The sequence below is a fragment of the Platichthys flesus genome, chromosome 9 (assembly GCF_949316205.1).
Source record: "Platichthys flesus chromosome 9, fPlaFle2.1, whole genome shotgun sequence".
In the NCBI taxonomy this organism is placed as follows: domain Eukaryota; kingdom Metazoa; phylum Chordata; class Actinopteri; order Pleuronectiformes; family Pleuronectidae; genus Platichthys; species Platichthys flesus.
In genome coordinates, this window is record NC_084953.1 from 21,056,996 (window position 1) to 21,129,084 (window position 72,089).

Here is a 72,089-nt window from a genome sequence, read left to right on the forward strand (position 1 = left end):
AGAACTGCGTTAGGCTTGAAAAGAAATGGAATGTGTGTGTCATGATGAAATAATGCAAAATGAGTCCGATGACATGCAGCTGCTCTGTGTAACTACTTTGTCACTTGTGATTTACTGTCATCAAAGTATTGTTTGTGGCACAACAGCATGTCTCGTCTGCAGGAGGAATCGTCGCGCTTGTCTCCGTTCCTGTTTGAAGCCTCGGAAGCTTGATGGTTTTGATGGGATCTGTGGAGGTGATGCTCTCATCTTGTCACACATCACATCCGCCCCAAGTTTACACAACCTGCATGCTTTTGTTTTTCTGTGAAATCCCCCTCTTGCCGAGTGTTACGCTGAATTAAAGCCCCTATTTGTGTTTCAGTAGTTTAATCCCATGGTTAGATCAGATGGTCTGAATGTTGTAAAATCATGCAGGTGGTTGTGGAAATGCTTTGTCTTACTTGGGACAAGGTAATGTGAGGCTAACGTCCTCAGTGACTGTCGGGTTGGTTTGGTGGGAGGTGTGAAATGCTCCTGTTGAGCTAAGGGCGCTGCTGATGATTTCATCCCTGCAACCATGACCACAAGAACCTAACCTGTGCCCATGTTATGCAAGAGGGTTGATGTAACCAGAATTTTTTCCCGATGATCTGCATTTCATCCCCATGCCTACATAACGGGCAGACTCCAACACATGTAAACAGTACAGCAGTGCAGAGTGCTTCACAGATCCTGTTTCAGTCGTCAACCTACAAGCTGGGGCTCGGCTGCATTTTCACCCAAAGTAAAATCACCAGTCTTGTGCAATTTATAAGTCACACTACCTGGAAAACCTTTTATTGAGTAACCTGATGATTTGCTGGCCGAACCAAATGGGAGCTCTTTCACACCGTATGAGAAATGATAGGTTCAGATTTTTCAAGACCCCCGAAATTAATACAATTCCCCAACGGGCCACTGGGACACTGACAGTTATTGGTTCCCATGATCATTCCTCCGTTTCGTAGTGGCAGTGAAGAGATACCTGAACGTGACTCCACTGTGAAAGATGATGGAACATAAATCCCCACAGCTCGTTCTTATTGAAGACCTCAGCAGGTTTAGTTTAGCACTGAACTCTGAATTATCTCCGGGAGTTCTCTGGAGGGGCTCTATGTGACAACGCCAATGTCCCACTGAGAGGATCTGGACCGAGTGGGCATGTTGATGAAGTTTCTAATCAGCAGAATTGAACAAAACATATTGAAAACCAATATCTGGATGCAAACCTGGGGCCATATATGAAGAAGTTGCACAGGAATATGTCACAAGAGAGCTTTTGGATCAGCGCCAGCGTCGATCAAAAATCAATACGTTACTTCTTGCCTCTGCCTGCGGAACCAGCCCTCACCTGAACACTCTGCACTCTCCTGTGATGCTGTGAACAGATCTGAGCAGAAACTCTCCTGTGGACATTCTCCGGAGTTCATGTCTGAAAACGACTCAAGTGAGTGAGTCTACCAAAGCTCACTAATCTTCCCTCTAATGCAGCTGTGGCTTAGAAGGTAGAGCAGGTTGTCCACTGACCAGAGGGTCGATGGTTCAATCCCAGATTTCCCCAATTCAACATTCCCAGGTGTCGATGGGCCAGACACTTAACCCCAATCAGGCCCAAAGGCTTTCATTGATGTGTGATAGAGAAAGCGCTGCACATAGATGTACTCCAGGAATGTGTGTGTGAGAACTGTAAAGTGCTTTGAGTGGTCATCAAGACTAGAAAAACACAAATTAAATACAGACCATTACTGTCTGTGACTCTTACTGCTGCTGTGTATCCCCACTGAAGAGAGTTGGAGTAAGAATATTAGATCCCACGTTGGCCACTGGAGCCCCTCATCTCCAGTTATTGAGGGAGGGGACACAGAGTTACTCATTCACTTTCCACTGCCAAGTTTCTCCAGCCTCGGAGCCGACCACGGTGCCAGCCTGAAACAGCTCCTCAGTGCAGCCCTGCTGGCATGCGACCACGTACATTCATACACAAACACTGACATTCCTGAGCCTCTGGAGGTTCCTCTCTCCTCTCTGGATATACGATCCAGTGCTTATTAAACAGAGCTTACTTGTAATTAAGCCTCCCAGATGGGTTTTGCTCGAGGTTCACTCTAAGCCTCTCTCTGCGCCTGTCTCCCTCAAAGTGATGAGTGAGGAGTAATAGGTTTCATAATGTGCCATAGAAAAATGACAGACTGTTGAAAAACGAGAGGCGGCCATGAGAGCGCGTGTTCCACGAGCTCAAGTAAACCGAACACGCTTTCTGAGGTGCAATCATCACTGTCCTGAGCTTACCCCTCCACTGCACTGGGAGACACTGTGGGCTGCAGCTCTGAACTGCCTGCACACTGTCTTCACAATCAATACTGAAGGGGCTGACCTAAAATGTTAAGGTTAGAAGTAATGTTTTCTTCCAATGTGTTTAACTCTTTATCCACCACAATGAGCCAGAGGTTACACTCCGGCTTATTGCCGCCTTTTGTCTGACTTCACTGCAAAAGCTGTTTGGCAAAGATCCACATGTACCGGTAAACAAAATCTGACAACGTGCAGCAGAAGAGACTGAACAGCCTAAACATGATGTAGGTAAGCAGCTGTGCACAGCTGTGCAGGGAGGCAGGAAGCCAGGTGTCCAGCAGGAGAGCGGTCCAGGATCCTGACGGCTCCCTCTGATGCAAGTGTAGGCCTCCGACACCTCGCCACGGACCTGCGCCACGCTTTTACAGAAACATCTGGCAGGCGACAGGTCTTATTCTCCACTCTGTAGCCAATTAGTGCTTCTCTGCCTGCCCTTGTCTACGTTCCCATGACACACACACACACACACACACACACACACACACACACACACACACACTCCGAGTCTCTGTTCTCTACCTGCCAGGTCGGACACACAGGGACACAAAAACATGAAAAGAAACCAATTTAAAAGGGCTAATCTACCCATTTTTAAACATGGAGTTTATTTTTACAGTCTCCAGCTGGACCTGCTTCGAGTGTGTGGAAGCAATCAGGGAACACTGAGGCAGAGGGAGAGAGAGAGAGAGAGAGTGAGAGAGCGAGAGAGAGAGAGAAATTATGTTCACAGATTCAAATGACACTAAGCCTGGAGGATAAACTGCAGAAATGTATAAAGGCCCCATTGAAATGATCAGACCGCTTGGGCAATTGCCTCCAAATGGATGTCGCATTTTGTTTTCATTCGCTACGGAGGAGGTCACTTTGTAAAAATAGAAACATTTGTTTTGCGAGTCTGGGCAACGTGCCGATCATTGGCCCTCGAAAGCCACTTCAAAGTGCGCTGGTGTGTTCGTCACTGAGCAGAGAACACCAGAGAAAGCCTGGATGCTTTTCATGTCTTTGTGTCTGCTTGCTTTCATTTATCAGGCCTACAAGTGTTGTCTCGCTGCCATGTGCCTGGGATTATCTGACCTTGCTCTCAGCAGTAATACATTTTAATAATGTTGTTGCTTGCACCATAATGTTTTCATTGCACTGTCATGTGTTCTGCTGTGTGAACAATGAGGGGACAGATGTTTTGTCATGGATTTGCACAAGTGAGAAGCCGAACTGTCCAAGCTTTGCCTGTCATGTTTTTACGATATAACAATGCCGTCATTGTCAAGAATCATATTCAAACTAGTGCAGCGCCAATTGTAAACCTGTCTGTTTGTGATGGTCTGTTCTCTTGCTCAGTGGTAACGCTCGGGAGCCAGGTCAGAATTAGTCCTTGTCAAGTAAGTTAGAATAAAGTTAGAAAGCTTTGTGCTCACCTGGTTCCTCTGCAGTGAAGATTTCATAGTCAATGGTTCAGGTGAAGCTGAATTTACTTCATTACCGGTCACGTTAGTGGTTTATATATAAGTTTGCATAATTTACTTAACTGGTCTTATTTGTTATACTTTACATGTCGGCTATTTCAGAGGTCTGTTAAGCAATCCACACAAACCTTGGACCCAAGTTCACAACTTTTCTAAATAAAAGCTGTCATTCAACTTGAGATAAAGCATGACCGCAACAAAACAAAACGTTCTAGTACTTTGAATAAAACTTGCTAATGAGGAAGTCATTCTATGATTGACATACAGCAGCACCCGCACACTAGTGATATGGTGAAATAAATTATCAAATAATCAAAAATGTTGCGACATGGAAATTAAGGCGTGAATGCAGTGACACTCTGTTGTATAGCAGGTATCAATTTCATCTTGTAGTTTAAACAGAAACTTGACACCTTGCCGTTTTAGCCCGAACATGATTTAACACAAATTCAATAAATGACTTCATGCCCCCAGCGCTAACATCCGTAGGTGTTTTAATGTCAATGATTCGTAGAAATGTAGATACAGATCTTTCTGGTTTTAACAAACCAGCTGGTAACGTCTAATGTTTCACTTTCTTTATTGATGAAATTTGAACACAAGAACTTTGACACATGACGTCTCCTCAGAGTTTTGGGTCAGACCCTCCCTGGGGATGTTTCATAGATTTTAGTGGGTCAAGCGGTCAGAGCTAGTGAGTTCTCTTTAGAAAAGAAGAACAAAACAACATCTGCTGCTGCGATAAAGTTTGTAAAATAAGAACCAGAATCAGCAAAGTGACCGTAAATGAATTAATTTAGTTTACTGGTGGATTATAAAATCTAAAAAAAAGCTCCCTGTGGGGTACAAGGAGGTCAATGGGACTGGACCTGTTTTGTCATAACGGCTGTGCCTCAAAAACCTTCACTCACTGCTGTATTTTAACATCTGCCTCCCTGTTCACACACTGCCGAGGTGTTTGTCAGCCTTAAACCCCGTCTGACCGAGCCACTACCTCTCCTTCGCCCTGAGGATGACTCTCCTCCATCCGCGGCGTTTGACATGCTGCTCCTCTGATGGATGTTCGCCGTCTGGACAAGGTGGCCCTGCGCTTTCATCAGGCCCTCAGCGGGCAGGCAGATAGGCTGAGGGAGCGAGACGAGCATCTCCTGCCTCCGCTCAGGAGATAAAACAACCGTCCCATGTCACCACGCAGGAGATAAAACAAGGCCCCTCTTCACAGGTCGTACATCAACGTTATACCGTGTGACGCCAGGAAGCAGCAAAGCATGCTGGGTAGATGACACCGAGGAAGATGGATCTCTCTAATCTGAGAAGAGGAAAACATAAATTGTCCTGGGACATATTTAAACGTGTGCATGGAAATTTAGATTCAATTTAGCAGAGATGTCTCGTGTTTGTTTAGAATTTATTTCATGTCACACCAGCATGCACATAAAAAACAATGCGTGTGAATATTTTAACCTTGGTGGATTTCATTACTGTGTGTGTGTGTGTGTGCGTGTGTGTGTGTGTGTCAGACAGTGACGGGTCACTACGTCACTATCCTGCTGTATAGGACTGTACAGCCTGGACAGGCCTTCTACAGCAGCTTTTCATCGGAGAATTAAAACACATCCTCCTCTTGTGGTTGCTGAGTGCTGCATGGCACTGTAGGGGGCGTGTCGCTTTATAATCCACCGTATAGGGGATTTTTCACAAGGCCTCAATGATCTGGAAGAGTCACTTTAAAGGTCTCCATCTTTCACATCGGCTACGGGCGCTGTTTTTCTTTTCTTCTGTAGATCGTTTGTCTTTCTATGCATTTTCATATCTTGCTCCAGAAAACACATGTGAGAGCTACACACACACACACACACACAAAGACACACACACACACACAGTGAGAGTGCTGCAGTTTGATCCTCCCCTGAGTGAAGCAGACGAACACTTGACATCAGAATCTATCTGTCACTCCTCGGTTCCTCCTCGTGTTCTCAACCTTTCAAACCCGATTACACGTGATTGTTCTGTTATCCTCACAACATGCCTGAGCCACCTGTCATCCTTCTTGCCACTCCGCTAAATGTGGTTTTCATCTCTGACATGGTTTAGATTTCTCCTCTGAGCCGAGCCGCCTCCTCCTCCTCTTTCCTCCACTGCGAGCCGGAGCGCGGTGTTCAGGCTGCCCGACTTTCTCGCATTGGGGGGGGGGAGCTGTTTATTTGGAGAACTGGCCCTCACGCTGTCTCAACAACCTCCCAGTCAAGTGCACCGTGAGCTTTAATTACTGCTGTTCGAAATGAGGCTCCATTAAAATGAATGACCTTCATTAAAGCGGTATTAAGGGACAGATGCCTTCGGTGGAATGAGCACGCAGCGATAGGAGGGGGGAGTGGGAGCACTTGACCAGACGCACAAGTGCTTGTATAAACAGCTCAGCAGGTTTTTCTTTCTATTGCCCTCTTTGAGTGAAGCCCCACTGCGACCGCCATCAAGATTACAACCACCTGGCAGTGTGTCCTGCTCAACCCCCGACCAAAACATTTTAATCATGGATGAAATTCATTTATATGTTGCGATAATTGTGCCTAATTGTTTCTTTGAAGGGGAAGAGAGGCCAGCAGCATCTGGCGGACACATGGCTCGGTCCATGTAAGGCGGACTTTGTGCCCGGCAGGAAACTGAGGACCCGATCGGCTCTCTAAAGCCCATTTAGTGGCTCAGTCCCAGTTGTGCTTCTTAGGTAATGAGGCCGAGCCGCTGACTGACTTGGGCAAGGTTGAGTTGGGAAAAACTCATGTGCCCTCCTGCACATGTATTTCATCTCCACTGAAGGTGTGTCACAGACGCCGTTGGCCGAACATGTTCTTCTCTTTAGGAATTCAGCAGCTGGCCTTCCACTCTTCGGGCTGTACAGTAGATTCCATATGGCCCACAGACGCACCGGCGGTATGCATAAACACTCTGCACTTTAGTGTGTCTGAGCAGAAGACAGCACACAAAGATGCACACGTGCGCCAAACACACACTCTTATGGCCATGCATTACCTTCATTATACATCACTTTGTACCTCATGATTACATACAGTGCTGGTAAACTAAACTTAGTTTACCAAGTTTACTTTCCTTCATGTTGAAAGTAAGGGTGTGGAGGTGAAGATGGTGGATGTGTAAGTATACCATGTCCAGCTTAAATGCAGGAGACTGGAATTTACCCACCAATTTAAGTTATTATCCTCAAGATTTCAGTCCTGTTTGTCAGAAATAGAACTAAACAACCAAACAAACGTTTTGATAAAATGGTCCGTCAAAAATAACTTCAACCGTGACCTGACTTCATCCTGCACATGGTGCAAGTCGTTTTCCAAAATAAGAAGTAGGTAACCTTACGGAGGATGGAGGTCACTGCTGCTCTTTCCTTTTCCATTACCTCATGCAACGTTCAGAAATCACTGAAAATGTCAAAATAACTCTTGTCTTGTTTAGTACACAGATATTTCCTATATCATCCAACCAATCAATGTGAGAATGTTTTTCCTGAGACTGCTTCACAATGAAAGCCTCCTAGAGTTCCACTAGTTCAGTTTGTTGAATGTGAGGTAGAAGCAGAGGGAAGATCTGGGTTTGCGTCAGCAGCAACATAATCCAGCTCTTACACATCTGGAGAAAATAGAGAGATAAAATAGTGACAGTGGATTGCACTCATGAATTGTCAGTCTGCTCTGCATCTGACGGCCATTATCAAAAGAGGAGCAGACTCTGTGACAAAGGAGGGAATCACATCACCAAGTGACACTGACATGTCTCCGTGAACTAGATGTAGCTGAGGGCTTGACGACAGGATGAATACTTGCTACTCCTTTAGCACTAGCTGTGTTAGCGCCCCAGGTTAGCACTAGTCCGCTCGCAGAGCTGCTCTCTAAATTCTTTTGCCCAGACTCTCCAGCCCCTGGTAGGACGGCGGTGTCACACTTTGCCATCGGAAAGGAGTATAAATGAGTGTGTGAGTTCACCAACATGGAAGTATACGTTGCACACTTGCATAGATCATTTTCGCCTCCTTCATTCGATCCTCTGATCGTAAACGAGCCCATTTTAATGAAATTATTTAAAAATGAAATTTTGCTGTTTTAGATCCTGGTACGATCAGGTCTTTAAAATGAAAACTATTTTATATTTATTTTATTATAATTAAACTATATTGTATAGGTAGTTTGAGAATGTAATATACATTGATTTATTTTGCTGATAAATAATAATGTATCAATAATAGGCAGCTGCTAATGTTTAGCAAGGAGGCCGGTCACCAATTGCAGTAGAGAACTGTGTAGTTGCATCTATCAAGGTTATTCTTAATCCTGCCCGCTGAAGACGGTAAAATCTTTATGAATGGTAACCAACCACTGGTGTAGGTAATCCTACCCAGTGCTGCTGATGGTCAATCTGACTGTGACGGACGGTCAGTGTGTTTCTGTAGGAGAGAGAGGGAGAGCGAGGCAAAGAGCGCTGTCCTCCAGTTCTTTTCTATGCCATTCAGTTTCAACATTGAAAAATAAACTGTGGATTCTATGATTTGGTTAGCAGCACTAACTACATATACACCAAGTCTCTGTCTGCACACCCAGCCCTCTCTCAAATGGGATGGGCGGGATGGTTGAGCTGAGATGAGAGAAATGTCCGGTTATGATGGGGGATGTTCTTCTCTGGCTCTCCACTCGCAGTAACAAGCTCAGAAATGTGCCGCTCTCCTGAGATTAAAGGATGCATGTATGTGACTGAGCGGGTGTCTCTCCCTTTCTCATGCACACACACGCAAACGTCGGCCACAAAGCATATGTTGTCCGTGAAACAAGCACAAGAACCTGAGAGCAATCGCTCACATGTAAACACAACCTTCTCTAAACGTGTCCGCAGATACAAACACAGGTCGCCATTGAAAAGATGCTTATTTTTCCCTCTCTCACCCTTTGAGTGATATTCTCATTCACGCTGAGAGCCTGTCAGTCAGTCAAGCCCACATCCCCACCCCGTCACTGACTGTCGTTGATGCTGACATGTCACATCTGGAACCTCTTCTCTACATGTGCTGCATAGACATTTCTCTGCTCGCTTTCCTTTTCCCAAGAGGCCTTTCTTGTGAAGCTCCTGTAACGCTGTGAGAAGGGAGACTGAGAGTTCCACAACAACAGCTCTGGTCTAATGAATGCATTCTGGATGCTTCCCTCGCTCCTGATGTTACAGGATAAGTTTCTTTAAAATGTGGTGAATGAGCCGAGGACAAAATGGTCACAATTCTTCTGCACAGTCCTGATGTTTGTCAGAAAAGTGCCTCATCCTAGTCGCCTATAGAAAAATAAGCTTTGTGGCATCTTTGATTAGCACGCTATCTTCTGTTAGCAAATCAAAGATGTGTTTGACAGTTGACAGTCTTTGGCTGAGCAGGCGGCAGCAGAGCCACCTCTGTTTCCTGTGGAAAATCTATGCTAAGTGTGCTGCTGTGGTCTTTTACAGGCCAGGGTGTTTCCTTGGCAGGAAGAGAGAATGAAATAATCATTAATATGTCTGAAGGGTAAATGATGTCATGCACAGTGAATATATATTGCTGTCAGACCATGTGAGACGATGCAGAGAAAGTGACACTTTGAGCTCTAGAGTTTCATGAGCACATATATGTAACACAGTGTAACGTACACTGCACAAAGCAATGGTGTCCACACACACACACACACCAACACACACACACTCCCACTCACACACACACGTAGCACAGTCCATTGATGAGGGGTAGGATGATCTGCTTCCAGTTAGGTTACGCGCTGTTCCTGTTCGCTGGGTGTACAAAGAGATGGATCCGATTTCAGGACATGCTTTTAATGAAACTCAAACTGAAACACGTTTCTGATTGGAGAACAAAGACGGAGAATCAAAAGCTGTTGCAGAGGTGACCGGAGCCGAAGCGTGCTCGCAGCTCTAAACACCAGCTCTCCAGGAAAAGCCAACTCCAAACAAGGCCCCTGCGAAGCATCTTGTTCCCGTCACAGCACCTGACCAATGTGGCCAGACTTTGTACCTTTGCTATCTAGAGTTACTATTTGTTTTGAAAGCAATGACATATGGGTAAACTACAATTACGGTGACTTATGACTTCCAGAGCGGTAAAGAGCCAAAGCTGGGGCTACTGAAAGCATGGAAAGCTTTGAAGATGAGAGACTTTTTAAAAAATCAGTCGAATTAATGGCAATCTCAAACACATGTTGTCATACGTAGGACACTCGTGAAACACTGTGTGTAAAAACTGAACTTCATCCTTTCACAAGAAATAGCTGAAATTCAAATTTGAGCTGTCTTCTTGACCATTCCAAAAGTTTTGGAGTGAATCATTCCTGTTTTAACTGGTGACATTTGAGGCAATATCTGTTTATGCACTACACAAACACACAAACAGAGAGTAAGATGAGAAGATTGACAGCACTGTGATGTCGCCATAGCCGTTTTCATACATGAACAATCTACAGAGCGTTCAGGTGAGAGGTGGTGCAGCAGGTGGAGGCAGGACATCTTCGACATGTATATTAGAAACGTCATTGTAGAATGTGAACTTACTGGCAGTGAATTCTGCAGAGGATCTCATGCTTTTTTTTTTGCCTGGCTCATTCAGACGGTCTCCAGAGTCCGGAGCCTCTCACTCTGACATTTGTGCTCTCACAAAACTCTGGAGGATAGTTCAATGCGTGTCTAAGACCAGCTTATGCTAAATACATGGCTGTAGTCATCAGGTAGTTAGCTGAGCTAAGAATGGCAAAAGGAGTGGAAACAACAGGAAAATTGCTTCATTCTTTGCACATTAACTCGGCACACAAGACTACATTGAGAGCACAAATCCCACTCTAATGGTCCGCGTCCAGCAGGACCAGGTGGAAGGTCCATTACTTTCCCCACAGAGACCGCTGTGTTTGGTGGTCCGCTGCCCAGAGGTCTCTGAGCTCAAGCTGCACCTGTGGCCGCTCGTGTCCAGAGCGGAAAGAAAGAAAACAAATACAGTAAATACCTGCCCCTCTACTTGATGGTGCTTAAGAGCGGCCTTGCTCATTTGCCGTAAAGAAAAGAGGGCTTGGAAGGACTTCAAGCACCACTGACTCCCAGATAGCGCTCGGCGGTGGGGAGCCACCTCCAGCTCGGGTGTGCATGAGTAACCTCGTGATGGTATCAGTTTGAATTGTGTGAGGAGTAGATGAGAGAGCACTGAGACTAAAGGTTTAGTGCAGAGGTTAAATATACGGGTTGCCCACATTTAGGGGAACGAGCGGAAAGTCCTACACAAACACCATTGTGTTCTACTGAAGCACAAAGACTGAGGCTGGTGCATCAAAGAGTCACTCCGGGACATGGAGGTAAACTGTCAGCAGGCTGTAACCTGAGAATATAAATATGTTTTTCTTTTTCTTTTCATTTTGACAAAAGAAAAGCATTTTAATCCCACATTTCTTGAAAAGTTAGTAGTATTACTCTCCTGAATCGGCAGATTCAAACAATGTTCTCTGTGCTGCTGGGATTTTCATTGAAGTGAGCCGAAGCCAGATTTCACCCCCTCTTCTCCCTGTTTGGCTCTGTGGACAAGGTTTTATTTATAACAAGGGTGTAATTTATAAGAATCTGAAGGCCCTGACTACTCCATAACCCGGGTCAGACTCAGTCATTCTTCAGCGTGACAGGGCTGGGCTCCTGGAGTTATGAGATCAAGGCTGATGTCTCACAGAGCACCGCTCGAGGGAACAGGTATCTGCACTTCCTTATTTTATCATCTCTCCAACAAGTGAGCAGGAACACGGCGCCCTATAAATCATTGGCTCCTGATGACAGCCCAGAGGTAGGAAGGCAGAGCATTGTCTGATGCTGCACATATGTGCGGTCTTCTTTGCTTCTTATAGCCTGTGTGAGGGTGAACTACACCTGCAGCGCGACCACTAATTGGATATTCGCTTCCTATTTGCTAACAGACCTGAGATCTCCTACAAGTGAGATCCACCGTTACTCTGTATAGTACATTGGGCCACATTCCATCTACAACCAGCTCTACAAAGCAGCATATGACATATGATGGGCTGTTTCTCTAGTACACGAGTGAAGTGCACATTATAAACCTGTCTGTTTTCAATGTTCTGTTCTCTTGTCCTGTGTTAAAGCTCTGGAGTTACTTCAGAATTAGTCCTTGTCACTAGTGAGTCCTTCTCATTACATTACATTACATTACATTACATTACATTTCATTTAGCTGACGCTTTTATCCAAAGCGACTTACAATAAGTGCATTCAAACCCGAGGGTACATACCAAGGACGACAAGAATCAAGAAAATACAATTTCTTCAAATAAAGCAAAACTACAAAGTGCTATAAGTAAGTGACATTTAAGTGCTACTAAAGTGTTAGTTTCAAAAAGTTGTTAGTGGTTTTTTTTTTTTTTTTTTTTTTTTTTTTTTATTCAAGGTAAAGTCGGAAGAGGTATGTTTTTAGTTTTCGGCGGAAGATGTGTAAACTTTCTGATGTCCGGATGTCAATGGGGAGCTCATTCCACCATTTAGGAGCCAGGACGGAAAACAGTCGTGTTTTTGATGATTGTTTAGCTCGCAGTGAGGGAGCAACGAGCTGATTGGCCGAAGCAGAGCGGAGTGAACGGGGTGGGGTGTAACGTTTGACCATGTCCTGGATGTAGACTGGACCGGATCCGTTCACAGCATGGTACGCAAGTACTAGTGTTTTGAACCGGATGCGAGCAGCCACTGGTAACCAGTGAAGGGAGCGGAGGAGAGGAGTAGTGTTCTCATTTTATAAACAATCTGTGGGGCTGAGTGATGTTAGAAATCTTTGTGTTCATCCTACCCGGTTTATCTGCATTGAAGATGTCATAGTTTGAATCTGCTTTATTACTGTTCACTTGTGTGGTTTATAGGTAAGTTTTGAATTTCATACATTGCATGACTAAAGTTTACCATACACCACCCCCCCCCCCAAAAAAAAAGCTGTAACTCTGCTCAGTATAAAGCACCAACAAAATGAAGATTGTGCTTTCACGCTGAAGACAGCTTGCTAACGAGGAAGGGGATCTGTAAATGTTATAAATGCAACGACTGTGAACTGCACCCGTCACACCCATGAATGTCTGTGTCAGTCTGATGTGGTGAAACAAAAATAATCAAATAATCAAAATGACCTGCAGACCACTGCTGTAGTTTATCTGAGGACGAAGAAGAAGACATTCTAGACACTGACTGCTGCAGAGCACTGGTAGGCAGTTTATTCAATTTTTATTCCTATTGAATGCGTCAGGTAATCAAAAGGCACAGAACTGGGCACTGCACTTTCTCGGGCCATTTACAGTAGACAAGTCAAGTGTGGACTCGATGAGATGATTGGTTTGTGAGGAACGCGTTGCACACACAGAGAGACGGATGTTTGTTCAACTAGTAGGTAGATGCAACGTGCACATATTGCATGTGTTTACACAAGCTACTGAATGCTCTGAAACCAAATGTGTGTGGGAGTGAAGCAGCCTTCACACAACAGGTCCATGGCCTTGGGTCTCCATCTCTCCTCCATGAGTGAGAGTGATTGGACACACAAACACCAATTTTTTTTAGTGTATGTTTATATTGTGTGGGCTGTGTGTGTGTGAGGGGGAGACAGATATGGTCACGGTCAACAAGACATGAACAACTGATTCATTACATTTGTTTGACCAATAACTTCCTGTGGAAGATAGATGTGTTTTGGTGCGGGCAGCTGTTCGCTCTGACAACAGTCACTCCCCTCACATGATGCTCCTGTATGGTGGGAGGAAATTATCATTCAGTGCACGCATGTGTGTGTGTGTGTGTGTATGTGTGTGTGTGGTCTGGGTTAACAAGTTCAGCGTGGCTAATTCACAGGACCCAGACAGGAATCCTGGTCCCACCTCACACTTCTCAGAAGGAGCTACAGACACTGGAGGCCTTTCTCTGTGAAGTTTACGTCCTTGTGTGTGTTTGACTCTCCATGTGTGTGTGTGTGTGTGTACGTGCGTGCGTGCGTGCGTGCGTTTGCTGTGAGGCTGCTCATTGGACCGAAACCTAAATCAGCACATGAAAGGTGTGTATCTCAGTGTTGCTTCTCCGGCGGCCCTGACAGGAAACAGACCCTCGCTGTGGTATTTGGTTTCTCCAAACTCACACAGGACTCAATTTCAAACATGGTGCAAAATTCAAAACAGAAATGTAGCATGAGTGGGGACAATGAGACCAATGTTATGTCACTGGTTGGACTTAACTCCACTGATTGCTCACTGCTGTTACACATATATCAATGTTGTGCAATTAAATATGAAGATATTTGTCATGTGTTGGAATGAGCTTTCTAGCTAAACTACCTTACTTAAAAGATCAGTTTAACAGTTTCGCTTGCCTCTGCTTGAGTCTATTGAATGTTCTTATCCCAGTTCCTCCAGCACGGCAGGAGTGTGAAGTTATTTGTGTTGGGACCGTGTGCATAACACAGGTCTCCCAGAACGAGGAAGATAAAGGGGGGGGGGGGGGGGGGGGGGGGGCTGAGACAATAACAGCAGCCGGAGGGGGAGGATGAACAACGGTCTGACTGGAGACAAAAGAGAGGAATTATGGCGCATCTTTCGTCACATTTGTACAAATGTTTTGGCTGGAGCACTAGAGTGTCCTCTGTCATCACTAATCACCTAACAATAAATCTCTGAGCAGCGGGGTGAGAGAGAGAGAGAGAAGCAGACGGACGAGTGTGGCTGCAGGAGGGGCAGCCTCTCACACTGTCCTCGAACATTCAATAAAGAGAATGGCATGAATTTGGTTTCCTGGCAGCTCATCACAGACATTCTCTCTTTTTCGGGTCACATTGAACCGTGGCAAAGGTCGGAATCTTATTGGATTTTCTTATTGTTTCCTGCCAACTTGAATTTCTGCTTCCACGGCTGAACCCGAGCATGGCGTCAGCATCGTTTCTGTTGACCCTGCGGTTGGTTTTGTAAGATTGCACGTTGTAAAAGACCGACCTCGTCCGCCTCGTGTTATCTCCTCTGCTGCTCCAATGCAGGGCCGCATGAAGACACATCCAAACACTGTGTGAGGTGAGGACAGCACTGTAGTTCCTAATGAGACTGAGGAGTGATGGTGCACAGAAACAATGTGCTGACAGAACGGACCAACACCGCAGCTCCTGAGGTGGACGACACACTGACTGATATCTTTAACGCTCACAGAGTGAGACTCCATGTCCTGTAACCCGCTGCGGGACTTTTCATCTCCTTTTGGTGCAGGCTGAGCCGATCTTACAGGATACAACTTCCCAAAGGGGACAATTCTCCATCTTTCTCCTGCAGCGTTTCCTGGCCCGCTCTCACCCTCTGTACATTGTCAAGTTTTTATCCTTCTCACGAGTCCGTGTTCGAGGCACCATTGTGCTCTGGTGCCTCAAATGCGTCTCTGTTTCCTGAAGACAGTTTAAATCAATATACACCGATCAGCCACAACATCAAAACAATGACAGGTAAAGAAAACAACATGGAGGATCTCTTTGCATTGGCATCTGTCAGCTGGTGGGATATATTAGGCAGCAAGTGAGCCGTCAGTTTTTCGAGTTGCGGTTGCATGTGTGTTGTTTATGTGGGGAAAGACCAGGGTTGCATTATGGGAAGAAGGCGAGCTGAGACAGGCAGTGTGATGCTTTGGGCAACATTCTGCTGGGAAACAATGAGTCCTGACTTTCAAGTGGATGTTACTGAAGCTGTTTTCAGACATGACCTAAACTTCAGAGAATTTCTGGAGAAATCCTGAAATGCAAATATTCATTCCAAACTATAACACAAAATAAATGAGCTGTTAACAACAACAAGCTCAAGCCCCCAGTAACAACCTGCCTCTGCACAAGTTCTTTAAACTATAGCTGCTTTCAGACATGCTCTGAAATGATCCAGTGGGGCTCTCTATCTGAGAAGGCACATTTTTTGAATCAGCTCCCTTGTATAAACTCCGGAAAGTATCCAAGTGATCACATGTGAGAACACAGCACGATTTTCTCCACAGGATATTAACATCAAGCGAGTGACAGACTCCAAATGGGGAAAAAAAATTATCTCCTGATGAAAAAGAGGTGACATAAATGTAGAAGAAAATGTCAACTCGGAAAGACAGGACATGAGGGCTTTTGTATACACCGGTATTATGTCCTTTAAACAAAAAGACAAGATCTCTACGTCTCTATCTCACTATGTCCTCCCTCCTTCCACTTGGGGCACCACCACTGAACTGAACACTACAGAGACTTCCCTGTTGTTGTGAACGCATCTGACCCGGAGAATCTCCTGCTGTGTTCTTCATGGGAAACGTAAACATGAAGCCGAAACCAAATTGTCCGCCTCTCTCTCGAGTTAATTTCTGAACTTTTGACACATGCCAGCACATCTAAACATCGTTGCAGAGCTGGCCCTCTTTCATGGCAGTGGTACTCCCTGATAGCTGTGGCCTCTTTCAGCACGATGATGCACCCGGCCTCACTGCAGGCGTCTTTCAATGGTTTGAGATCTCAGTCTGATCAAGCATCAGTGGGACGAGCTTGAAAAACAACTCTCACACAGAGGGGATCCGATGCTAAAATCTCAGTGCCTGATATCACAGGACTTCTTCAGATGTCTTGTGGAGTCTGGACAGCTCAGAGCTGCTTTGGTGGCAGCAGGGGGCCGACACCAGGTTGGTGGTTTTAAGGTTGGTGGATTCTACTGTGAGTTTGCTGGTTGTCTCCTTATTGGAAAGAACATTTGATGTAGAACGACAAAGGGTTCAGAATGCTCCCAATGTTACCAACTGAATTTTAATTTTGAGTTGTGAAGTAATTATTCAAATCGATTTGAATTGACTGAACATCAGAGAGTCAAATATAATATATTAACAACTGCTCCAAACTAATGAAGTGTGATCATTTCCCATGGGTTTCTCACTATATGAGAAACTGTTTTCAAATACTCACATACACAGACATTTAGATATTATCAATCTAAATGTGTCTGGGTTTTTTCATCAACATCCATATATTATTCTCTGAGAAAATTGGTATTTAAAGAAATTATTGCAATGTCCAATCCCTTCACCAAATTCTGTGGAAATCAGTTCCATAGTTTTTATGAAATCCTGCTGGCAAACAAATGGACAGGTGCAAAAACATCACTGCCTTGGTGCAGGTAAGAGATAAATAAATTTTGCATAGCATGATTAATACAAAAGAAAATCAATGAACCCAAATCTAGAGTTTTCTGCTTAAATTGGAACCCAGACGGTGAGGAAAAGAAGGAAAGTCAAAGGGCTAAAGAATTGAGAAACCCAACACGACTGAGGAAAACTGAAGAGTTGGGTGATGTCTTAGTTTGGGTTCATCAATCTGTGCAATTTATTAGACCTTTTATCATAACACTTCTGATTATAGCACATATACAAATCAGTTATTTTGAATCGTATGATGGAATATGTGAGTGTGCCTAGATAAAGGTGCAGTGTGCAGCGTGGGGGTTGGGATGTGCTGGGTGCAGTGTAATGATAGGTCCTCTCCTAATGAACTCATTCCTGTCCACCTGACCTGATCCACCGCTCTCTTGCCTGGAGTGATGTCTGACGATTAAATTAGAACCATCTTGTCAGTCAGAAATAGCAGACAGGAATAAAGTGAGAATGGTGTGTGTGTGTGTGTGTGTGTTTCTTGAGACCAGCCAGTTGCGGTTTAAGCCCTGTGGCTCAAGCATTTGACCTTTCGTTGGTTTTCAGTGTCAAGGATCTTTAGGTACTCAAGTTCCACCGTCTGTTGCCATGGAAATGTGGCTTTAAGGGGAATGTCCATCCCTGACCCAGAATACCCAAACACACCCGCCTGCTCGTATTTAATGATTCTGGATGGCACCGCTCCCTGGGCGCACGCATTCCTCATCACTGTGCACAAGGGCAGTGGACGGAAAGGCTACCTGTCGCCACAGCAACGTAACCCAAACACAGAGGTCAGACCAGTGTGCCCGTGTCATTCCTAACGTGACAGCGGTTTGCCATAAACCCGGGCCGGGGTGGTAATGATACTCCTGTGCAGTGGGCGTGGCTGGCGTTCGGCTCTGTGGATGCTCGCCGGGGCCCAGTTTGGCCACACTCACAAATGGGGAGGCAACACAGGAAACTGGGGCTTCCAGTAAAAACATGTAATTAGAAACACATTGACTGGGAGCTTTGGCATGGTATACCCAGTAGGAATTAAGGGAGAGAAGCATGCAGGCAGGGATACACGCGGGAAAAAATTGATTGAAGTGGAGAGGACATGATCATTGGGTCACTGGGAAAATCCCATGAGAAAAAAATCAAATGCTGTGGGACGAAAAGGGAATCGCAGAGACATGGACGGTGAGAGACGGGACATGTCGTCACAGACCTATGAGAGTAGAGCGATGATGAAGAGCAGGGACATCTCAGCGCCCAGGCTGACCGGTCAGCTGCTTTGGGACAGACATGTGGCTGACAATTACTTTCCACTGCTGGAAATCCCTACAACTACTACTGTTTACATGATGCAATATAAATGCCACTGTATCTGGGAGTGCGTCAGTATGGCTCGCAGGCCTCACCACTAAAGAGCAGGCGGTGGAAGGCACAGGCTCAGAGGGCAGTACGGGGCTCAGCGGGGCCGGGCGGCCGGTGCCACACCCTGCATGGCCACGCAGTGACCCGGACGCCAGAGGGATAGCCGGATTGCTAACCATGCTTCTTGGGACGCCTAACATTAGCTGACAGGAGCGCGGAGACATCGTGCAGTTGTTCATTTCTACGCCTAGAGCCATGAGGCCAAAACCTAATCCAACATGAATACCAGCAATTAGTTAATTGTTTAAAAAAACAGCACATGCTCAAAAGCGTGAAGAAAGACATACTCTAGTAGTTATGTGTTTTCAGGAAGCCAACGCCACACATGGAAAGATTTATCGGGTTTGAACAGCCGCCTGTTTGACAAACGTCACAGAGCGACGCTGAGAGCGACTTGCAGCTCTCCCACTTCTGTGCGCCGCTGGGGAAACTCTCACAGAGCAGAATCCTGAGATGCCAGAGACTCTGCAGGGGATGGACGTGAGAACGCGTCGCCGCATCCACAGAGAGAAACCATCAGAGGCGCTCTTTAGTGTGTGGCTTCACAGATCAGAGATCAGGCGAGTGGTGGCTGTGACCTCAAGAAGAAAAAAGGCCTTAATTAGCCTTCGCTCCCAGAACTCCGCCAACGTCAACAGTTCACAGACACATAATCAGAACAAGAGGAGGAAATGGATGCTTGGTAGGTGATGAGGTTTTATACATTTCAAAATACAAACGTGCGAAGTGACAATTCACAGTCTACAGAAGGAGAATAAACAGCTTGAGAAGGGGCAGTGAATGAGGAAGCCAATGGAGGTGGAGGGGACAGTACAGGACAGAAGGAAGCCTCTGCTGAAAGAACTGAAAAACACACACTGTAAGGAGCGATATATCCCCAGAACAAAAACACTCACAAACAATTCATCACAAACATCAACAAACAGTACTTTGGATTTTATTTTTGTTCCTGCGTAACATCTCTGCACTTCAGACACCACTGGTCTTGGAATAGCTGAGCTCAGCCTTCAGATAATGATTAACTGCGTGTTCAACAGTATTCCACAGAATCATAAGTAAATGACTAAGCAGGTCCGATACGCAAAACCTTTCAAACCCTTCAAACCTTGAAACTCTTTCGTTGTTTCACATCGTTCAGCTCCCACCATCGATCACGTGGTGTGAAAAAAACATGAAGCCCTCAGTTTCTGTTTGAAAAGAAGCATAACCAGACGGCATACTCGTACATTCTAGCTTCCATGTACATAGAAACACTTACATCTGAGCTGTCTTCGGAGGTCCCCCTCTCCATCTTTTTCTCCAAAACAACGTTGATATTTGTAAATCATAAATGGAGCAACATGTCTTAAAAGAACACTCCGGGGGCTAACGGGATGTCAACAGTAAACATGTTTGATCACAAAAGAACAGCTGTAAAATGTAAGAGATGTAAACATGTATTATTATTAAATGAACAAAAAACAAAGTGCGCTGAAATATCTATGGACTTGTTTTTTTGTTTTTAACTTGGCCACTGGCCACAGATTTACAGTAAGGTCTTCAGTAAATGCTACAGTGAGGCAGGTCAGGGTGCAGCCGTACCGACAGTAACACCGGTAAGAAATCAGAAAAAAAACTGTGAGTGAAATGTCAGACGTTTCATTTCCCCTGTGAGCAGACACAGCGATTTGGAGGCAGATCAAACATATAAGGAATTTTGTTTGTTAAAAAAAACAGTACGGCAAAAAATAACAATTACAAAATGTACAGTCTTTGCTTGGACGTCAAAATACTCTCCCTAATGTTTTCCACATCCTACATGTATGTATGTTTAATAACAAGGTTCCTGCTATCTATCCATCTGTGTATACAGCATGTAAAGGCCAAACCGGCTGCATGAAGCATGAGACTGAACTTTATCTGCGCAATCAAATATCTTTAGCTTTCAGCCAGTGTTTCAATAATTGCCTCTAGCTCTCTGTTTCCCCGTGGACATTCTCCATGTGCACTTTGAGGTAGTCGTTCCTGGTGAACTTCTTATGGCACAGCTGGCACTCTGCCATGGGCCGGTTGGGGTTGTGCGTCAGCTTATGTCTGCTGAGCATCTTCTTCAAGCTGAATGACAGGTCACACACCTACAAAATGAAATAGAAAATACAGGATTTTAATAGTTAGAATTAAACTCTATCTTTTTAACCCCTGAACTTGTTTATGGATTTTTACTGCTCGGTTTAGAGTTAAGTCTTATCACAGGCACCAAGGAGACAAGGAGAATAATTTGTAATTCACTGTACTCTGGGACTGAGATCCCTTCTTTTTCCACAAGTCGAGGGGGGCGGGGATGCGCGCAACTTAACATCCATCATAAATGAGCCATTTCACACTGTACAAATGACTCCATCGTCCTCTATCAATCATAATAATCCGCCACTGGCCGGCTTTCAGCTGCAGTTTAACGTACTGCTTCAAGAATCACAGCATGTGTCCTCCTCGCTCCATCTGTGAAGAACTTCAGGGATATGAATTACATTCAGAAAATCCCAGACAGTTGCGGGCAGAAAAAGCCATAGCTATGAATGAAAGCCGCAAAATCCCCAACACAGCACTGTGTCGAAGTTTTATCAGGTAACATGGATAGATGTGCTATCATGTTCTTGCTTGGGCTATTCAAGTGGAATTAAACGTAGCTCAAAAATGTACAAATCTGATAAAGAGGCGGTGAATTATTTTAGATTTTATGAAGTGAAACGGTGGGAAGGGGCTGATGAAAGTGGGGCCGCTGTGTCTCTTTGTAGCCCAGATGTCTCTGGATGCTTCTACAACATTTGTAATACTGTTATGACAGACGCTGCTTACGGAGCCCCTCTAGCTCGTCTGCGAATCCTTCCTGGAACAGTGCGATCCTTTAGTCTGACGCAGAATCCACACCAAAATACAATCCACATGTTATTTCTATTATCTTTAATAGTTTAGCGTGGAATTATTTACATGAACACGTCCCATCCAAAGCTCGGGGAGAAAAAAGGATCCAGATGAATGTTGGAATGTCGCTTGGAGACACTTTCTGGTGATGCTCCACTGACAGTGAATGGGATACTGATTCTGTGGTCTTTGACAACAACTACAGATGATTCTCCGCGGATATGGGAGCATGTTGTGGTTAGGAACTGGAGGGGATGCCACAGATAGAGGCTAATTGGGGTGTTGAAGCTCAAATGAGAAGCTGAGTATCCAGAGTTAGGTGAGGGATTTAGCCGATTAGGAATATTTGTTAACTAGGCTTAGGTTTATGACCCTACAGCCATTTTCAAAATCTTACACTGCCTCCAATATCACTGGATGGCTTTAAAAGAGAGGACACTTAAAAACATCATCTGTAAGAAGATTCATGGACATGTATCCACAGTATACAACGAAACTACTGATATCCGCTACAGGGCTTAAGTTACGCCAAATATAAAATATGTCTATAATGTCTATTTGTCAAAATTGACTGGGATACGAGTCTGGGAAAAAGGAGTACTTTAAGTGCCTCTATTGCCCAGAATCCTTTGCAGTTGCTCGTGGGAAATGATCTTGGGCTTTACATTCATCTATTACATCAAACATTTTGAGGGTGAGATAGAATTTCATAGCATTTTAAATTTTGAGATATTTCTAAGATGTGGCCTTATTTAACAAGAAAAAAACAACAGAAAATATTGAATAAACTGCCCCATGTTTCCAATCTTCACAAATGGCCTCGAAACACAGTAATGAGTTTGTTCAGAACATCTTCTGTCTGTTCCCTTCTCTGTCTCTGAGGATAAGTATTGCTCCTACAGCATTATAAACAGAGGGCAATTTCTCCCTGTGATCCTCTCAATGTGTTTATGTGAGATCAGCCCACTCGGCCCCTCCAGAGAAACAAGATCGGTATCTGCCTCTTACTGAGAAGCTCCCCCAATTCTTCCATACATCTGGCCTGGTGCCAGGGCTCAATCACACATGCACACATGCACGCACACACGCACGCACACATACAGAGATATAAGCAGGAATCAGGGGACGGTCAGGTTGGTTTTGAGGTGCGGTGGAGGCAGGTAGATACTTACATCACACTGGAAAGGTTTCTCTCCTGTGTGTGTCCTCATGTGTTCATCAAGTCCTCTTTTCTGGCTAAATGCTTTGTTACACTCGCTGCATTTATAGGGCTTCTCCTGGAGTGATACACAGACACAACACATTTTAAAGAGGGCACCTCGTCTGTCAGTGTGCGGTAAAAACAACACATTAAACAATACTTTCTCAGTTCAGTCACATATGGACAAAACCTGGTGGAAGAAAGTGTAATTATCCACACACACGTCAAAAAACCAACAGACACACACAGCACAGTGGAAAACACAAGATGTGGAAATATGCTTGTAACACACACACACACACACACACTCGCACGTTCATTTTCACACACTGATACCTTCTTGCCTCACACCCCGGTGTTCTCTCCCTGTGAGTTTCTGAAGATGTGAAATGAAAGATTGTACAGCCCCTGCAGTCGGGAGGAAATGACCGGCGTAGGGCCCATCAAAAACACATGGATCCCTCAAAAGAGCAAGGAAAACACGGCACAGAAAATCCCTTTGAACGTGTATCAGAGCGCTGGCACTCTGGGGCTGTAGAATATCACTCCTCTGTCTCCACACCTCATCAGTTTACCATTGAACATTTCCTCCATGCTTTCCTAAGGCTGGTCCAACTGTCAGTCAACGTAGATATCTCACTGTGGGTGTGTTTTTTCACAAAAACCTCCAAATATGTGTGTGCACATGATTTGAGTGGTGGGTGGGTGTGTCTGAGTCCGAGGGAAAACCGTGGTGACACTTAAAAGACTTGTGGAGTAATAAAAAGCGTGAAGATAGCAGCGAGCTGCCGGTTCCCAGTGTCACTCTGTGTGGGGCGTTTTTTGACAAGTCTGGCTGATAGCGAACGCTCTACCCATTTAAAGCTTAGTTGTCATGGGAACGGGGTGAATGCAGGAAGTAAGGGTCCTGGGAAAGGCGCTATCATGTGGGCGGGGCAAGGAGTGCCCGGTGACACAGGATACAAAAGGAGGTAAAGATCAGGTTCACTGCATGTGCACATGTGAGTGGGTACATGTGTGTGAGCGACTTTAAGTTTGCAACTGTTTGTGTGCGTGAAAGACTAAATGGAAACAATGGAGAAAAAGCTGTGCGTGTTTGTGTGTCTGTGATGATCTGTGAAGTACAAATTCCAACTTTAATCTACTGCTTTACTGACGATCACTTCTTATTCGATCCAGGTCAAACAGTTCTTGTTTGAGGAAAAAAAATCAGAAAACTATGATAGGTCAGAGTTTACAGGTCAGGAAACACATGGATGGACTTAGGTGATGTGGTGGGCCCAGAATGCATCACTCTGACCCTGGTAACATTGAACATCTGTACCTGGTGACCCTCACTCTGGAGCAGCTGCTCACCCTCTGACCTTTGACCTGAACGTTCCTCTGAATCTGACCACTCTCTGCAAAGAGCACATCAATAAATGCAAAAACAGACTTTTGTTTGTTTATGCTGAAGGAGCCTGTCGTCTCATGTGTCATGTTGAATACGGTGATATTTGTAAAGCAGCATGCCAACATGTAGTCACAGTTACTTATTAGGCCTCAGGATGCAGCCTAACATTCATGGTCCCCAGAGGATGAATCCTAAAGACTTTGATGAGAAAGACACTTTGGTTTTCATTAAGAGGCCGTGGTATTTTCTCTCTCTTTACTGAAACGTCTCTACTATGCAAGGGTGGTGAACCTTTTTATTTTAATAAAGAACAATTGGATTGTTTCATATCTTTCCATGAGCCATGAGCACATATTTCCCCTTAATCCTTTTAATGCAATTGCGGATTCTGGCGAGGTGTCTGATGTCAGATGATAGTAATGATGATGTTAATCGCAGCTGATTTTCCAGGCTTTGGTCAGTCAGGATTCTTTGCAAGTCAGTTTTGACTGACTGCTCAAAGGAGTAGTTTGTTCCAAACAGAAATTCAAACTTTACAGAATGTCTCAGGACGAACATTCAGTTTATCGAGCTCAGGCATGTTGTTGTTGAAGCTTTGATGCCTTGTTGTTGCATTGCAACCTTTACTATTATAGGTAATAGGTAATCAGCTGGTTCCACATTAAATGGTTGAACAAATATGTTGCTTTTATTTACCTTTCATGTCCTGGACTTTCTCAGTAAATGCCTGAAGGAGACCCACCAGATGTCAAAGTAGGCTTTTGCTCTTGCTGAGTTGGAAAATGTGTTTCAAGGTTTTGTTGTACGTTCTACAAAACTATTAGCTACAGAATGTTGGAAACATTGAATATTCAATTTGGATTTGCACCAAGGAACATTTACATTTTACAGTGTGTAGGTGCTGTGGTTTGAGCATTGTACTTGACTTGAGGATGTTGGTAATCAACAACACACAGATCCATTTTATGCCATGTTGGCCTTTTTCCTCTTAGCTAACTCGTGTCCTTGTTCGATTTGATGTGTTTGATGCCAAACATTTGAACAAAAGTGAGGCTGTTAGCTGCCTTTTGAAAATGAAAACATATTACAGTAACATTACCTCTAAAAAAATTCTTAGTCATCTGTTGGCTTGTTGCCTGATTCTTTCAGAGCCAACGTAATGAATGTAAGGTACAACATCAATTCTACAAAGTGGAGTAGTTACAGGATATGTGTTTGAATTAAATCCAACAAATGATATTTTGTTTCTACCTGACATTATGACTCTTAAAGCATCCCAGTCCGAAAGTTGCCTCCATTACTTTAAAGATCAAAACAGTAATATAAAAACTGTGTCGTATCCAAAGTATCAACCTTTCATGTCGCCTTCCAAAAAGCTCCATTTTATCTGCCGTGATGTGACTTGTGGTAAAAACCTACAGGCGCATCCATCTCAAATAGTCTGTACGTTAACAGTGAGCTGCAGCCAAACGGCAGTGACATCATCTGGCTCTGCTGTTTGTAACTGTTCAGTCCATATTTCAGGGTGTTGTGAGTGAAGGCAGATCTGAGAACATTAGGAACCAAACATCAGTCAGTTTAATCTGCAGGTCACTCGGAAATTATACCTGTCTGTTTCCACTGAGAGACGTCAACCTGGGCAGGAAACCTTTGTTATCAACACAGTGTAACAGCAGAGCGCTGGGCTCTGGACAACATTAAGAGAGGACAAATCTTTGAAACTAACAGTGCTGTCAGGCCCCGGCTGTCAAAGTCAGAGCCGCAGAAATTGATGATGGAAATCTATGATGAAACATATATTAAGTCTCATTTATCAAAAGTGACAGTAACATGCACGTCCAGATGCTCAAAGAGAGCTCATGGAAAGTGTGTCTTTAGTGGAGAACATCAATGGGTCCAGTAGTGACGCAGCGTCCCAACACAGGATATGACCTCATTAGAAACATACTTTTCTCCACCCTGAACGCTGACTCACTTTACATTTAAAGTTTCAGGCCACGTCAGCAATGCCACACAGTCAACAGTTGACTATGGAGTCAGCTGTTCCGTTTGTAAGGAAATCAAACTGGGAACGTGACAAACCAGCACAGTTTGAGTGAAGTCAATCTGATTCTTTTTGGTCTGTATCTACGTGATCTCTGCGTTTTGTGTCAACAGGTTTTTACAATATTGTTGAAGGAATCTCCAGGTGAGCGGATGATGGACAGGGAGTGTTACAGATGTTAGAACCAGAGGAGACAAGATCATTTATGGTGAGATGTGAGTATGCTTAATGTGTCCTCTGAAAAAAAGAAACATTAATAGCTTCAATACATTAAGACATTATTAACGATTGCATAGAAATTATTAAGACTTACACGAGTGTGTGTGCGGATGTGCATCTTCAGACCATCATTCTTGCTGAATGCCTTGTCACAGTAAGGGCACTGGTACGGACGCTCACCTGGGGAACAATAAACAAGAGTGCACATGAGACCACACCACCAACATGTAAATGGTACCATACAGATTGAAACCTAGAGTTGTATCTTGAGAAGGTTTCAGACATGAACTCCGAAAAATGTCTAATCAACTGGGTCCAGTTTTTTTTCCGTAGTTTGGCTTTCACACATGAAACATGCTGCAGGAAAAACTCTGCTCAGATGGGTTCACATCAAATCAGGATGTTCAGGTGAGGGTGCAGCCGGTGTAGCCAGGACGTAACGTACTAATTGGACGGCACACATCACATATTTTTTATCTTCATCTAATCCCTATAGTTTTTGTTCCTGAGAAATTGACAAAGAAGATTCATTGTTTGACACATATTTTAATGAGTTCTTCCTTGGCCCACCCTCCACCAAATTTGGAGCCAATCAGTTTAATTTTTTGGTAAAAATCCGGCAGATAATTAAACAAACCAACAAACATATTCTGGTAAAGCCTTCACCTCCCTGATAGAAGTAAATATGGACACTTGTGCTGAAAAGTCTTGAGTGCCTCACAGATGTATGAGGTGGCTGTGCCGCTAGGGAACCTGTGTCCTGTCCCTTTCTGTAAAATGCTCTTCTACGATGTGCATGTGACCTGACTACTGTAAGACCTGGTATCATTCACTCAGGACCCGTCATCCCGATGCACGCTGACTTTCCACTTCAGATGTTGGCTACATTTCTCGGCCCGATATCTGAGCTACAACTGGCCGACAGTTTAGGAGCACATCAGAGGCGAAGCGGCATATCCCAGTTGGATCAAAAGCAGTCCAGCAAAACTCCTGCCGATCGTATCTGAGGACACATCTCTGATGATGAAGAGGAAGTGACAGGCTGTCAGTCAACCGGTTCGCTGACATATGGATCTGTTTAGCACAGCCTGATCCACGAGCCAGATAGGAGAACCACAGTTGATTACTTATCTATAGAAGAGATATGAGGTAACCTCTAAACAGCAATGAAATTATAGCTTCAGACGGGGAAAATACAGTATGAAACAGACAAGAAAAAAAAATTGTGGATCTGGATTCAATAATTGTGCAATTTATTTCAAAGCTGCGCCATTAATCAGGAATCTAATCCAAACTAAGTATGTTTCCTGTGTCTGGAAGAGTAAAAATAGAGCAGGAAATCCAATGATATTAGGTATTAGTCTCCTATGAATTTATACATATAGTGCACACAGTCAAATTTAATGAAACGCTGCCATAAATGGATACCTAGAGCTAGACGTTTGTGTCTATCACTTCAGTGCAGCGATCTACTTTTGAATCTGCGTCTTGGTAACATAATCTCTCTTTAGCGGCTAATTGCTGAACAGGCAAGCGAGTCATTTTATTGATAGGGGAGATGTTTTGCCCCTTTAAGTAATAAGGTTAATAAGCTGTGTTTCCGTGGGATTCAAAATGCAAAGATGCTTATTAAATCAGATAATCCATCCTGGGAGTATGTGAGAAGAGTAATATCATCGCCAGGCTATAAACACGACTGTGCTGGAGGAACATTTCTCTTTTGATTGAGCAGCGAAGATGTAAAGGCATGATTGAGGTGTTACGTTAACACTCAAAGGCCGCTTTTACACATATGATTAAAAGTTATGTTCAGGGACATAAGACATTTATCTTGGCAGAAAATACTTCTTTTCATGGTAATGTGAGATATTAAAATACTGATACTGTTTTAATTACTGATTGTACCAACTTGTGAGATCATATCTTCTTTTTTTTTCACTTGACCCTTCGTATTCACTTTGTACTCCCTATTTTTTGTTATCATATCCCATAAAGCCTTTGTCTTTCAATAGAAAATCTATAGGATGTTGCAGACACAAAAGTAGGTGTTTAAAACCCATAATACAACAGAGTGCTGTGACACAGAGTAATAAAATGTGTAACCTCACGCTGGTGTAGGAAGGGTTAACGTGATATATGTGCACTGATTGCACATACTGAAACATGCATGAGGCCAGCTCTGTCCCAAAATCCCCTTCTGTGCAGCCTCAGCCCCTGGGAGGCCTTTGTTGACAAACAGGAAAATCTGAATCCCAGATGTGTTTTGAAAACGGAGAAGAGCAAGTCCTGTGTCTTATGTAGCATATGTGGTATCAGGTTAAGGCCCAGCGTTAGCCTTGGGGAGTCCTGGAGAAGGCATTAGTGGGCTAATAGCGCCAGAGCAAAGTGTGCCAACGTACTTCTGTGGCTTGGATCACATCCCTCCCAGGAGCTGGCTATTGTCAGTGGATACACAGCGCAGACAACCACACCCTGCTAACAAAAGGGCCAGCGTAATAAGTGCAAGCCAATTCACCTACTTAACCTATACACTCTCTGGTTCTGGACATGTGTTGCCCATCTGGAAAATGCAAACAGAGAAAATGATGGTATTCGATATTTTAAAGAGGTCATTTATAAATACGAGGATTTATAGTTCCTACTCCAAACTGCTTTTTCCACTGGTTCAACCTGCTCGGGATAAAACTAGAGCAACTCAATCCCTCAGCAAATCAGGAAATAAACAAATGCTACTTAGAAAACCTAAGTAGTAACAGTCCTGCAACACAGCCCTGTGTTATTGGCACTAGAGACTTGGTGTCTGTTCTGCTGAGTGTTACTGTAACTGGAAACCCTCCACTTATTCTCCAGATTGAGCCAGATTGTTTGGGGATTATGAGGGGTGGCTGCAGCATTGAGCCAGGGCTTTATGTGTGTGGAGATGGTAACTGATTTAGCATGTGCTGAAACAGTACACCATCTCTTTGACCCCGGCTTTCTCCCCCGCCCCCCGCTGTGGCCCTCACACTTCTTGTCTGCTAATCGATCCGTTTGGCACCCCTTGTGTGTTGTATGTGTGCGCACGGCCGTGTGTCTGGTCAGCAGATGGTAGGCTTCGTCGCTTTTTGCCTGCCGCACGGCATTTGTGTTATGGAGAATGCTTTGTAGCTTTGGGGCTCCGGTCTGAAAGACATTAGTGCGGTCCATCAGAAATTAATTCCCGGCCTCCTCCAGTGCAGCCAGACAGTGGCCGTCCACTCTCTGTCCTGTGCCACATGCCGACAGGGGCCACAGAGGTAATGTGATATTAGCGTGTTGGGGATGATAAGAGATTGTCTTTGATGAGCTGTAGGAACGCCCAACAACTATTACACTTGACCTTTCTGTTATGGCCAGGGTCTCACTTGATTTCTCCACTTCCTCAAACAATTCTCCGAAACTCGCCTGTGTGAAGGCGCCTGCACCAGACAAGTCCGTGCCCGAGCACTACCACACAGGCAGCAGATCTGAACCTGACACATGTCTCAGAGCACAATCCTCAATTTAAGTGAAGCATCTGCACCGCACCCCCCAAAAAAAGAGTGCGGCACTATTCATCACAGGGACAAGAATTCAGTACACGCTGATTTTACTTTATGAGATTGTAACCATGACCACAGTCGAGACAAACAAAATTGAAGCTTTGCAAAACATCAAAAATAAGACTGTGTATAATTATCTCAACAAATGACACCATGATCTTTTAAACCTTTGTTCTTGAAAAGTAAGTATTATTATGAACCGATTATCAATAATCGTCTCATTGAAAGTCATGTTTTGACAAAGGTCAGTGCCAGAGGGCAAAATGAGGTAAAGCAATTCAGTGTTAAGTACACAACAAAAAATGCACCTTGACTTGAAGTTTGCCAGCATGGTCATTAAACTCAGTGATTAAGTGATTAAGTTAGATTGTCCTGTAAACTGTGTTTCATCATTGATGTGGCCATGATTTACTGATGTTAAAAGGCTTCACATCTATTTACAGAACTTTTCCTCACATTGCTTCTCTGAGGCCTGCATCTGCATTACTACACAGACCTGTGGTCAATGGTGTCAGGCTCCTTCTGTGGTGCCTTTTCTGACCAGTACACTAAAGGAGCATGCCACTAACACCCATAGCATAATTCCCAGTATAATATGGAGTTAAAACGAATGACATAAATCCAACCACATCAACATTATCTCAGCTTGGTGTCGACACAGATTTATTATCAGAGGGGGGGGGGGGGGCAATACGTTTGAAAGAGATTGGCATTCATTTTGCAGGGAGGGTTTGCTGAAAGATATTATTGAGTTACATTATGGGAAATGTAGGATCCAGAAAATGGGACAGATATGTACTCAACTCTGGATAATATCCGGACGATCTCCGGAGGGGCTATATGTCAGAATACAAATGTCAGAGTGAGAGGCTCCAGACTTTCTCTAGAGTTTCTCAAGCCAGCTCCCTAGTAAAAACTGGATAATATGTGAATGACCCAATTTGAGAACACAGCAGGAGATCCTCTACAGGATCCAGCACAAGCAAGTGGGCATGTTGATGACATGTTACAGATATTCAAATGAAAGCATACAAATTTCTCAGAATGAAAAGGCAGCGCCCTCCAAGTGGAAGACGCAAACGAAGATGTTACCAGAAGCTTGTGATGAGGGTCGACACAGATGTCGATGTGTGACAAAAAAAATAAATCTCTGCAGAATTTATAGGTTATGTCCTGCATGTTGCTGCACCCCTCACATGAAACCTCCAAAAATTTGCACTAGCAAGCTGTTCATCTCAATGTGCCAATCTCTTAAAATCTATATCAGAGTAGAGGACGGAAACACAACATTTTCTTTTGTTGAAATTCTTGAAAAGTGTTTAAATTCAGATGGTAACTTTGTTCAGTGTTTTGCAGACTTGATCTATACTCGAGACAAGAAAGTACATATACATCAGACTCTCCAAATTCTGTATTCCTCTCCACCCGTTTATATCAGTGTGTCTCATATAATTCAACACATGATGTCTTGAATAAATCCCATCTCAGACAGCTGTTGCAGCTTTTTGTTTCATTCTGGCTCTTTGCAGCTTTTCTCCCTGCGTATGCAATTGTTGTGAAGAACTTTATGACAAATGTCCCATTGTTTACTACTGACCATGTGCAAACACACTGGAGGCCCAGTGCCTTGTCAGCATGTGGAAAACATCTAAATGTTGAGGCTTGAATCAGTATCTAACCTAAACACGAAATTAGCATTAAGGGTTAAAATACCACACCAATTTGTTGCAGCTTAGCTCGTGGGCTTGCGCTTTTCATCGTGCCCAAACATGACATGTACTATGATGTCAGCATGACAAGGACCCACTGGATTCTGTCAACATTTCCCTTGGTCCAAATAACTTTCATGACCCCACTATGATTATTTACCACATCGTGGCAGGCAGGGTGGGAAAAAGTGCTCTCATTGAGCTCTGATGTGGAGGAGGACACATTTGCTCCATCACAGGGCCAAAAAGAACAATTTAGAAAATGATAGAAACATTCATCATGACCACAGAGCTCCACAACGTCTTCGACATCCCCATCCAAGTTTTTGACAGCTCACATTTTATGGGTCGACAGTGAACTCATAACGGCTGCTCTCGGAGAAGACGCCTCCCTCTGAGGCGCTAAAACTAATTTGTTGAAGCTCAACATGATGTTGTAACGAAATTAAATTGGAAAATAAATCCTAGCCAAATATACGGTACATATATTACCAGCTGCTTAAAGTTGATGCTTTCTCTTTAATCAATTTCACACTGTAGCGTTTTTCTCTCATAATGCCCCACTGTGTTCAATGGTAACATGATCGGGGAAGAAATTCTCCAAGGACATCTTACAAAGTCCCCTGTATTTAGCAGGTAAATAATCAATGCTGACTTGTTCCTGTGAAGCAGGAAGACAAACAAGATCAAGCGTCCAGTCTGCCAGCTCGAGAAGCCGTCCATCAGCTGGTGGCCTTTGGTCCTCAAACCTGTTCCTCATATTATTTTAGGATTCACAAATTCCTAATTGATCAGACACACAGCCACAGATGAGTTACATGACGAGATCTGTGTGCCCAAAAAAGTACTCTTCCCTGTTTGAGTACAAGATGAGTCTTGTCAGGATTGTCGCTCAGAGAAAGATTATTTTTTCCTCTCACACAAAAACACAACAAACAAAAAAAGCCCAGTCTATAGAACGAGGGGAGAGATTTACAGCCAGTCAGGGTCAAGGGTCATCCGGCTGGATGCTTTCTTGGAGTGGTCTTTTCTCTCTTTGCTCCTTTCTTTCTTTGAGGTGTCCCCTCGGCTCCCACCCCTCCCCCAGCATTCCTCTCTTTTGTTTATTCTATATAAATACAATAAGACTGGGCCGCGGCCCACACTGCTATACGTCCTCCCTTTCTGTCGGTTTGTCCCTCACACACACACATGTACGAAAACACACATATACACATCTCGTGTACACATGGACACACAGGACGCTGTTGACAAAGTGTGGTGGGCTCCTCAATGGACCATTGTCCCGCAATCGCCCAAAAGCACACACACACATTTTGACCCTTTAGCATCTACAACTACGTTTGAGAGGCTAAAAATATAATTTAAGCTGAAGCTGATTTTGATTTTATAAATTTAACTGTGGGGCACTAATGAAGCTGACTGATGCATGATTGGGTAAATGATTTGTTCATCAAGTCTGCCATTTTGATTCCATGGCTCCAATTGGATGACATTGGTGGATTGAAAACTTGAGACGGACATCACCACGTGTATCTGCTGCCAGAAAACCACAGGAGGAAACTGACAGTGAATCTAAAAAAAAACACCAAGTCAAAGAGAGAAGACAACGCAAAGGATAAAAAGGCAAGAAAAGAGAGATGAAGTGGGCCAGAGGGAAACAAGGAGACAACTAAGAGCAGGCAGAGAGACAGAGAGAAAGAAAAGAGTGATTGGACATGTTTAGAGGCCAAGAAGTGTGTGTGTGGCTGTGCCAGGGCTCTGCACCAGTCTGTTGGTAAGGAAACACACAGGAATGTGTAGCTTTCTAGTTTAAGGCAGTTTAATGAACATTCAGAGCTCTATTTTTGTGGCTGTGCAAAGAGTGGTGATGTAGAGCTGCAACATGTTGGGATTAAACGTTAGAATGTTCTTCCTCCATTTGTTTGAGATAAGTCAGTGAAAAGGTGGGAGAGGAGGAGGAGGTGTAGGTTTGTTTCAGCATCACTCTACTGATCATGCTTTAAATGAATAGTTGGTAATTTTGCTTTCAGCAGTGCCTGTCCTAAACCTGCCTGTTTGGAACGATCTGTCTGTGGTGATGCTGGTTGCAGCTTCCTTAGTGAAACTGTAACAGTGACCTGCAGTAATTGAGCAGTGGCGAGTAAAGACCTGCTGCAGGACTAAGTCCACAGAACCCTGAAGCTGCACAACTGGTGCCGCACACAGAGCTGTTCACCTGTTTATTCAAAGTTCAGTGTAGCTTGACTCAGTACCCTGAACTACGAACTGGGGAATGAGCTGTCGTTGCCATGGTCTTGAACGCAGTGTTGTCGTGATTGACAACATCACTGTTGTTGAGTATCAGCTTCTGCTGCTACTGAGTGCTTTTAGTTTATTATCAACACATCTTTTGACCAAATCTCACCAAATTGGAAACTGCTGTACCTTAACAATACACAAAGCAAGTGTGAAGCAAAGATTGCATTCTCGAGATATACAAGCCACAGACAGACAGACAGAGATTTGCGAAATTAGTAGATAATTATTAAATAACTGTATCTGCATCCGAGTTTGCACTTCACCTCATCTTTGTTCATTTTTCTAAGGCGTATGACACAGTCATTTTTGATGGTGTATATGTATGTCTCTGTATATATCTTTGTATAGCTCCTGTTTGTTCAGTAACATCTAATATCAAAGCTGGGGGAAACACAGCCAAGTATCGCTAATCCCTGATTTTCGAATAAATAATAGAAAACAAAATGCAGCGGCTGTTTCTCTTCTTTTAGAAAAAATCCTCACATCCCCTTCGATGAACACTGTGGCCATGGGTGACTCAACAGACCTCCAGTTATCCACCTTGGTTGTAATTAAAAATGCTCCTCTGCAAACGTTATCAAACCCGCCCCATTTTAGATAAATGGTTTGACTGACTAGTTTCAGGACAGATGGGAATCGGGCTGAATGTGAGGAGGGCCCAGACCCATCTGTGAGAGCGAATTAATATGAGCCCTCTGATTGGTCTGGATTCCAGCCTAAGACACATTCTCCTTCTTTTGTTTTAAAGGTCTTCCGTCAACAATAATGTCGTACTTTTTACAAGCGCAAGTAAAAACATTACAAAGCATACTTTTTAAGACAATAATAGTTTTTTTATAATTTAACCCCAATTTGATTGGGACCACTAACCTGTATGGCTACGGATGTGGACCCTTAGCGTGCCATTGCTGGCAAACTTTTGCCCACAGTACGGGCAAATCTTCTCCTTCTCCCCCGTGTGTGTCTGGGTAGGAGAAATGAAAAAAATGGCATATGGATGATGTTAGGAAAAACATTTGTAACATTCATCCTCACTTCCTACATAATAAGGTAAAATGTGATCGACAATGATAGCTGGAACTCCATGTCAGGACATGTGCTCATCAGAAAGTCGATCAGAAATGGAAAATTGAGCTTCATCTTTCTGTCTGTTTAAAGAACTATTCATACAAACGTAATCAGATTTTGGTTCCTTTTTTGGTTCCAGCTCCAGAACCTACATACCACTTTAAATGCCCTATTCAGTGCATTCTCTTAACAGCACTCTCTGGTTGGGTACAGAATAAACAACATTTCATCCTCCCTACAATGCACCACAAATTAGTGGTAAAAGGAGATGCACATGTTGACATGACAGTGGATCCGCTGAGCCGCCCTGGAGGCACGATCAAAGAACACAGATGATGCAGGTTTGCCAGGGTCCCAAACCCTGGGGAGTAAAGGCCAGGGTGCACACATGCACACATCCCCTCATGTGCAGAGCTCTGGGCTTCATATGCAAACGGGAGAGGAGCATGTGGAGAAAGTGTACTAACTCCTCTACCTCCCCCCCCTCAACTCTCTCTTCCATTTCCCTCTCTCTCTCCTTGTTGAAAAGTTCGGTCTGAATTCCACCTCCTGGCCCGTTGTAAATTCCCGAAAATAATCGTGAGTATGAAAGGCTCAAACTCAGAGCGACAGTTTCAACAGCAGTACAACAATACAGGAACACCTCCTCGCTGGGCCCCCATCCTTCCCTCCATCACCCCACTGTGTCCCTCTGACACCTCTGGTGTTTCGTTACAAAGGCTCCGTCCACACACACACACACTCTCTCTCTCTCTCTCTCTCTCTCACACACACACACAAACACACACAAACACACACACACACACAAACACACACAGAGTAGGCAATCATGCACAAACAAAATCCACTTATGTGAGCACATATGTCTCAGACAGAGCAGAATTTCATTACTTATTTGTACAAAAGAGAAAACCCTGCTTGTGTTGTACCTTCATAAACACACAGGCGGGGGGGTGGGGGTGGGTGGGGGGTGGTGGGCTATAGATTTTATACGGGAACATCACGTTTCAAATCATCATGAGTGAAATGTATTGGCACTTGTATGTAATTATAAAAAAAAGTTTTATGCTAAAATATAGTGTGTTAAATCCTACCCTGTAATTTTCAGTCACTGTGAATTATTTGAGTTCAACTGAATCTCATACAATGTGCAAAACATACAATGCATGCACATACATGCTAACACATGCCCTCTCATATAACACAAATCCAAACTCATGCAGGAAAAATAATTTGCTGTAACACAAGAGTGCGTGGTGAATAACTCTGTTCTGGTCAGATACTGTATGTGCAGCATTACCTTTCATTTACACAAGCAACTGCTGTCGCAATGCAGATATATTGAAAACACAGAAAAAACCTTGATTCGGTTTTGGCCTGAAAAAGGAAAGAAGATGATTCCATAGAAGAAAAGTGTAAATTTAGCAAGACATCCAGGGTTGTCATCATCCACAATGACATATTTTTGTTTTTTCTTATAAAACACCCTGGTTCTGGGGAGATAAGTGCACTCTTTTGAACGCCCCAAAAAAATATGAGCGTTCTTTCCATTTGCTCTCAGTGTCCACATCTGCATGAGTAAGAGCCAAGGTTTTTCAAAAGAGGATCTGAAATTAATCAGTATTCTGTGCATCAATAAATTGTTTTAGTTGTTCAAAGCAAACCTTCACTGGTTCCAGCCTTGTCAAATGTGATAATTTAGTGCTTTTCTTGTCATTATTCACCATAAAGTGGATTTCCTTGTTTTTTGAACTTCTGGTTTGATAAAATAATTTATTTTGAAAAGGACATAAGACTGAAAAAATAATGAGCAGATAAATTCATTATGAAAATAATAATTTAAGCCCTTTGCTTAATTGTCATTATATACTCCTAAAAGTAATGGAGGTAAGTTCATAAATTGGATAAATTTGCTCGTTTTCATGATACTGTATTAAAAAGTTTAGATTTTATTAAAGTCGCATGTGGTGCAGAGAGATTTATGAACATAAACAGAAATGGATTTGATAACTGTCTATTTCTGATTGATTTGAGGTGAGGTTAGCACAGACAGTTGCACAGTATCACTGTGTCCGTTAACTAAGACTTCAACAACAGTATGGCCACAAGCAGGGTTACTCTGAACATGTTAACACAGTCAGCAAGTTGTCATCTCCTCTGCAACTTGACTTTGATCAAGACCAGATCTCTCAGCAGCTTCCAGACCCCATAAGCAGAGAGACGGTTCAACATGCCTGTCTTCAGCCCTACTGTTCTGAAACTTTCTTTTGGCCTGTGCCAAGAAGCTGTTTGGTTTCAATCTTGATCCATAACCACACCGGACGTTGTCAGATTTGGGGCTCATAATCTGCAGCTAGATCTGTTTGGGGCTTTGAAATCCTGCGGAGCTAATGGACTAACTGCCATTTCTAATCAACATAGGAATTGATTTGCAAACCTTCAAGTGCTGCAACGGTCAAGGTGGATGTCTCCACCAGGTTTGACAATCCAAGATATTAGCTACATCACTTTCATGAGACGAGGAATACAACTGAATATGAAAAAATGAAAACAAGTCAGAACAGTAGATATTCAGGCTGTCATTTCTCATTACTCTTTTAGAGCAGAAGATTGATGATGGGAAATACTGCAGTAAAGTGGAATGTTCATATTACGTTTCTTTAACTACTAATGCAGAGGAAGAACTCTTAATACTCTTGATAAGTATCTGAAGTCACATGCAGAACTTCAACATACCTTTGTGACTCAAGATAATTTCTGCAGAGTTTCAAAGGTTATTTTGCAATTGTTCTGTCTACATTCCAAATGACTTCAACAACAATTTAGCTTGAACTCATTTTCAGGAGAAAAATGACAGCCTGAGCAGACATGCAATCTCGGTCTAAGATTGAGGTCATCTGGTCCAAGTTATTTTCCTTCACCTTCTTGTGGCTCTTGAGGACCGACGGAGTGACAAAGGCCTTCTCGCACAGGTCGCACTTATACTTCTTGTGGCCGTCGTGTACAACCTGGATATGCACGTTGAGCGTGTCCTTCCTCTTGAAGGTTGCGTCGCACTGGTCACACTTGAATGTCCTCTCACCTGCAGCAAGAGCAAGAGCCATTTCCAGTTATCCATTGTTGGTGCCTCTAAACACAGTCATCATGCACAGCAAGAGGGGAACCCGTTTTCGAAGGGGGCGATTGTGTGGGCAGGAAAACTAAAAAGAGGGATGAATCATTGCACCAGGCGACTCCGAACAATGGTCTTTAGAAAGGTCTGGTCAACAAAAGTCGCCTGTTGTTGTGTATCTGTAGCTGCGCACTTCTTCAAACGTCCCTGCCATGTTTCTTCTCTACAATAAACTGTATGTAAGGTTTAGCGTGAACAGACAAAACTATGTCCTATTTTTTTAATAACGGCCCTGAAAGGAACGGAAACACCAGACAGACAGTACTCAGACAGTAAGTTAGGACAGAGTGAAGCCTGATGTTCCTTCACGCCCCTGCTCTCTGCCTCCGTACAACAGCCTCTATTGTTGAAGAGTGTTGCTTCCATTATATGGAGATTATTCCATTTCCACAAAGTAGTTGGGACAGACTGTGTGAATGTTGGTGCTCACTCTCATGTTACCAAGGCCGATGATGGTCAGCTCAATTAATTTAACAGCGGTGAAAGCTGAGGTCCATTGTGTTTTTAATCAAACCTAAACATTCACTTGATGATAATTTAATGTCAATGACGCCCTCACATTTCATTGTCACTTGGATCAGGCCTTCAGTCTATTTTCTTTGAACACACAAACAGACAGGATTTTTCTCAAGGTCTTATAAGAGCTAGACGTCCCCAGCTGACATTCAATCTTACATAAATGTGCTGTGCATTCACTGAGCCTCCTGCAAGAACCTTACATAGCAACAGATTTATTTATACATGGAGTGTATGTACAATGTATAAGTGATTTAAGGCAATTTTTCAATTTTCTAGTTCAAGATCAGTCCTGTCCTACGAGACAAGTAAAGGAAGAAAAAGAGATGAAGAAGTAAATATAATGCCTAAATATGAACATTTTGAAAGATTAGTTTTGACAGTTGACTAAAGTAAAACTTTAAACACTTTAAATAGCCAGATTGTCAATTTGTCTCTTCATGGCTATTCATAGGCTGATGACCAAATCTCACAAACCTTTGATGTTCATAAAGTCATAATCATTTTGGACACTTTTTTGAAAGTTTGGGGAACATGACTTGGAACATGTACAAACAATCCTCAAACAAAAAAGAGGGATTGAAGATAAGAATTCCGAAACGGTCTTTCATGAGGCCGTCTGACTTCTGAGTTGATTTCACCTGAACATTCCTCAACAGCTGTGGTGGATTTTCTCACGGCGGGCGGATCACTAGAGAGTTAACATGCTGCCCTATCATTAACTCACAAAGACAGACACACTTATTCAATGGCATGTATATTTTCTTACCTGCAGTACAGTGAAATCACACACTTGATCCTCCCGCCCCACATACTGTCTAGAACTTGATACATAATACAAGTCCCGGTATTATATGGCGTGCCTCCTGAGACAGCGGCAGGAAAAGCCTTGAGCGGTACATTCTCTTTGTTATCTGGCTCAATCTGAGGACCAGTGCTGCAGAGCTCGACTGCAGCTCAACTGTCCAAGAAGACACGCTCTGTCAGACTAGAGCACCCAGGACAACTGGACAACCTGAACACTCTGTAACGTCTCCTTGGTGAGACGTTTGATAGATTTATGATGTTAACTGTTGATGGAAATATCCAAAGGGTAGGGATGAATTGAAGGCCAATAAAAACATAGGACAATAAAATCCCCTACAGAAGACGTCATGGTCATAGACACGTCTTATAGATATCAAGAATGAAGTACATAAAGACAGAGGTAGTGGTGATGGTCCCACCACTAGAACCATTTAGACTTCAACTTTAACCCGCTTACCTAATTAAAAATGTATTTATTAATAAATAAATGCATTTATTAATAAATAAATAAGTGTAAAGATACAGGGATTTATGTTTTTGTAATTATTTCAAAATCAAGATGCTAAATTCTAGATAAACAAAGTACAGGGGGAGAATAACTTAAATGTAATTCATTTCATGTTATTTCAGCTGTTTGACTTACTATTGTGGATGAGGAGGTGACGCTGCAGAGAGAAGGGGGTGCGGAACAGAGCTTTGCACTCCTCACACTGAAAGGGCCTCTCCTCGGAGTGGGTCTGCAGAGAGAGCAGAGAAGCATTAGTGTGTGTGTGTGTGTGTGTGTAATGTGTACATACTTCCTGCCTCACTGTGGACATTGATGAGGTTTCTTGAATTGATGTGAGCGGATCATGAATAAGGCTCCATAGCCAATTTAGTTTGTTGACTTGATGAGGACAAAGTAGCTCAAGGGGCTTTAAGTTCAAAGTGCTTCTGTTTTTCTACTCCCCCGCCCTCTGTTTCCCGACCTATCTATCTGAGTGGCACCTCAATCCCAAAAGTAAACATGGAGAACCTCCGGGGAGGAGAGGGCCAAAGACCCCACAGATAACCGCCACCAACGAGACCCTGATTGATTACAGCCTCACTAATAAATCTGGCTTTGAAGTGTCTCGGTCTTTCAATACATGTCTCTTCACAGCAAACAACAATCAGGTGGATGTAATGGTATGGAGAAAATAGTTACCACATTGAAAAGAAATGAGTTACAGTATCAATTAGCTCACTAGTGGATTATTATGTGATCACCTTCTTATGATTCTTGTAGACGTTGCGGTGTGCAAACTCCTTCCCACACAGCTTACATTTGTACGGTTTGTCCTCGCTGTGGATGATCTTATGAGCCGTCACCTGATCCAGACGCTTGAACGAGCGACTGCAGATCTCACAGGTATACGGTCGCTTCTCTAACCAGCCAAACAAGACAAAGAGATGCGTTCTGGTGAACAGACATAATGCATTGTGTTCATGGGTGTGATGTTTTCGACGGAACATTTTCCTACCTGAGTGTGTGATCATGTGGCGCTTCAGCTGATTTGTCGAAATGAACTTTTTATCACAAGCATGGCAGTCAAATATTTCATGTATCTGGGAAAAAAGAGCAAACAGGAGTTAGCAGTTCTGTCTTGCTGATGATTTCAAAAAATTGCCTGTTAGAGCATCAGAGTCTCCACTGGTCAACTGACACAAAATCTTGTCTCTTTTCATTAGACCGATGTCTAGAGACACAAAAGTGAGAAGTTTCAGTTCTTTTTTCTGCTGTAGAGTGTAACTCCCATCATTTCACATTCAATCACTACCCGGCGCACAGCTACAATAGCATATGCTAATGCAAAGCAGCTCTTCTTGTCACGGCTGCTACTGCAAAGCTTGTTCAGCTAAAAGATGATAATGGCAGTTTTAAGCTGCTTTGGAACTAATGTGTCATTATGGAAAGTTCGACGACTCTTTGGCAAGAATAATACTTAATGCCCGAGCGTTTTTGATTGAAGCTATAAAGCTATTAGAACACACCAGATTGTTTTGGACCAAAATGTGTCACGTTTATAATAACACTTTGTTTGAGTTGGACTCAATTCCTCAAAATGTCATAAAACACTGGCCTACATTACTGGAAACGTGTTTTGACTTGCTGATCTCTCTCTATAAAAGATAACAGCTCCGACAATAGAATGAGATTTCTGCTATCATTAGCCACATAATAGAGAAACTGGCACATGCACACATGAGGAGGCCACACAGGAACTCTACACACTATTCCTTTTTTAAAGCACCCTGGAGAAATGCAGAACTATGTCAACTTCCAGGTGACTTTAAGTGCTGAAGAGTTTGATGATAAATAAGAGGATGGGGATTAATGCCTGTTCATTAATCTGGGTGATAGATGTTGGTAAGGGGAAATTAAAAAGTCACAATTACCAACAGGGATAATAAATAAAGAATTTAAGTTAATGAATGACAACCAATGAGAGAAGGTGTTAGAGTCAACCTGTTAATTAATCCAATGCCCAAGATAATTTAAAGTGTTGTGCTGACCTAGAGTGAAGAACAACTGAAAGTAAACTTGAAGGAAGTAAATGTTTACCACTGCAAATGATCAGTGCACAAACCAAAGTGATCTCATAAGACTAAGAAACGAAATAGAGATGAGAGAAAATTGAGTTTTTTTAACCTGATATCACTTTTGTTTTGACTATTTCTAATTGCAATAGCTTCAACAAGCACAGATTGTACAGTTTCTGAGCACTAGTAGAAGCAAAATGTGACTTTCTGTCTTGGCCTTTTCCACAACAGTCTCAGGCTGCAATCATACCAACAGTGGCTCTGCATGACAAGACACAGGTCTCTTTTTCATTTGAATGGAGCTAGTCCTTTGCTGCAGTGGGGATGTTCATGCAGGTTTGATGGGCAAAAGAGTTATTACCAAGTTTGGAGTCCGTCGTCATATCTAACGTCAAATAAGCCTCTGGGGGTGAAGCCCAATATTTTGGGGTTTCCTGTGTAGACAGCAGAGACTCCAATTTCCACCAGACATGCACTGTTTTTTATTATTCGTTTATCACACAAATCAAACATTTCCCTACGCAAAACAAAAGCAGCTGTACTTTTTGTAAGTGTTTAGGGTCCAGACAACCTTTTGGTTCATCTCTATTATTGTCTATGTGCATATGAATGCAGATAAAGTGAAAAAAACGAAAGCGGTTGCATGGCGATCAATGTGTTCTGCCTCTTTTGTTCTCCACATGGTCTGTTTACCTGCGGGCAACCAAGGCCTGCTCAAGCGTGAGTGGTCAAACTAGAAACAGAAACCAGAAGACTTCCGGCTCCAACATCTTGTACCTTGCCTACAGACTCAGAATATTCACAGGCAGTAAGTATCTCTTCACAGAAATTATGCCTACTCTACTTTTTCTTCAACGCACCACTAAATCATCCAGAAAGGCACTGCACTTGGTGTGAGGTCACACTTAAGAAAACATTAATCATGACATCACGATCACAGATAGCAGTGTGAGAGGGATGTGACAATTAATAGTCTGTTGGTGATAATATATGATAAATCAATAGATCAAACACATAGGCATAGTGCATGTACTCCTTCTAAAAGCCGAATCCACTCAGTTCAAGCTGAACATCTCTGAACTGAGAATCCACTGAAGCCATATGTGGACTGCAGGAAATGCATGTTTGAATTTGTCAGCCTTCTGGGCTTTAACAGAAGTGAGTGGGAGATCTGATCATTTTCCAGAGTTGTAAAACGGAGTCTGTGTGTGCTGCAAACTGTTCTGCAGTGTTTTGGCATCTGATAAGCGTTTAAACACAATCTGTTACAACAGGACGTCCTGATTGTATTTCATTATCTCTCTGGTACTGTAAAACAATGCGCCCCCACCAACACAACCTTTTTTCAGTCTGAATCCCCACTTCCACACGCCAGCTAGGTTAGAACCTTTTTTTCAAATAAGATAAACCATAATTTAAATGAAATGTAATCTTTCAATGCAATACACATTGGCCTACTTTGTGTGCAACAAAGGAGTGTAACCTGGAACAGGAAGTAGCCCCTGAGAATTATCTAAGACATCAAATGTAAAAGCTTTCCTGAACTGAACAGTGGCTTTTACTGTTAATACACAATACTAAAACAAGTATTTGTATGAAAACGTTTTAAAGTACTTTTTAAGCAGCTGCTTTCGAATCTGTAATCCATCAGAGAGAGGGAGAATCCTGATGCCAAGGCTTAAACCATTTTATCTGCCAATAGAGCCTCTTAAATTTCACAGGACCTGCAGGATGAGCTTGTGAAAAAAGAAACCAACGCTTTGCTCTGTGTCACCCAGAATGAATTTATAACAACTCGACCATTAAGACACCCTCAAACAGAGCGGGAATAGCTGTACAAAGTGAACTCAGAGCGATTCAAAGGTAAGTCTAGGCTATAGAAACAGTGGAGAGTGATGGGTTCCACTTCAACAGCAATAAGGACGCTTCACTGTAAAAATACATCATACTGAACAGCCTTAGCTGAGCAAAGCTTCTCCGATCCAATGCAAAGTATTAAGGAGTTATAATTGGAGCTGCAAAGTGCTCATTGCCGATTCTCACCTTTCTATGTTCTTGTAGATTCAGAGAGGACGAGCATTTCCTGTTGCATATGGTGCATGTGAGTTTCCGCCGTGCACTGCCTGTAAAAGAAATAGAAATAGTTGTAAATTACCAATATTTTACTTCGGGACTGACATCAAATGGAAAATCATGACAACATGGCAATCATCGCAGAGCAACAGAAAAATATTACAAAGTCTCACTGGACAAAAATTTCTCCTCATAGGTCAATTGATCCCACAATATTTTTGACCCTTCCATTAGGCCCGTTTGAATCACGTGACCCACATCTGTCACGCCTGAGCCACTTCCACCCCACCCACACACACACTCACACTCACACACTGCTTGTTCTAACCACACTGGTAAAACATAAAGACCCAGATCTTGACTCCGTCAGCCTCTGAGATAAAAGTCTTAATCTCGGGTTGATACTTCATTCCCCCGCTGCCCTACATCCCATCATAAATAGCTATGGAAGTCCAATTATCTGAGAGAGTGAGCAGCCCCAGATCACACAGGTCAGCAATTATGGAGCGTGTGTAATTATAAATGTGTCTCAATATTGCAAAAATTTTAAATGATCAAGGTCAAGTGCTGTTACTGCCGCTCCTTGAGTGCTGAGGCTGCTAATGGACAATTAACATCATTAGACGATGTGTTGCAAAAAAAAGGAAAAGGCAACACCTTTGATTATGTGGGTAGGAAGAGTAAAGGAAAATCAAACAGAGACACAACCAGAGCAAGGATCAGATGCCAACCTGTGTGAACATTTCCTTTATGCTTCTTCAGGGCGTCCTTGCTCTTGAATCTTTTACCGCAGCTCTCAGCTTTACAGATAAACCTGGCATCTCCTCTACAGGCTTCCTTATGCTGTTCATAACTGTACGCATAGGAAACAGAGGAAGTAGAAAGAGGAAGAGAGAGCTTCATGAGAAACAGAATATGTATATGGTACATGTTAAAATGTGCGCCTTATGTATAAAATCCCATTTGATCATATATTTTACCTTGATTCTGAGCTGAACATGTTGTGACACAAGGAGCACTGATGAGCTTTAGAGTCGCCTGATGGATCCGGAGACTCTGAACAATGCAAAACACTGAGGAAAGATTTTAAATAAAAACATATTAGATGACAAGTAGGAAATGAAACACAGGCTGATGACACTAATTATGTAAGAGTAAAACAAATATTCAAGTTAAGAGCAGAGCAGGCACTGTTTTTAAAATCAATTGATTTGCATGAGCTGAAAAGATCAGTAAACTTCTGTAAAAAATAAAGCTGCAGCGAGCAGCTGGTTAGCTTAGCTTAGCATAAAGACTGGAAACAGAGGGAAACAGCTGCTTTTCACATCCCCACCACATATAATAGTAACTAGTTTAAATGTCATCTATTTAAAGGTGACATATGCACGTTTTTCTCTGCTGTGCTTTCAGAGAGTAGGCTAACAGGTTAGCAGTGTTGTGCATGAACGAGTTCAAAAGAACGCGTTCGTTTTTATGAGAACGATGAACTGAACGCAACTCAATGACAGATAATGAATTTGAACGGTGAACATGTTCATATTATATGAGGTCTAGCTAAAATGTTACAGAATGTTCTCCTTCTCCTGAGGAGAGACGCTGTCTAACGGCGGGTTTACTCCGGGGCAAGGAAGCACCAAGTAAAACCAAGCGCCTCCTATCCATCCCTGTTAAACCTTTGTGCGGTGCAACTCGGCTGCACCGCACAAAGGCAGCGCGGCGTACATGATATAAATTATCAAATATGCATCACATATTTTGTATTCCCCTTATGTTGTCCTGGAGTTTTAATTATCCCAAATTTTCCAATCACATAATTAAATGTCCCCCTGCCCATCCACTACAGTCACACAAGCAGTCATATAGATAAAAAGAGAGGGGGGCATTCAACATCCAGGGGAGAAAGCAGAATCGCGGGCTAATCGGCGCTGAGAAATGCGTGTCTGGTGTGAACAGCCCGGCGCCTCACTTTCCACCTTAAAACTATGAAATGAACTGAACTATGAACTAGTTCCGATTTTAAATGAAGATCTTTGAACGTGAACTATTCATGTTTACTTGTGTGAACTGAACTTTGAACTAGTTCATGAGAGGTGTGAACTTGCACAACACTGCTGGTTAGCATGCTCACTTAAGTAGAACTTAAGAAATGATAGCGAATTACATAAAGAGTTAAAATAGGTGTTGTACTCCATCGCTGCAGACAGTTCTTGACGGGAATAAAATTAAGAATTATGTTTAGCTCACAAGGTTTTTTCTAGTCCGGATAGTAAACAGCTGTTATTGCTAACAATGACTATGTAGCATTAGCAAAAACGTATATATATATATAAATATATATATATCACCTTTAATCCATTGAGTCGCCACTAGTTGTGGTCATGACAATACACCAGTAAAACGGGGGGGGGGGGGGGATATAATGTTTATTGGTTGGAGATGCTAACCACCAAGCTACTCTAGCTGCCCCCCTATCAGTATAATAAGCTAAGCTACCTGCCTCCAACCTCTTAATCAACACACCGATACATGTGGGGTATCAATCTTTTCATCTAATTGTCAACAAGAAAGGGAATAACTGTATTTCCCCAAAGTATTCATCCTGAACAAATATATGCATTCGTTTTGTGTCAAATAGTCAAATAAATGAATAAACTTCTTTTTCAACTTAACTCTAAGACCTACATTAAATCCTTGCATTAAATTGATTCACTTCTTTTGCAGGTTTCTTAATGACTTGAGATGCTGTGCTTGAATTGCACAAATTAAAGATATAACAGCTGTTAAGTAATGGAACAGTGAAACCCACTGGCGCTGCAGAGCCTGCTTGACAGGGAACTTCTTGCCACAGTTTCTGCATTTGAACTCCTTCTCCTCCGTGCTGGGCCTCTGGTGCAGACTCTGGAGGTGGGCGGCCAGAATCTCCTCACTGGGAAAACTGCTCTCACACAGCAAGCAGGGGTGGTCCTCCTTCTTTATGACTAGTTCTGTAGAAATGTGGTACATGCACATCGAGCAGGTAAAGATTCGCAAGATTAATATATATATTTCTGAGGGATATTTGTATGTATCAATCATCATAAATTATACCATTATGATTACATGTAAATGAGGAAATACAGGTTCACTGTACCCATTTCAACAAGATGCTTGGAGTCTTTACTGTTCTCATCATCATCTTTGATTAACTCCTCCTCTTCTTCCTCCTCCTCCTCCTCCATATCACTGTCCAGGTAGCCTATAAGGAGCTCTGTGTCTGTTTCAATGTCATCCACAGCCAGGTAGAAGATGTTTTCTCCATCCTAAAAGATAACATCGTAGCAATCATTGAGCAATCACACATCACTAACGATGCATGGAGCATTGGCAAGACTACACCTTACAAATTTGAGAAGAATGCAGATAATGAGAAAAGCACTCTTGCTAAAATACAGCTATAACCATTTATGGAAATGCGCAATGGGGAACTATTACGACTGACTGAAGGCTGAACTCATTATACCAAGAAAAGATCTGTTATGGCCTCATTGAGGCCACAGGTCAAAACCTCAAACCCTTAAAAATGTTGTCATTAACTTCCCTGTCTTTACAGGTCATGCTAATAAAATCAAAGCGTCATTTTGTTTTAAGTAAGGGATTCTAAATATACATAAATAATGATTAAGAATAGGAAAGCTATACAATAAATGTCAGTGTTGATGGAACACAGAGCTTTAACACACATGGATGACCTTTAAACGACCAATCACTTTGGGCATTCGAGTATTAATGGAAGGAAGTGGGCCCTAAGACCTGAAATTCTCATCTTCTCTTCATTCCACCTCTATTTTTCTTCTGCCAAGAAAGAATAATCTTTTTTTATCTTTTGCACGGGAGTTCAAGAGGTGAAATTACCCAGATCCAGTGCAGAGAGGTTAGAGTTAGGTTGCTTTAAGAAGATTTGTTTTTAAAACTCTTTGACATTTTCTTAGGCCTGGCTACTGTTGTTGAGGCCCTATTTACCAATAAAATCACTTCTTTTTTTTAAGTGTTGTTGAAAATAACTTATTGAAAATAGGAATCTAAATCTAAGGACTGCATTCACTTATGGATTAACAAAAGGTAGGCATTTGTTTTTACCATTAAGAAAAAACATTCGGCGAAAAAATCAATAAATGTTTGTCCCTAAAACCAAAATACAAATGCTGATAACACAAACCATAAAGACATATGCTTCTCTCTTTATCCAATTTTACAGTACACAATATATACATTTTATAAAATAGTTCACACACATTATCTTTCTTCAAAACGAATCAATAATTATCGCAATATAATTAACAACAAAAGAATATTATAACGATTTTCAAAGATTTCTTAACCTGTTCAGTTTGACATTGAAAAAAGTAACTAACATTATATTTGATCTGTTTTAAGCCTCTTCTCCACTGGTCAAAAGACCCAATAACGCCCGCTAACATCTGGCTTTTGTCTGAAATGCCCCAATAGAACTAACGGGTGTTGGTGCATTTGTGTATTTATTGTTTATTACACCATGGGAACAACATGCAACAGCAATGTTTTCTTTCTATTGTGCAAGATGCAACACTGACACAAGCAGAAAGAGTTTCTCAGTTTGTGCCGCATTTGTGACGTCAAAAATGAAACTCCTCTACTGGCAATGGGTGAGGAATAATTTGTGGGTTTAGCCACATTTAGAGAACCTGCATGTACCTATAAATTTCATATATAAAAGTGAAAAATATATTTTGGGGGGGAAAAATCATTACCTTGTCAAAAAATGTGTATCTCCTGTCAAATATGTCAGTGAAGGATTAGTCGTCCACTTAGAGAAACAAACCTGTATAGCTGCCAAGTTCTTCTGCTCTTGTGAAGGTGCCTGATGGACAAACCGCAGCCAGTTGGCATGGCGTGGATTACTGGCATCCAGGATATACAGAACATCTCCTTTACTGCCACGGACCTGAGGGAAAAAAACAGTGACCGTGTGAGTTGTTAGAAGTAAACAATTGCTACTTCTTCTCTTGTTGCTTTCATGCTTTGTCTTCTGACAATCAAAGAGTGTTTGGCCTTAAATATAAACACCTTATCTTGTCTGCACCTCACAATGTGACAGCTGCAGATAACTACATCACAGCATTTGTTTGAGAGGTTGCCATCAGGGGCTTCACATGAGACAAGTCAGTTTAAATCAGTATGGCAAAATGATCTGAACATAATTATTTGTTGTCTTTATCACAGAAAAATTTAGAGTTTAGACTGTTTGTACACACATGCAAGCAGTCTTTTTCACAGCTGTCCTATGCTAAAGGATGTGCTTTGATAAACACACGATACAAGTCGGCACTGACTCTGTTACTTAACATCATACAGAATTCAAACAGCTCTTATGTGTATGAGGTTAGTATCGGAATTAGAATCATGTAAATATAAAATCATTGCCCGACAAAGAAAAATGGATATACATTTGTTTTAACCACTGACTTTTACACCTGAAACCTTCACATGTGTGCAGTGCTGTGGGAAGAAGGCAAGATGTGTGTGCATTCACCTCCCACATCAGCCTGGTGTCCGAGCTTTCATCCAGCTCACTGGGCAGCTTCTTCTCACCAGCAAAGGGGCCAAACTTTTCCCCCTTAAAGACAAACAGAGGGAACAGAGTAACACAAACTGACATTAATAGTGGACAGGCCAAACCATGATAATTATACACCTACTGATTTCACAAACATCTGCCTCTTGGTCTGTCTGTCTGTATGTGAAACAAATGACTCGCGAACCATTCATCTAATTGACTTACCTCCTAGAATTTATATAGTTAATGCCCAGAGAAGTGCTTAACCAAGTTTGGTGCAATTAGGACACATTTTACATAAAAAATAATGGGGTGCAGATCTCTGGCATGGCAACAACATTATCCTTTCCTGTTTGGCAATTTGTCTTCAGAGTAAAAGCACACAGTTGGTGTTTGTTGTTATAATGATTTGTACTGAATTGTATTACAGACCTTTTACTTTGAAAAGTTGTGAACTTGGGTTTGAACATGGTTTTGATTGTTTAACCGACCCCTGAAATAGCCGACATGCAGTGAATAAAAAATAACACCAGCTCTTTGAATCATCCAAACTTTTATAAAGCACACACATTAACAGTAGATAGTCTGTAACTGAAAATGGTCTAAGTGTAGTTCTGCACTATACAGTGTATCTATGGGAAGCACTTTCTCTAGAGGGCCAGTTCAGGGGTTCAGTATCTTGCCCAAGGAAACCTAGGCATGCAGATGGGGAAGACTGGGATCAAACTGCCGACCTTCTGGTTAAAGGACGACCGCTCCAACCCCTCAGACACAGCCGCACAAAACAATGTTTTATGAAAAACATTGACTTTAAAATCTTCACCGCTGATAAACCAGGTAGGATGAACACAAAGTTTTCTTACTTCACTCTGCACCACAGAAAAAGTTTTAAAAAACCTCTGCGCACAACGTCCAGAACACAAACAACAAAAAGAGACAGTATATTGTAGAACTCTTTGAGGAGGACTCACTAATGACAACGAATAATTCTGAAGTATCTGCAGAGCTTTAACACAGGACAAGAGAACAGGCAGGTTCTTCTTCTTTGTTCAGTTTATTGGCGGTTGGAAATCATCATGAAGGTGCGTGACCTCCACCCACTGTATTTCTTCTTCTTCATCTTTGTTGAGTCTGCCGGCCTGCAGCCATCTAACAGGCAGGTTTAGAACAGGCACTGTACTACTATACATGTTGGATGGTTCGTGGACAGGCCGGCTCTTTGATAGAAAGGACATTTTCCCTTCCCAACGAGGGGCAATCATGCAGGGGGGGAGGCGGGGTCGTAATGTTACATTCACGTCCATCATGTTGTAGTCCAGTGGATTAAAATGACAGCATCCTCCTGAGATTCCCCCCCTCCTCCTCCTCCTCAGCCACTGACACATGAACCCATTCATCTCCTGCTAACCGTCCCCTGCCCCACAGACTCCTCCGTGTCTCTCACAGGACACAGGAACAATGTCTTCACTTTGAAAATGTTGTAAAAAAAAAAAACAAGTTTAAAGCTTTAAGCAAAACCGGCATGTAGTGGATTTGTTCACGAGACAGGCGCGCGACCCTCCCCTCGAACACACACAGTTGCGCAGAGACCGAGAGAAACCACTGGAGTTGTGTAGCTACGTGGCACTTCACGTCAGAGCAGGCTCTGTGCGAGACCCACACTCTGACAGCATCGATACAGGAGGGAAAGCAACACAAAGAACACAACTACGGCGCGTTTAAAAGTCTAAAGACGCACACACACATCGTCCACAGTCGCTTAGAAAGTTGTTCAGCCGCAAACAACAAACCTTTTTCACTCGCCGCGCCGTGTACAGACCGATTCCATCCTGGACCCTGGACGACTTCAGAGAAAACCTGTCTGGCACATACATGCCCAACATTGTCATTACTCGGGGACGTGTCCTCCGCAGACAGTCGGCTGGACGAGGTCAAATATGTCAGCGGAAGTGGACAAGCATCGTCAGTTTGAATTAACGGGAGATTTCTCGTTTCCTCTCGGAGCTGAAGGTCCAGGTTGAACTTCTGTGGCTGCTGCTGCAGGAAGACAACGCTGCGTCCTGATTGGTCCAAAGTTTGTAACCAGAGGCTGCACAGTAACCTTTTCTCAGGCTGCTCTCACTGAGCAAAACTGTAGTCATCATTACTGTTGACACAGTTTTATATACATTTATTTAGCTTATGCCATGAAGAACAACATATAACCAAGAGTCAACAAACTACTGATGACATAATAAGAAAACAATGCAACTGTCGGTTCTCACTGTACAACACAGTAGTCATCATTACTGTTTACACAGTTTTATATACATTTATTTAACTTATTACCACGAAGAACAAGATATAATTAACCCTGAGAGTCAACAAACGACTGATTACATAATAATAAAAAACATTTAACTGTCTGTTTGTGCTCTCACTGCAAAATAAAACAGCAGAGATACATGTATACTGTATACACCAACACTGGATCTTTTATGTAGATGTAAAACTTCTCTACAAACTCTTTCAGGCAATGGATTTTATATTAACTAACATGATGCTATGATAATGATGATATTTATTCTGTCTGTCAAATTCAATGACTTATGTGCAATCCATTTCACTGTATATATTGTCACACTATATATTCTGTTTACACAGTAAATATTACTTTTAATTCCATTAATATTTATATTTGTACATTTTATATTCCCCTTACATTTACTTGTTGATGTCTACTTTTGACTTTGCTCTATACTGCTACGTGGTAAAATAAAACATAGAAAAGGACATAACAAATAATATACAGAACAAAAGTAACATGCAGTAAATAATATGACTACCTATGAGAGTCAGCAAACTAGCAATAACATAATATGTATGATAATAATGCTGCAGGAAATGTACAAAGCGTCCTGCTTGCTAGCTGATTGGTCCAAAGTTTGTTATCAGAAACTACCTTTTGTCAGGCTGCTCTCACAGCACAACACAGCAGGCAAATTGTGATCCCAGCAACGCTGGGGTGTTTACTATATACACAAAACACTGGATCCTATATTGTCTAATATACTGATGATCAATGATAAGATAATCAATATACGGTGCAGTTGGAGGAATAAGCCAATGTGCTCAATTTAAAGCCACTCTTAAGTCCACAAAAATACAAAATAAAAAAATAAACAGGCTGGAAATAATATGAATACCTATGAGAGTCAACAAACTAGTAACAACATAAGATGTATGACAGCATCCTGTTTCACTCACTGCTCTCAAAGGATTAAAGATACACTGTGATCACAGCTCAACCTCAGTGATAATAACAGTAAAAGCTGCGCACACACACACACTGGATCTTATGATGATATGATAAAGATGATGATGATATTTTTTCCACTGTTAAAAAAAGAGAAAACATAGAAAATGACAAGATGCATAACATATACTTGAGAAGGCAGAAAGCTCAGTTCGACGAATAAACATGCAGAAAAAATATGATGACCTGTGAGAGTGAACAAACTAGTAAAAACATAATGTGAAAATAATAACTTATTATATTACATCATAAACAATCTATATTTATAACATTTGTATATAGGGGGAGAGCGTGACCTAGGGGATAGAGCAGGTGTTCCCCAACAAGAGGGTTGCTGGTTTGAATCCCACTCTTTCCCATCTGCGTCAGCTAAATGACATGACATGACATGACATGACATGACATGTAATGTAATATACTTATTTTAGGGGGGAAAGTTACTCCATTTTTCATATGAAGGATACATGTATAAGGCTATCTGGCAGTTCTAATCACCTGATTAAATAAAATGGATGTGCCAACAGATCCATTAATACTTCCTGCCTATTCCACAGTAAAATCTTGCCGAGGCAACCTTATTCTACACAGATAACACACGCAGTTCACATTGATCGGAAAAAACACTCACCATCATTTTCCTCCTTCACCATTAACCTCAAAAAACCTCAGGATACTGTTTATTTTGGCCGAAATTTATCTTCTGAGACCACACTGTACCAACAAGCAGTAGAGCAGAGGTCTGACTGACCCTTTTAGCTTGAAACTGTCAGCTCAGCAGGCCAGAAGCCACAATTTACCACAATCAAGGGCTGCTGGAACAGATGGTCCTTCTGATGTGAAGACGGCTGCTCTCCATCCATCTGAGCCAAACCGCCAAGGCAGAACTATGAGCAAGTAAAAACAAACCAGGTAGTCGAAGATGAACACATACCCTTCCCATGAATGATGCTAGGCACCATGTTTGTTACATAATTCGATACATTCACAAAGACCTGTGTTATGTCTGTAGAGATACTGTTTATTTTACAGTTGAGATGTTAAGATGATATTATTTGATTTGTAATGTGTGGTACAAGTGGACAGAGTAAACACTCCCATAGTAATATTTAAACCAACAGAAAGCCAAAATGAATACTACTACCAATACCAAAACCAACACTTAACTAATACTAATACCAACACCAACACCAACACCAACACCAACACCTAAATGAATACCTATACTAATACTAATAACTATAAAGGGATCAATCAAGTTTGATCTTATCTCTTCTCTTATGTTGTAATATAATGTAAAAACTAAACCTCCTGGATTGTTCTGATGGAAAAACATCAAATTTCAGAATCTAAAGTGAAAGCAGATGACTTTTTTTAGCTGACTTACCGTTTACATGACATGCTTAAGCAGTGGATGTGGTTTCAACTGCACTAAAGCAGTAAACTCACCTTGATTTCTTGACGAACCCCCTACTCCAGCCAGATGAGCTCATCTCACCGACTGTTTGTGTACTTTCTGCTTTCGAACACCTCTTCAGCAAACGCGTTCGCTCTTTAATCAGCAGCGTGTCAGTTTTATTTTGGCTTTGTTTACGATGTTTATAGCTTGTGTTTATGCCAATGGCTTCCTGTTGTGCTGTGGCTCTTCGCCGATCTGATGCGTGATTGGTCCAGATGGCCGGCGCTGGTTGACAATTACGGCACAGACTGAATCATGATGTGCATGTTTACTCCAGAGTCAATGAGCTGGTGCTTTGGAGCGTTTTTTGTCTGACATTCCCGACTGCTGTTTTTAAAGGGTTTACACTTCAAACCTGGAGCAGACGTGTCCTTCAATAGGGATTCCCACTGTTGTAGTTTAGTTTCATCTGTGGCCTGGAGTCATGTTCCAGGTGTATTTGAGTTAAGCCATCAGGGAGGGCTACAGGGAGTCTTACTGGGTGACAAGCCTGATCAGTGCACTGAGAGGGCCTTTGTGTGTGTCCGCCCCACCCATGTCCTCCTTGGTCCATTTCTGTCTCCCCTGACCTCTCTGTCAGTGCCTTGGCCTGTCGGGGCAGGACGATTAAATGTCATGACCCCTTTTTTCCCTCCGTGCCATCTGACGACCCTGCTGTCCATTAACTTTCACTCAGCTTTCACCGAGATCCCTGGGTTATCCAGACCAGCTCTGATCTCCAACACCTGCACAAAAGACCCACACTAAACACACAGAGGACTCATCTTCTAAACCAGGGAACCCAATACAAAGCAAGATGATAATCCAGATTTGGCCAGCGTTAGATCATGGAGTCGGTGATGGTTGAGGTAAAACTCTGATTTATTCGCAAAATAAAATAGATATGCTGACCTCAAATGGGGTCATATTTAATTTGTGCACAAGGAGACTCCAAATGAGCGCTGATATGTTGATGTTCCCAACAGCTTCACCTCCCCAGACAGTAATGTTAATATAAGTGTCTGTGTTGCTGTTGCTAAGCAGCAGTGTTCTCAGGAGTTAAGCACTTGAACATCAAGCATACATCTACACAATGTCCCATGTCACAATAATATTTTTGTTTCTGAATTGTTCAATATGGAGAGCGTTAAAGTCTGTCACCCTTGATTAATCACAAAGCTGTGACTGAGGGGAATGTAGTTTCGCAGTATTTAAATATTTTTTTTTTTAAACAAAATTTTAATTGTTTGACTAAAGAATTATTGGATAATTTGACATTATCACCTGACAACGGAATAATTTACCAATTCGTCATGAGGGCTACATGAATGTGTGTACCAAAGTTCATGCTAATGAATGGAGTTCATGTCGTCCATACAGATAGTGTGGTTAAATTTTTTTTTTCTAATCACAATACCGGCTCTATAATAGTGAAGTCTGGCTCTGCTTCTTACCAAATGTCTTTCAATATTTCTGACTAATACACTCACATGTGATGACAGAAGCTTTCCATGACTGGCCTTGTAAAGTGATGACAAAGCATCCACATGCACAAACCAGCACTACCAGACAATGATGCATTGAGGACTTAAGAGTCTACCACGATAAAGATTTTTTTGTTTCAACTAAACAAAGACATTTGGATCATCATCCCCATGGGACCTTGTCTTTAAATCCTGAAAGTACCCATGGAACTGAGGCACTCAGTGGCTGGACTGCCAGTTAAGCCTCAGAGGTCCCAAAACTACAGAAACCACATTTAGGACATGGTGGAGGAATGGATTGCATTGAAATAAATACTTTGAGTTTTTTTTTTCTAAGTAAATATTTTCACTGGAGGAAAACCTCAGTTTGGCAAACATACAACTGGTTTCATACAAGATTTTCCAAATGGATGTGAGCATTTTTCTGAAATCTCCCAAACCCGATACTGTAGATTGAGGGGCCAGACCACCTTTTGTTTCATGTTTCACCAACCCCTGCTGTCCCTCACCACAGCTCCCTATTTCAAGGCTGTCGCTGAATAGCCAGCAAACCATTTCCTGACGCTCCGAGGTCACTGGATAAATGATGTTTTCATTTGACAACCCTGGGTCGCCACTAAAGGATGGTCTTCAGAGGGAGCCTTTTGAAATTACAGTACTGATGAAGCGTGAGAAATTACAGGCACTTAGAAGTGAATTCATGAGCACTAGAGAGCAGGGGGACCACCCCTATGCAGCTCGGGTGAAAGGGAGTGATCGCAGTTAGTACACAAGTACACAAACACAAAAGCCTTGTGTGCACACAGATAATACATACACACATTAATAGCCAGACACACAAAGACAGAAAATCACATTCAAGTGCGGAGGCATCAGCCCTATAAGAGGAGCTTCAGCCAGGGATCCTGATCATGTGTAATGGATTGTTTATATCTATGATCATAAAAGTGACCTTGGGATTTTAAATTAAATAGAGGCTGTATTCAGGAGCCAGTCATTGTTTTTTTCACTGCTTGGGTTATCCTAATTGAGATCGGCTGAGACGGGCGCTGCCCGAGGGCCGCTGGTCACTCTCCACCCTTCCTGGGAATGAGTTTTTGGTCAGAATGGGTTTTGAAGGAAGCCTCTGATTTCTGCCTGGCCCTCTGCTAAATCAGAGTTATGTAGAGCTGGTTTGGAGCTGAGCCTCAACAATGATCTATCCCTGCAGCCGCTGAAGTGGAATCATTTTCATCATGGTCTACACTTTCACTTCCCAGGCAGGGCTCCCGCTCCTTCTGCGTGTTAGAGATTTCAAAGCCTCATAATTTAATTTCACACTGTTTACTCTGGAGATTTCTGAGACAGTGCCACCAGTGTAAGACTGAATCAAATAACCACAAACAAGTACGGTACCAAACCCGTTGATGACAGGAGTCCTTCAGTTGCTGCACTGAGCTTTTTCACACACCAGTGTTTCACTGCTTTACTTTGCTAAAGGAGTTACACTCAAAGCCCTCCCAGCATGTCCGTCTGTCTGCTGTCTATCTCTGTTTGGATTCTGCTCCCTTTTCACCATTTCGGTCCAAAAGTGTCACTCAGCGCTAAGTTGAGCAACAAGTGCATTCACACACACATGAACAAAGCTTGCTCACAAACGTCAAGTCCTAAAGCCCTTTGTAGATAGGAACGTGGAAGTCTGCAAGAAATTACAACCGTTCAGTCTCTCCGAAAGCTTTTTTTCAGTGCTCCACATCTATTTTAGTGAAACTGGCTGCGCGAAAGTCATTAAATTCAAGGGATTAGCTGATGTTTTGGCTAATACGCTGTTCACTCTCTTACCAAGAATTATAAGAAAATACTGATGTCACTGTCATATCTTTTATAAAATATAAGCCTATAGCAACAGCAAGGTGATGGTTAGCTTAGCTTAGCATTAAGACTGGAAGGTGCAAAACATGTATCTTAAAAACTCAAGTTTTCCTTTAAAGCAATTAATATGATCTCTAGTAATCTGAAACCAATGTAATTTGTATTTCTGCAATCCGTAAGCAAAACAATGAATGCGGTTAGATTTATGGTGCTATAACTACAAACTAAGTAACTAAGTCTGGGATCATGGCTGCCATCAGCCTGAATCAAATCCATTGGAGAGTGAAACTGACCAAACCATGACTGAGTACCAGGTCTTGATTCCTCCACCACTTACCCGTGCACATTATGTCTGTCTCCACTCCTCACACTCCTTCATGTACACACATATATACAAATCTCATACTTCAAAGCCTTGCACTCATTGCAACACGGAAGATAAACACGGACAGCCCTGCAGATGGTGAGCTTTCAGGATAGAGGTTTCTCTGTATGTGCATGTTTGCCTAAGTGTTTGTGAGGGGATCTCCTGAAGCATGCTGGCAAAATAGAAGTGTCTGTGCATTTCTTTCCATCCTAGACCTTTTGAGTTGAGCAGGAGACTCTGTAAAGAGCTAAGGACTTCATGGCAGGTCTTTTTCACACAAACACATGCGCAGGATGTCATTTTAGGCAGAGCTGGCCAGCTTTATTAGCAACAGTTTACATGGATATCCATGACACTCCCAAAACTCTGTGGAAGCTCCTCCACATTATTCCAGGGCAATGGCAGGTTAATGGGAGCCAGGTGGACCCTCACTGCATTTCCTCTGACCAGGAGCACTTGATTGACAGTGAGTTGTGGCGATGAATCGGAGTGCAGCTACCCAGAATCAAGGTCGGACTGGAAACATGGCAATTCACGAGCAACAGCTGCTTTCCTTGGCCACAACAAAGAGACCATTTCCATTCACCTGAGACTACTCTTAATTGGAACGTGTGGATATGTGCACAGATGTGTATCTGGCTTTTCTCTTGGCTTATTTGTGGTTAACTGTGTCTAATGGTTAAATAGTATTGCAAGTCACCCAATTCTCCCAAATTTGGTGCCTGCTTTTTTTTAGGTCAATGCACTTAAAACAACATACAGGTAAGTGAACAGAAACATTACATTTTAGAGGCCTGTTCAGTATCACCTGTTTTTTATTTTGAAATGGTGTCATTTCAAAGGTTCTCCAAAACCTGTGCAACAAGTGTGCAGTTTTCGATTGACGTGCTTTCTTGCCGGCAGGGGGTGATGGTCGGATCTCTTACTGAAAGCTTCACACCATTGTTGTGTTTAAAATTCAATAGATTAAAATACGCCCTACGAGCAGCACTACTTTGGGATAGACTGGACGCTACAATAATCGAGATGGGCCAAGGTTAACTAGCTTTAGCATGCTAACCTCAGCAGAAACAAGGAGCTGATGGAACGAGAAACAAATCATGGCCATTGCTTTCCACTACTAGCTCTTGGCAAGAAAAGGGATGTCATTTGATAAGCAATTTTCAAACATGACCTGCGGATAAAGTCCATAGAATTGCATCTGGTCTTTACTGGCAGTTTGTATTTCACACATGCCCAGCGGGAAGTTCTCTGCACAGATGCGTTCACAACAGCAACATATCCTCTGCATTATAAAGGCAGGAGGTAGTAACGTGTTAATTACACTGCAGAGATCATGTGAATTTCAACAACAAAATGGTGTCGCCTCTTATCAGAACATACTCTCTTGAAATCTTTGTCTCTTCTATGTGTATGACTCTTTGCCTTTTCATCAGGAAATATTTGTTGTTGTGTTTTTAATAGTGTTTATGTCTGTGAACCCCCTCACTTGCTCGATGGGAATCCAGAAGGTGATCTCCTGCTGTAGTTTCACATCGGATTCTCCCAACTTTTTGTAGACATCTCATTAGGGGTCCAAGTGGAGAAAGACAGCAGATAATTTGGAGGCTCTCACTCGGACATTTGCATTCACACATGCACGTAAACTTAAAGTTTGCTAATATTAGCTACCTTACTCTACGGATCATATCCAGACCAAGTCGGTCTGTAGCAGCAAAAGCCTGAGTGCACTGACATTAACAAGGGTGTGTTTTTTTCTTAGACATTAATGTTTTTGATTTGTAGATGGCCGTTTATGTATTTCTTTCATTTAGATGTATGACTTCATCAGATGAAGAAGGTGAATACCATTTTTTATATTTGACACAAATTATAACACTAAACCACGGAAAGAATTATTTCAGTACGTTAGGCCCTGAATCGTCTCCACCCTTTAAAATACTGAGATCATACATCATTACATGTATGAAGGGCAAATTTCCAAATCAATTACATCGTGTGTCGCATCATCTGTATTTCACCAAGGAGATCAGTGTACATAGCAGTAACATTATATAACTACTAGCGACTGGGTTCATGAAAAAATAGAATATAAACGGACCATGTGAAACAGATGCGCTATACTCTCAGAACAGTTAAAACGTATTGTGTTCCATGTGAAAGAGCTGTTCTTAGAAGGTGATTGAAAATATAAGTCCTCACGATATGCACTCAAAAAGACTTATTACAGTTAATCTATAGGCACCACTTGATCCGGTAGCAGAAGTCTGGAAAAGGTATTTCCTGTGAATAATTCATCCTGTATTGACCTTTTCTTAGCAGAAATCCTTTATAGGATAAAGTTATTACTTCAGCCCTTCTTATATGCAGCCTTAATATAGATGTCCGAGTCTATAAACACTGAACGCATACAATGTGACCTCTTTCATCTCGGAGCCGTGATTGTGATGTTAACGGCTTGGCAAAAGAACATGACACCCAGGGTGACACAGGGATTACTTGTTCTATATTTAGTGTTTATGTACATGAATATTGGCAGGACAACTCTGTACATGTGACACACACACACAGGGATACAGTGATAATAACACAGATCTCCAGCACAGAACACATTTACAAGATGGGCTCTAGAGCAAACACTGGCTGAGATACATAAGGGAATGTCTGAACTACGACAGCTTCCTCATAAAACTGGAATTTCCTCGTAACAGTTATTATTGTCATCAATAAAAACAGACAATCAAAAAGAGAGACAAAAAAGTATAAAATAATTTAAAATCTTTCTAAAACATGTAGTGGATATGCAGCGAGAGATTTATACAATACAGGCAGCGACTCTATCTCCTCTGGTCAAGGTGATTTGAAACTGAAGGAACGTACAAATATGACAGACAAAAGCAAGTATCATGCAGCAACAGAGAAACATTCAACGTGAAAGATGATCTTCTTTGAAGTTCTGCCTCCCTGGTGGCAACATGATGTCAGGTCGACAAGCCTGGTAACAAAGCAGCTCCCGCTATGGGCCGCCCAGACGTGCCTCAATGAAATGTAAACATAAATATACAGGTGGATATCTCTCTCTACAAACAGTTCAGTCACTGCCACAGGCCCATCAGCTGTGTGAGTAGTCAGTCTGTATACACTCCTTAGTAGAATATCACTTAGAGTTAAATAAACTTATTTAATATATATATTTATAATAGATTTATTCTTTACAGAGTCATTTAGCAGTATTTCCTTGTTTTCACCAGTTTGCTCTGGTACTTCACTGAGTGGCCACTGTGTCCCACCACGTAAACGTCCAGCAGGTAGGTCTTGCCTGGCTCCAAACCAGTGATGGTCTCTGTAGTCACAGCTTTCTGCAGGTTTGGGCTGTGGAAGTACTTGCACAGGACCTTCTCTGACTTCCTGCGGGTCTCTGGCCCGGCACATTGGTTTTGTTCCCGGCGTCTCTGCTCCTCGCCGTAATTATCAGCCACCTCTTTGCGGTAAATGCAGAATTTATTGCGGTCCTGCGTGCCCAGCCAGGCCACGGTGACGGAGGAGCAGGTGCGCAGCTTGTCAAAGGCCTTGATGCGTGTATCCTCTGGAAGTGAAGGGAAAGGCTGCTTGCTGCTGGGTTTCGTACTGGCGAGTACCTTCAAAGTGGAGGCTCCTTTCCTGCTGCCTCTCAAACGGATCAGATACTTGGCTTTTGGTTTTCCCCGCAATTGAAACTGCCGTACCCCCTCCACGTTCTGGGAGAGAAGCAACTTTCCGTCACGTCTCACCTGCACCTGCACAGCGTCCAGACATGTGTGGACAAACAAAGTGAACCTCTGATGGGAAGACACCGGAGCAAAGCGCAGAAACTTACTGCCTTTTCTCTTGATGAAAACGTCCGATACTTTGCCGTCTTTCAGCTCCACTGTCTTCTGACGAGCTTCCTCTTTAGTGCGGGCAAAAGTACCCACGTATGCTGTGCTGGTGTTGGTGGCAGAATTCACGGCAAACACATCAAAGTAGTACTGTGTGTCTGGTTTCAGATCGGACACAGTGAAAATGTTTTTATTGCCAATGCACAACTTCTGAATGTCTGATGTTTTGGGCTTCGCTGTGTACGCCCGGGAGATCTTGTTACTTGTGAGGCCTCGATCTTTGCCAAAACCGTTGTCAGAGGGAACAAAGCCAAAGTGCATAAAGTCAAATGGGCTAAAGTCTCTCCCAGGCTTCGGAGCCGGCATGAAGGCATCGTCAGAGCTGATCTTAGCTTCAGCAGCGCACATGCTCTTGAAATTGTGCTCCTTGTTGATTACTACACAATACTGGACAGGCTGGCCCATCAGTGAGCTTGTAGGTGTAGGCTTCCAGGCCAGGGTGACAGTGGTACGGCCCAGAGCAGTCACATCCACACGGGGGTCGTAGGGCAGCTCCGGGTACGGCTGGTCAGACTCTGGAGTTGTGGTGGCGTACACCTTGAAGTTGCTGTCTTTCTCTGTGGACAGCAGATCCAGTTGGTAGAGGCCAGAGGGCGTACTGGTGGCCACGTAGGACTCCACATCGTTACCCTTGTAGGTGAAGAGCTCCGTCCCTTCTTCTACGGTCACCTGCTGTTTCTGCTGGTCAAGGGGTTCAGGCTCTCCTGGAAAACAAATGGCCAACACGTTATTGTTACACATTTTTACAATGTTGACAGATATGTTTTGTAATGACCAATATTTCCCCTCTTTCTCGTTTTATTTTGTCTTTGATTAAAAGCTATATTCCACACATACTAAAAAAATATCTTTAGCAGTTGATCCTGTGAGGTTCCAATGAAGCTCTGCAAACCTCACGGACGATTAGCCCTTCACATGGCAGCCATGTTTTCACTCCAAACATCCCCAAAGCCAGCACTCACTGAGCCTTTCAGGGGAGCTGCGTTAGAAAGAGGCGCATTGTAGCGTCCACATGAGAGAGACAGTCTGAGCTCTTACTGAGCAAGAAACCATAATATTATGTTTGTCAACCAGTGAGTGTGCTCAGAAAAATACAAAAAATTAATGCTCAAAGACCACCAGAGACATTTAGCTAAAAGAGCTGCAGGGACAGGAAGAAGTTCACTTGCTGAACTATAGCGCGGCAACAAGTTTTGTAAAGGGCCAAATGATTTGCCTGTGTCGGGTCCAAACTCATCATTATTCTCCTACTTCAGGGTGAATTATGTTCTCTTGAGGCAAAGAACATGTCTTCAACCTTGCAACTACCCAATAAATCATTTTGTGATATTTGATTTGACAGGCGCACTGACACATTTGCAGGTGCTGGTGTATTGACATTCAAATATATGCTACACTCAAAACCACCACTTCAGTAATTTGGCATGATCTGATGCTGAAAGAACAACGTCCAGATGGAGAAAGTTGAATGTGAGGCAGAAGAAAGGAAAAAAAGGAAAGGAAAAGAGGAAGGAAGGAAGACAGATAGACAGACAGAGCAGCCATATTTACCTTAAGAAGACCAAGACAGCTTAAATAAAAGGGATGTAATGGCTTTGATTCACTAGGATGACTAGAGTAGAGCCCTGCTCTAAAATTATAGACGTCAGCTTGGGCCGAGTCAGACATCATAAGTGGTCAGACTAGACACTACGACTGACTTAATTAAAACCCACCAAAACACAAAGCCTAACATCACTGTGTCAGTTAATTGTGGTTGGTGGATAGTGATATTTCCGCATAACATGTCATTAACCTCTTCCACTGCTGTCTGATGTCAATTATACCTGATCCCTCTCCACTGGCCTCTTCTGGCAGCTCCTGCAGAGTGAGTTTCCACTCCAGAGGAGCATCACAAGGTGTCACGGTCACAGACAGGGGTGTGTTGTCTTCCTCCACCACAAAGTAGTACCTGTAAAATGATAGACCTGATATGAGCACCAGCACTCATGTTTCATCATAGCTTGAAGTTAACCTAAATAATGTATGGGCTTAATGCGTGAGCAGCCTGCTGAGGACTGTCGCACTCGGTGATATTACTGTTCCACCGACCTTGGTGTCTGCCCCTCTGAGCAGATAGACACTCTATTACGCAAGAATGAGTTTCTCATCTATTATTTAGTTTTTGCATCAACATAATAGATCATTTTACAGAGCAACATCTGATGTTCCCTATCTACTTACAGTAAGTAGCCATCAGCAAGTTTAATGTTTCCCTCTGCGATTGTTATGGATCAGTCAGCGATGGAAGGTGGATTTAGGCCCTTTTTGACCTCATAACAAAATGTAAATGTTTTTAATGACTGCGATTAAGGAGTCTGTGTTGCTTTGTAGAGCACTCACCTTTTAGGTGTGTCCCTGAAGAGGTAGCCACTGATCTCAGCTCCGTCCGGGATGACAGAGGAGTCATGGAACAGCGTCTTGTCTCTGATCTGCATCTGGAAGAGGCCTTCATCTCTCGTGGGTAGCTTCTGGGCCACAACCCCCAGCCCCAACAGCACCAGCAGGACCGCACTCCAACCTTTACACTGTCTCATTCTGAAAGACAAAGATAATTACTTAATTTACATAATAAGATAAGTCCTGAAAACAGACGCAGCCCTGCACTTGCTGTCAGTTTATTATTAATGATATTTAACTTGTTTATACCTGATTCCATTACTGAGATAGTAATTTCTACATTCTGTAACTTTTACATTTAAGGAAAATTTCTTATTTGTTTTCTTGTAAATACTTAGATGAGGATAATGATACCACTCTAAATATGGAGCTACATTCATAGCTTAGTTTAGCTTAGCATAAAGACAAGACAACGGTTAACCTTGACATGTGAGGGGTATCGACTCTCTACTTTTGAAGAGAGCTAATGTAGCGGTTTCTCCCTTTTTCCAGTCGTTATACAATGCTAAAGTCAGCTAATTGCATCTTGGTTGTAGCTTGATATTTACCATACATACATGATAATTATTGTCATTATTATTTTCATCTCATGCAACTATTGACTGTTAAACACACATGTGTATTTCTCAAAACTTTTAATGTTTTAGTTATGTATTGCAAATCTCAATGTTTTCCATTGGAGGTCTCAATAACTTTTTCCTAATTTTCTTCTTATCCTAGACTAAAGACGTAAATGTTCCTTAATGTATTTGGCCTCACCTCATTTTGGCACCTAAATAAAAAATTCTGCTTCACATTTTCTTTTACTTCTTGTTTTAAATTTTCAAGTTTTTACCTCAATCAACATTTGACATTTAACCTGGACGACAACCATCTGTGAGGGAATCAATGACTGAGAGACAAAGAGTGAAGGGAGTGAATGAGTACCCCCGGCCATAGGGTGGAAGGAGGGATTAGGTTTTAACGCTTGTGTGAAGGAGAATACGTTGCTTGGAGCAATGTGGAACCACACCATTTCATAAAACTCTTTATGAAAAAATCCCCAAATCCATGTTGTTAAATTTTTATTGACGCTAACATAAAAGTGTCTGGTGTCTCGGATGGAGCTGTGGCTCAGGACAAGGTGCAGCTGACTGTGGCTCTGAGCCTCTCATGTATCCCCTGTCTATTGATTTGTGCCCCATTGATTGCAGCTGATGGGAACGCCAAATCCCTGGTGATTTAATCAGCGTAATGATGGCAGATTAGCCAGATACTTTACTGCCATTTACTGCAAGCGGGATGGTGTCCTTTTAATGACCCCTCTCCCTTTCTCTGCTCACCCTCCCTTATCTGTCTCTTTCCCTTGATCATGTTTTTTTTTTCATCAACAAATAATCCCTTTCTCTTTCACACATACACACATGGCCCTCCCTTGCGCTCTGTCATTACCATTTGCTCCCCCCTCTTCCCCTTTTGCCTTCATAAACAGATAAGTAAAACCAGAGGACGCTCATGCCTGGACCAACTTCCCCTCTACAAACATGGCTTCAGTTCTACATTGTGGTCCTTTCAAAACACAAGCAGGGGGAAAAGGCCTTGACAGCTCCTGTCAGTGTCTCCGTCTGTGCTTGCGTCTGAGCCCAGCCTCCCGTTGTACTGCCAGACTTCAGACAGCAAAAGGAAAGCCGCCTAAGTGGCACTTTGAGGTTTGACTCACACAGAGAGTGGAGATCCTTATCGCCTCGGCTTGTCTCATTCCACTTCAGAAGCGTGTCAGTCGGAACAAAGACGTGTCTATTAATACTCACGGCAGCGCTGAGGTGGTATGTACTGGGCTGTTCAGAGCTGTCCTTCAATCCAGCTTCCCCAAACAGCATGCGGACACAGCGAGGACCCCGTCCCCCTGGCCAGCTCAGTCCAGCACACTGAGGCCATTACACTTAATGTCTGCTATCACTCATACAGGAAGGGGTTTTATCACCACTGTCATTAGCACATTAGATGTGTGCTTTCAATGTGCTCCTCACATGTGACGCTGCTGATTTAAACCCCATGTCGGAGCCCTCTACTTCCCCCACATGCACCAAAGCACTCAGTATGTTTTTACAGTACTCACTGCACAGAGAGGGCATCTGAATATTACAGCAGTTGTGTCGGGTCACTGTGGTTGCATGGACCAGTGCAGAGTCAACATGGTCACACAGCCTGCGCTGGATCTGCTTTTACATGCGGCCATGCATCATTCTCATACCACAGAGTTCCCTTACCAAAATATCACATCAAAAACTGCTGCATCTGGAACAAATAAAGTCTAATGTTTAATTTGAATGGGGAAGAATGCATGATCGCAATTTGAGGAACGGATCATTTTAAGGCAAGGTCAACCGCAGTCTTGTCGACTTTGTTTTGCTGTTGCTTTTTATCTGTTTACTTATACAGTTATAGCTTTTTGTTTCGCTTTTAGTGCAATTAACAAAGCATTTTGGTTAGAAAACATCCTGTATATGTAAATTGTTAAGCTGTGGAATCTGGAGAGCTGTGAAATGGGACGAGGGGGGAAAATGGAAGTACATCCTGATGGCCGTTTTAGACACAATCTGAGCTATGGCACTCCTTCATTTGAGTTTATACGACTAGCAGCTTTAACCAGCGGTTATTATAAGGAAATAGTGGGTAAATAAATAACAAAAAGTTCACATTATTCTCTTTACATCTTCCAGATGGATAAAAAATGTTCTGTGACATTCAACTGCAAAATGAAAGTCATTCACCATCCACTGATATTTTAAGCAAAAGTGTGATTTACTTCCAACTATATTGCTGCGTTGCTCGTCCACCGGATTGTGCATGTATCCCGCACATATATACTTAAATGTTTGTGCACCAAACTGCCTCTGACCTCCTGTCTCTCCCCACTCTCCCCTCTCTCCCAACTCTCCCCCCTCTCTCTCCCCTCACTTTGTTTAGCCCGTCTCCCTCTCCTTCCCTCCAGCTCCTTGTCAAGATGGATAAGACTCTTGCCTGCTGCCACATGGAGCTCATTAACAGAACGGGAGGGAATAAAAGACAGTTTAATTTCAACACAAATAAAGAGACATTTCGGATTCCACCCAACAAGACGCCTGGCAGGGGCTCGCGGGACCTGAAGCCTCTGTGTGTTTTCTTTAAGGAAGTTTGAAGGGAGATTTATGTTGGGTCTTCGGTAGCGAACTCCATCACTGCTGTCACTTCAGGGCCAATGTGGAGTGAGTGGAGAGTGTGGAGGGCTGGGAGCCCAAGGATGGAGCCGCACAGGACCTGGACCTGTTCTATTCGACAGGCCAAACCAGAGCAGGTCTGGGGCTCTTGGACGGCTAAATAGCTCATTAATGAATTGGTAGAGACTGTGGTAAAGGCTTGGATCCAAGAATGGAGATTTTTATCTGGTGTGTGTATGTCTATGTGTGTGTGTGTCCAAACCATGACATTCCTGCACTCGGCTCTGTGTATGAGTCTTAATCATCACTCAGGACCGGTCTACTTGCCATCCACAACATCGCTCACAGTTTGAGTTTCTGAACTCTCCACATCATCAAAACCACTAACGCTGGCACAATAGCATGATGGAGAGGAGAGCCCAGTTTCCTCTCCTTCCCCTCACCCTCCCCTCCTCCCCTTCTGCTTCTTTATAGTCCATCTCTGGGGCTTGTATTTAGCCCTGCATCCTGGAATGTCTCTATGTGAGGAAGGGTCAGGTCGCCGGGCCGCTTTCTGCGTTTTCAAATAGAATTGAGGGTGGGTGGGTGTTGGGGGTGTTGGTGGTGGTGGCTCTGACTGATGTGCTGGCATTGTGGCTGCAAAGGGGCGATTATAGATCACAACAGCAAATGCCCCATGGGAAAGTCATCCACCCTGCGCCCATCATCCGGGGCACACACGCACATGTATAGGAAATGAGTCAATCATGATCTCTTATGTTGTGCTTGGGGGGGAAAGAGAAATAGGGAAAACAGGGGCACAGAAAGGCTGTTCAGCAGCCAGTGTGACCGGGGCACTGCCTCTGCTTGTGTCCGTCAGAGGGAGCTTAATGAGGGGCTTTGGAAAAAAATGAATGAGCCCTGGGAGTGGGAGTGCAAGGGGTGTGGATGGGCTGAATAATTTAACAAGGAAATAAAAAAAGTGCGTCTATAATCTTCCCCCAGTGACTCTGGATGTGTGACAAGAAGAAGGCAGCGTGGAGGAGACTGTATATGCACTTACACTGAAGCCTGTCACTTCTCTGAACTCGCACGGCTATAGCAACACTGGCGGAATTCTTCAGCCGGAGAGTTTTCATATGCAAATCACGGTTTAGTTACGGTATGCGACGCAGACCTTCCCCATTTTAACACTTTTTTTTGTTCATGATTCATTCTCCTGAGAAAGTAGAAGGGAGGCAGTGCGGCTTCACCCCCGCTACTAAACACAGTTATTCATGTCCCTGCGCTCCGGGTATGTCTCTCATTAAACACCGACTGAGAGGAGGAAAAACACGGCGCTCACATGGAAACAAACGACAACACGATCTAAAATGTCATTGGATGTGTTGCCTGAGACCATAGATGAACATTTCAACTAAATTAAACATTAATTATTCTCATTAAAAACTAAATTTCTGTGCGTAATGGGCTCTTACAGGTGCGTAAAAGCGCCCGTGGGTCACGCAATGAGCCAAATGTAACTAAAGCCAAATGTGCAACTCTGCAGTCAAACGCGCGCACGGAGAGGATACCGCACACGGAGATACTATTGATAAATCGCCTTTACTTGGTGCTGTGTCACCTCCGGGAGCATGGGAACCCGCGGGAGGCACAAAAGCGAGAGGGTTTTCCAAAGTTCACCAGTTTAACGGATACTCACCAGCGCCGCGCCATGCGCTGTGCTCCACTACAGCCCACAGCAAAATAACCGAAAATTAAAAGAGCATGTGAGCCCGGGCTGGATTCAGATGTGTTCGAAACTTTTAACTTCCCGGAGTTGTAAACCGCAAAATCTCTTCCCCTCGCTCCCTCGGTCTTTTTCTCTGTGTGTATCTGTCTCTGGCAGACGTTTCAAAGACGTTACTGGAGGAGTCTCTGGATTTATTTTTTGTGGTGTGTTGGGATTTTCTGAACATTCAAAAAGAAATTAGTAGAAGAAAAGTTAAAGAACACGAGGGGTGCGGTTTTTCTCTAAACCCATAATTTCTAGAAACTGGATCAGACGCAGAGAGAAGATCGTGAAAAATACAAACGTGTTCTTACCTTGCGGGCTATGAAACGGCGAGGTTATGTGAAGGGTCTTGTTCTTAAACCACTCTGATATCACCAGGGCTTCTTTTTTTTTTAAATAGGTGCCTTCAAAATGAATCAAACTGAAAGAAAAAACGAAAACACAAGTTGTCCTCTGCAGCGTCCAGTAGTTTCCCCCAGTTTCCACTTCTATTGTTGGTGCCTATCAAGCGGATTAGGCGACTGCTCTGGTGCGTGTTTGCAGTTTCCTTGCGGATTTAACTGGTCCGTGGTGGGCAGGAGTGTGAGTGTGTGTGTTGAGTGTGTGTGTGTGCTGAGTGGGTATCCTGAGTGCTGGCAGTGCGTCCCTCCCCTGCCGCGCCGCTGCTATTGAAACCTCCGCTGGATTGGAGGCAGAACTGGTGCGAAACTTCGTCTTCCCTCTTGTTGAAGACTCCAAGACACAGAACCAACCCCTCCCTCAGCAGCAGTTAGAAAAAAAAGAAAAGAGAGATGCAGGGACCAGACAGAGTTAGTCCCCATGTTTGCCTGGCCCCCCAAACCTAAAGCATTTACACCAGAGAAGGAAAAAGGAAAACTTGGCACACACACATCACTTGAATTCTCCATGGTGCATTTTGTGTATAATTGTTCAAAGTCTGATCATTTCTGAATTGAACTTGACGTTAAATCTCACGAGGAATAAACCTGAGCTCGTCAGACTGTAAGATGGGACCTGAGAGCTGGGGTTCCCCCTCACACATTTTATTATGCCCTCTGTTTTCTGCGATGCGCCCTGGAAATTATTACTTTGGGCGAGGGCGCCCTGTGAAAGTCACGCAACCCTCGGGGCAAATAGGCAAGTTTTATCACGGGCCCTGGTAGCCGTGCACGCACACCACGATCATGACACACACCTCCTCTGCACAGCAGCTTTCATGATGGAGAGAAGAGGAGGGAACACAAGTGGAATGTGACTAAAGACTAAAGACACCAATAATGCAAAGTGTGGTGATGGTCCGGAAACTCCCTGTGAGGCACCAGGGCTGTTCCTGCGTTGAACTGAAGCCCAAGGAAGCAAATATTTATCTTAGATAAGAGACACTGACTGTCTCCGAGCTGAATTGGCCGCAAATTTATGGCTTGATGAGGAGGAGGTGGGAGGTGGGAGGTGGTGGTGGTGAGGGGGTCCGTGTCTGATGACCAGACAATCTGGATTTAGAGGATGCTGCCGCTTCCTGCTGTTTCCTCCCCAGGAGGACCGTCTTTCATGTCACCTCATGTGTGGCTGCACGTTTTCACGCAGGTTGCATTTTTCAGGTTGGAGCAAGAAGCTGACATCTTCATCTCATCACCATCATCGTCATCATCATGATTTATTTACATTTACACAAGGAAGGAGGAAAACTTGTTCCACTCAGATATTTGAAGTATGTTACGGTCATATAAGTTAGCAAGTGGATACATTTAAAAAGTCACACTTTTTTTTTATATTTAGCTCAAATAGTTACTTAAAAATGACTATGCATTAACCAGCCCTTAGGGTTGGTGCTTCTTAAGAATTGTCCGATCTTCAGAAGACTGCTGCAAGTGAGAGGCTGGACACAGTGTTGGTGTAACAGCGTCATCTAGCGTCTGCTTTAACAAGGCGTGTGTTTTTCACTGGCACGGAAACGTTTTTCTTTGACCTAAACAGATTATCACAGAAATGACTGAACAGAAAAAAAAGAGCATCGTTTGCTGCACATCAATATATAACACAGGCTTAAGAAATATTTTTTAAGAATATTATAAAGCAGAGTGTTAGACCACTGATGTGCACTGGTGTTATTGATGCATGGGCTCGTGGTTAGTGCTGCTGCAGTGACCTTCACATCCTGGGGATTAAAATAGGTGCCAAATTGAATCTGCTATTAGCCACATCACCAAGCTGTGAAAACCAATCCCTTCTGGGGACATGTACGCTATACTCACAATAACACACACACTCTCTCACGCACACACACTGCACTGACCAAGCCACATGCCAAAGTCTTGGAAATGTATCCACGCTGTGGGACAGTTTATGGAAGGAGGAGGGGAATAAGGAGGGGGGAAAGGCTCCTGTAATGCTAATCCCTCTGCTTTATTTCAGCTCCACTGCAGACATGAAAATTAATCATGTTTTTTATTTTACTGAGGAAATTTCACACAAAAAAGATAATTTTTTCTAGTCAACATGGGACACACACTTCTGCAGCAACAAACAGCTACATGCTACACGTTTGCACCTGGCAGTTTTTGCTGTTTGTAAGTGACCAGCTCCACTGCAGCCTTGCTCAATGGCATCTTGATGGTTGTCAGATGTCATCCAGCCATCCATTATCTATTCTGATTTTACTTTCGGGGTTGCAGAAGGGGATATTGAGCCAATCCCTGCTGACATTGGGCGACACGCGGGGTTACATACAGAGAAAAACCATCATTCACTCTCACATTCTTATACCTACGGTCAATTTAGAGTCTCTTATG

At 42.9% G+C, this 72,089-nt stretch overlaps 2 protein-coding genes across 2 annotated transcripts; both read right to left on the bottom strand.

The window, feature by feature from the left end:
* Nucleotides 1–19,158: 19,158 nt before the first annotated feature.
* Nucleotides 19,159–51,602, bottom strand: prdm5 (PR domain containing 5). The gene is made up of 16 exons (XM_062396425.1): nt 51,371–51,602; nt 49,557–49,640; nt 48,846–48,968; nt 47,139–47,307; nt 46,815–46,992; nt 44,989–45,081; nt 44,740–44,861; nt 43,979–44,058; nt 40,876–40,960; nt 40,622–40,779; nt 40,017–40,110; nt 37,800–37,960; nt 34,681–34,774; nt 26,335–26,420; nt 22,556–22,660; nt 19,159–20,596 (listed from the first exon to the last, which is right to left on the bottom strand). The coding sequence occupies exons 1-16, from the start codon at nt 51,467–51,469 to the stop codon at nt 20,432–20,434; spliced, it is 1,896 nt and encodes a 631-aa protein (XP_062252409.1). The 5' UTR covers nt 51,470–51,602; the 3' UTR covers nt 19,159–20,431.
* An 8,905-nt stretch (nt 51,603–60,507) lies between these two features.
* On the bottom strand, nt 60,508–69,968 carry ndnf (neuron-derived neurotrophic factor). Its single transcript, XM_062396366.1, has 4 exons — nt 69,612–69,968; nt 64,312–64,506; nt 63,756–63,880; nt 60,508–62,633 (listed from the first exon to the last, which is right to left on the bottom strand). Exons 2-4 carry the CDS (start codon nt 64,503–64,505, stop codon nt 61,237–61,239), a joined length of 1,716 nt encoding a protein of 571 aa, XP_062252350.1. The 5' UTR covers nt 64,506; nt 69,612–69,968; the 3' UTR covers nt 60,508–61,236.
* Between the last annotated feature and the right edge of the window lie 2,121 nt (nt 69,969–72,089).

Bases quoted from the DNA above. Each gene is read 5' to 3' on its own strand.
- prdm5 (XM_062396425.1), bottom strand. From the start codon at position 51,469: ATGACAATGTTGGGCATGTATGTGCCAGACAGGTTTTCTCTGAAGTCG. The intron at 47,308-48,845 runs GTTTGTTTCTCT...GTTATCTTTTAG, and splicing joins AGAACTTGGCAGCTATACAG to GATGGAGAAAACATCTTCTA. The intron at 46,993-47,138 runs GTACAGTGAACC...ACATTTCTACAG, and splicing joins CAAGCATCTTGTTGAAATGG to AACTAGTCATAAAGAAGGAG.
- ndnf (XM_062396366.1), bottom strand. From the start codon at position 64,505: ATGAGACAGTGTAAAGGTTGGAGTGCGGTCCTGCTGGTGCTGTTGGGG. The intron at 63,881-64,311 runs GTGAGTGCTCTA...ATCATTTTACAG, and splicing joins TTCAGGGACACACCTAAAAG to GTACTACTTTGTGGTGGAGG. The intron at 62,634-63,755 runs GTATAATTGACA...TTTGTTTTCCAG, and splicing joins GGCCAGTGGAGAGGGATCAG to GAGAGCCTGAACCCCTTGAC.